Source organism: Micromesistius poutassou (genome assembly GCF_964030765.1).
Source record: "Micromesistius poutassou genome assembly, chromosome: 15".
Lineage (NCBI taxonomy): Eukaryota > Metazoa > Chordata > Actinopteri > Gadiformes > Gadidae > Micromesistius > Micromesistius poutassou.
This window is the reverse complement of record NC_140285.1, coordinates 17,603,482-17,673,481: the sequence shown is the minus strand read 5'-3', so window position 1 is coordinate 17,673,481 and position 70,000 is coordinate 17,603,482. Positions and strand designations below refer to the sequence as shown.

The 70,000-nt window shown below is 49.8% G+C and overlaps 5 protein-coding genes across 6 annotated transcripts in view; 3 read left to right on the top strand and 2 right to left on the bottom strand.

Moving 5' to 3' along the window:
- LOC311360173 (vasopressin V2 receptor-like) overlaps positions 1-11,296 on the bottom strand; it is a gene marked incomplete at both ends in the record, with an annotated part of 14,898 nt that extends 3,602 nt beyond the window's left edge. Inside the window, 3 exons of the mRNA XM_084480264.1 lie at positions 9,453-9,599; positions 9,974-10,219; positions 10,838-11,296. Of these exons, the coding sequence (XP_084336390.1) occupies positions 9,453-9,599; positions 9,974-10,219; positions 10,838-11,296 (852 nt within the window). The remainder of the gene's footprint in view (positions 1-9,452; positions 9,600-9,973; positions 10,220-10,837) is intronic.
- A 12,824-nt stretch (positions 11,297-24,120) lies between these two features.
- On the bottom strand, positions 24,121-40,369 carry LOC311360171 (isocitrate dehydrogenase [NAD] subunit gamma, mitochondrial-like; the record flags this gene model as incomplete). The annotated part of the gene is made up of 14 exons (XM_084480263.1): positions 24,121-24,237; positions 25,867-26,022; positions 28,202-28,348; positions 28,424-28,526; positions 28,734-28,867; positions 35,437-35,569; positions 36,013-36,073; positions 36,560-36,675; positions 37,221-37,318; positions 37,370-37,501; positions 38,912-39,062; positions 39,296-39,335; positions 40,108-40,248; positions 40,339-40,369. The coding sequence occupies 14 exons, from the start codon at positions 40,367-40,369 to the stop codon at positions 24,121-24,123; spliced, it is 1,560 nt and encodes a 519-aa protein (XP_084336389.1).
- Positions 39,930-62,777, top strand: fam120c (family with sequence similarity 120 member C). 2 transcript variants are annotated; one of them, XM_084479667.1, is made up of 17 exons: positions 39,930-41,572; positions 43,284-43,530; positions 43,873-43,955; positions 44,519-44,647; positions 44,751-44,850; positions 45,023-45,096; positions 45,319-45,593; positions 45,687-45,849; positions 45,990-46,073; positions 46,551-46,722; positions 46,862-47,111; positions 48,947-49,061; positions 54,339-54,548; positions 55,138-55,378; positions 55,696-55,831; positions 55,975-56,038; positions 56,886-62,777. In XM_084479667.1, the coding sequence occupies exons 1-17, from the start codon at positions 41,063-41,065 to the stop codon at positions 57,141-57,143; spliced, it is 3,111 nt and encodes a 1,036-aa protein (XP_084335793.1). In that variant the 5' UTR covers positions 39,930-41,062; the 3' UTR covers positions 57,144-62,777. The 2 variants fall into 2 exon arrangements, with proteins under 2 accessions (XP_084335793.1, XP_084335792.1); XM_084479666.1 differs by having other exon boundaries at positions 45,256-45,593.
- A 2,637-nt stretch (positions 62,778-65,414) lies between these two features.
- Positions 65,415-68,283, top strand: hsd17b10 (hydroxysteroid (17-beta) dehydrogenase 10). Its single transcript, XM_084480220.1, has 6 exons — positions 65,415-65,480; positions 65,824-65,988; positions 66,129-66,293; positions 66,398-66,526; positions 67,731-67,839; positions 67,929-68,283. Exons 1-6 carry the CDS (start codon positions 65,457-65,459, stop codon positions 68,117-68,119), a joined length of 783 nt encoding a protein of 260 aa, XP_084336346.1. The 5' UTR covers positions 65,415-65,456; the 3' UTR covers positions 68,120-68,283.
- Positions 68,284-68,502: 219 nt separating this feature from the next.
- Positions 68,503-70,000, top strand: part of LOC311360170 (neural cell adhesion molecule L1.1-like) — a gene marked incomplete at its 5' end in the record, with an annotated part of 23,675 nt that continues 22,177 nt past the window's right edge. Inside the window, one exon of the mRNA XM_084480262.1 lies at positions 68,503-68,525. Within this exon, the coding sequence (XP_084336388.1) occupies positions 68,503-68,525 (23 nt within the window). The remainder of the gene's footprint in view (positions 68,526-70,000) is intronic.

Sequence of the window (70,000 nt, the reverse complement as noted above, 5' to 3'; positions counted from 1 at the left end):
TTGATGGTACCCGGGTACAGCCAGACGCTCACTTAGCCACACTTTGTGGTGGTTAGGGATAGGCTTTATCGGGTGTGTCGTGACACTCAGAGTGAGGAGGACGTCAGTGGTGCCCAGGAGCCGCATTATAACCCCATGGCGGGCCATTTGGGGTACGATAAAATGGAAAACAGTCTTTTTTTAATAAACTCCCGCTACTCTAACTAAGTTGTTGATGCTTTGTTTTATGTGTAGGGACCCTAGTCATGCTACTGCAGAGGTTTGGTGCTATTTTGATCTATATTAGTGGTTAAAAAATGCGGTCCCCCTAGCCAATAACATGGAAGCCAAACATTGCACCGGTCAAACTCTATTCTACTCTCTACTTGATAATCAACAAAAAAAGTGTCTTAAGGGCTTATTTGATGTTTGTACATGCCAAAACTAAGACCCTGGGTTCAATTTTCGCCAGAATTAAGCTTTAAGAGGTGGAACGATGTGGTCCGTGTCGTGCTGGTGACGACGCTACCTGAGAGAAGAAGAATTTAATTTATGTAGCACTTTTCAAGTCCCTAAAGATACTTTACAGTGAATGGGGGACCTCATAAACCACCACCAATGTGTAGCACCCACTTTGGTGATGCGCGGCAGCCAGTCGGCGCCAGAACGCTCACCACACACCAGCTTGAAGTGGAGTGAGGGAATTAATTAATCAGCCAATCATACAGGGGGATGATTAGGGGGCCAGATTGAATGAGCCTGGTTGGGCAGTTTTAGCCAGGACACCGGGGGATCCCCTACTCTTTGTGATAAGTGCCCTGGGATCTTTTATGTCCTCAGTGAGTCAGGACCTCGGTTTTACGTCTCCTCCGAAGGACGGTACCTGCCACAGCACAGTGTCCCCGTCACTGCACTGGGGCATCGGGATTGATGTTTTGGCCAGAGGGAAGAGTGCCTCCTACTGGCTACCATCCAACACCACTTCCAGCAGCAACTCAAGTGTTCCCTGTTGGTCTCCAATCCAAGTACTAACCCAGCCCACACCTGCTTAGCTTCACATGTTCAGCTGAGGCAGGGTCTCCATTGGCTGCTAGCTGAGAGAGATGAGTTTGGGCCGGAGGTCCCTGTTCCAGGTCCCACCCCTCCGGTCGGTTTAAGTGACCATCTCTCTGCGAGCCAGGCGGTGCAACTCCAGTTCGCCGATGTGTTTTCGTCCCTGCGTGGTTGCACCCCATTAATTACTCATAACATCAAGACGCAACCCGGGTTAACGGTGCGTAGACCCCCCTATTGGCTATCCGTCCATAAACAGGACGTTGTTTGCGCAAATTGGCATCAATGCTAGAGTTGGCCGTGGTCGAGGAGTCCCACAGTGACTGGTGCAGCCCCATCGTGCTTGTGGGAAAGCCGGATAGGTCTGTCCGGTTCTGTGTGGATTACCGTAGGGTGAACTCCGTTTCTAAGTTCAATGCCTACCCAATGCCCCGGATCGACGAGCTTGTGGACCGGCTGGGCATGGCCACGTATTATACGACCCTGGACTGCACGAAGGGTTACTGGCAGATTCTGTTGTCTCCAGAAGCCCGGGAAAAAACAGTGTTTTCCACTCCGCTCAGTCTGTACCAATTCAAGGTGCTTCCTTTCGGGTTGTTCGGCGCCCCGGCCACGTTTCAATGGCTGATGGACCGCGTGCTGCAGCCCCACGCTGCATATGCCGCATCCTACATCGATGACATTGTCATTTACAGTGACAGTTGGGCGCAGCATATGCAGCGGGTGGCGGCCGTCCTTCGGTCGCTGAGGCGGGCGGGGATCACGGCCAACCCGAAGAAGTGCGTGATCAGACGGAGGGAGATCCAGTATCTGGGGTACCACCTGGGGGGGGGGGGGGGAAGGTCCGGCCGCAGATCAGCAGTGGGGTACTACCGGCAGTTTGTGCCGCGCTTCTGGGAACTAGCCAGCCCCTTGACCGACCTCACCCGTAAGAGTGGCCCAGATACAGCCCAGCGGTCGGGCCATGTCAAGTGTCGTTTGAGGGTATCAGAGCAGCCCTCTGCAGGGAAGCGGTCCTGTGTGCTCCTAACTTTGATCTCCCTTTCTCCCTGTCTGTCCGCAAATGTTAGATATGGTGTTAGGCAGACACGCTATACACTAAACTAACACAAGTTTGAGCAAACATTGCAACAGGAAAGATTTGCGAAAGTTGATGGCCTTGACCGATGGTGTCTGTTTGCCCTTGAATATGATTCGGTGAAAGCAGTTCAAATCTATTGGCAGAGAAAATTCAGGGGAGGAGTTCATTAGCATATTATTCAAACGCCGTTTTGAACCTTTCTGAGCGCCGCTGTTACGGACGTAGTGTGTTGTGTTTGTGTTTCACTGTGTTCTCTCCCCAGACTAATGCCCTTTCCCCCCCCTTTCTGATTGCAACCCTGGCAATCAGGAAATTGAGTGCACCTGTGCTCACCTGATGGCTATATAAGCTGGGAGCAGACAGCTGCACAGGGCCTTTTGTGCCATCAAGCAGTCGACGATTGTTTGTGTGTGGGAACTACAGAGTGCCGTTGTTGGTGTGATATTGTGGATCGGGTAGGGAGCTATTGGTTCTGAGTAGTAGATTATTTGGTTGGTTTGGAGTTAGTTATTTTGTTTTGTGCTTTCCTCTTTTGGGAAAGTGGTTCTTAGTTCTTTGGCCTGTCAATAAACATTTTTGCTTACCGTTACCTCTGTCTGTGTCTCCTCCTTGTCCCCCGGAAACTAAAATATTCTTTGTTACTCCCCCGATCCCCCTGGATACTATTTGGGGTCGTAACAGCCACTCTGAAGGGCTTTCAGAACGGCATACAGTTTGTCGAACGGCGTTCAATACGGCGTAAAGTTGGTCAGAACGCTGTTCAGTACGGCGTAATGCTGGTCAGAATGCCGTTAATTGTAGGCGAATTGAGGCACACTCGGCTTGCCATAGTGCTGAGCGGATAGAACCATAGATATATATAGAACACTAGATGTCTGGTCCGCGCTGCTGGCCAATGGAGTCGAACGTCCGCACTGGTGGCCATCTTGCCACAGTTAGCTCGCTCACCCATAACATTGTGTCGGTAGTGGTACTTTTTAAATAACCATAACTTGCTCAATTTTCAACCGATTTTCAAACGGTTTGGTTTGTTATAAATGTCAGAGATTGAAAGAGTTATTACACTGCATACTTGTGAATAATTATGTTATGTTCTAAAAAAATAGAATAATCTAAAATAGGTACAAGATTTCCCTTTACAAATAGTAGTAGTTTGTAAGAAACCAAACCGTTTGTAAATCCGTCAAGATTTCAGCGAGATAAGTATTAGAGAGTATTAGCGTTTGTGCTTTCCAAAGCCTGCAGGTGGGAACAATATGCGCCCGCTTTGCCCCATCCACTGGACAATGCGAGTGAGCAGTGTGAAGTCAGTTCTTGCGAACTACGAGAGCCTGGCGAGTTACTTCCATGATTTCTACATTTCCAAATTAGTGACTGAAATGTAATTAAGCTAGGCCTACTCCCATTTATTCTGGCATGTTTATGGAAAATCAATCAAGTCAATTGATGGAACGGTTAAATCATACATCATCTCCATCACAACCACAATTTGGAATAAATCAAATAAATTACAGATAAATAATACGTAAATAATTCATGAAATACTGTTCTGAACCTCAAAAAAAGAAAGCAGGACTTTGGAGAAGTGATATAGCCTACTTTTTGGTGGAACACATTTGAACGAAAATTGAATGACCCCCCAATGTTGACCTGAAGTTGGCGCCACTGCCTCAGGGTCTTGTTCGCGAGTGAGGGGACGATGGAGTTATTGGAGTTAAGGTGTTATTTCCAACAATCATCCATTTGTTTATGTCCCTACAATGACGAACCATATGGCCGGTCCAAGGCCTTCTGGGACATAGCCAGGGTCATATACCTTATCAAGGAAGGGACTGCTTCTGTTCTTGAACTGATTCATGCTTGCTTTATTTTAAAACTCACCCCAAACCTTTGTTTCGGAAAAGAAAAGGGATCGACAGCCAAGGAGCACGTCTGGAGAATGCTCCTCACCCACCTACAGTATCGATTATTCAACCTAAGTCTGCACCTTGCTGTATTACATCCTGTAATAAACCATAAATTCTATCTTCTGATACAACCTGTCATGCTGCCTTGATTTCCACTTCAAGAATTACTGCTACGACAAAATAATACACAACACAAAGAATACGAACAGCTTAAAAATAAGCTGAAAACTAACAGTATAGTAGAGTGTAGTATAGTACAGTATAGTACAGCATAGTATAGTGTGGTACAGTTCAGGCAGTGGCAGGCAGTGCAGGACGTAAAACTTGTGTGTTTGTGTAATAATAGCCAAGTTTTCAAGGAAAAGGGCCTTTCGTCAATGGTAAGAGTTGATTTTCATATCAATAAGCTGCTTTCGTGTTAACGTTAATTTTACTTCACTGGGGTCACTCGTGTTCATTTGTTTCATTTAGAGACCTACGTAGGCTACCAACAGAGCCTCTTGTGTTAATTTGGGGGATTGTTAGCTTGGGCCTTTTGTGTGGGCCTTTGAATTCATTTCAATTGGCTATATGATTGGGCTCCTGTGTTTAAAGCAGCCAGCGGCGGGACATAGGACTCGATCGACTACTCACGTTCAAAGACAAATTTCTTTGAAAATGTTTAGGACCTCAAGAATAGATTTGATGATTTAAGCTGCTCTATTGGGTTTATATATTTGTGAATCTGACTGAAAATGTCAGCGCCTCACCAGCCACAAACCTCACTGCACTGCTATTATCCACATCTCCTCATTTACATCTCCATCCATTTTTTATGTTTTATAAATGATAAAAAAGTGCTAGTTATACAAATCACCCAACATTTAACAGTGTAGGCTACACGATTAGCATTCAGGCAAACTCATTAAAAGTATAGGCTACTCCTGTGTGACCTTCACTTTGACCTTCACAAAATTACGTGGCTTACCCATAAGATTGATTGCAAACTTTATTAAATAGTATCCTAGCAACACATGCATGAACCCTACGGGTTATCAGAAGGGACAAAAAACATTTGAATAAACAAATTATGAAAACACGTCGGTAGCGTGTGCTAAATAGGACCAATCTTATGCTGTGCAAGAGAGGTTTACAATAGCAAAAATAGGTTTGCGATGACGGCCGCAATGCTTGTAAAAGACGTTCCGTGCAAAGGGGTTGTAAAGTTGCCAGACACACGGGCTGGCAAGTGCATAGAGTTACTAGCCCGATAGAAAAGTTACTAGACCCGGGCGTGCGGGCTTGTCGCCATTTCGAACCCTGGTATTATACAGTGTGGTACAATATAGTATAGTACAGTATAGTGTAGTATGGTAAAGTGCAGTATAGGATGGTACAGTATAGTATAGTGTGGTACAGTGTAGTATAGTGTATTATAGTACAGTATAGTAACGTGTAGCATAGGGTGGTACAGTATAGTGTAGCGTATTCAAGTATAGTACAGCATAGTGTAGTATAGTGTGGCATAGTATAGTGTAGCATATTGTAGTGTGGTACAGAATAGTATAGTACAGTATAATGCAGTATATTATAGTATAGTGTAGTATAATTTAGTATAGTTGAGTGTAGTGTAGTGTGGTATAGTATGCTATAGTATAGCATAGTGTGGTATAGTATAGTATAGTAGTATGCTTAGTATATATATATATAGTATGCTTTGAGGCCCTGGTCCAACTCCCTTAACTGCCCATCATTGAGGGAATGGGAGAACCACCCAGTTTGGAGGAGGTGCAGGATGCTATCAGGACAATGAAAAACAACAAGGCTGCTGGGCCTGATGGCATCCAAGCTGAGGTCCTGAAAGAAGGTGGACCTGTCCTCCTTGACATATGGGAAAAGGAGGAGATCCCCGCACAGCTTTAGGATGCTTTAGTCATCTCCCTCTTTAAGAAGGGTGACAAGGCGGACTGTGGGAATAACTGCGGTATTTCCCTCCTTTCCACCATAGGGAAGGTGCTAGCTCGGGTTTTGGCCAATAGCCTCACCCCCCGGTCAGAAAGCATCGTTCCTGAGTCTCAGAGTGGATTCCGCCCAAACAGAGGCACTACGGACATGATCTTTGTTGCTCGGCAGTTGCAAGAAAAGTGCCGGGAACAGAATCAACCTTTATACATATGGCCTATATACATGGCCTTCATAGACCTCACCAAAGCCTTTGACTCAGTCAACCGTCAGGCCCTCTGGCTGGTCCTGGCAAAAATTGGCTGCCCAGGAAAATACATCCGAGTGCTGCGGCTGCTGCACGACAACATGTCTGCCACTGTACTGACTGGCTCTGGAGACGAAAAGGAACCCTTCTGGGTCGACACAGGAGTTAAGCAGGGATGCGTCATTTCTCCAATGCTGTTCTCCATCTTCATTGCAGCCATCCTCCATCTGACAGGGAACCAGCTGCCACAGGGAGTCGAAATTATGTACAGGACTGACGGACTTCTGAACATCAACAGATTCAGGGCTAAAGGTCGTACCACCACCGTATTCATCACAGAGCTGCAGTATGCAGACGATAATGCTATTGTAGCCCTTTCAGAAGAGGACCCACAGTGCACCTTGACTGCTTTCGCGAAAACGTACAAACAGCTCTGTCTGGTCATCAACCTAAAAAAGACACAAATCCTCCATCAGCCACCACCAAATAGCAACACTCCCCCAAACATCTCCATTGATTACACCAAGTTAAAAAATGTGGACCACTTCCCATACCTTGGCAGCCTCCTGTCATCTAAAGCCACCATTGATGAAGAGGTACACCACCGTCTTAGCTGTGCCAGCGGGGCATACTCCAAGCTGAAGAAAAGGGTCTTTGAGGACCGCAACCTCCAGTCAAAGACCAAAATTCTGGTCTACAAAGCGGTACTGCTCCATACTCTCCTGTATGGGTCAGAAGCCTGGACCACATCCAGCAGGTACTTGAGAGCACTCGAGGCCTTCGAGCAGAGGTACCTCTGGAGAATCCTCAGGATAACCTGGGAGGATCGACAGACTAACACCAGCGTCCTGGAGGAGGCTGGCATCTCCACCATCACTGCCATTATCGCCCAACACCAGCTCAGATGGACTGGTCACGTGATTCGGATGCCTGACTCTCGCCTTCCCAAACAAGTCCTCTACTCACAGCTTGTTCAAGGAAAGCATGCCCCAGGAGGCCAAAAGAAAAGGTTCAAAGATAACACCAAGGTAGTCCTCAAGAAGTGCCACATAGGCCTTCAGGAGGCCACAGCAACAAACAGGACAGACTGGAGACAACTTGTCCGAGATGGAGCTGCGCAGTATAATGTCAATCTCCATAGTGCTGCAGAAGACAAACGCAGACGCAGAAAGGAGATTGCTTCCACCAAAAAGGTTCCACCCAAACCCACAATCACCACTGCCCACCCAGGCCCACACTGCCCTAAAACATGTCCAGGATCGGCCTCTTGGCCCACCTGAAGACCATGAGGACCAAGAGGAGGACACACTCCACCTGAAGACCATGAGGACCAAGAGGAGGACACCCTCCACCTGAATACCATGAGGACCAAGAGGAGGACACACATCCTCCACCTCGAGTGTCCGCCCATGATGATGAGTGTAGTGTAGTATAGTGTGGTATAGTATAGTACAGTATGCTATAGTATAGTACAGTATGCTATAGTATAGTGTAGTATAGTATAGTGTGGTATAGTATAGTACAGTATGCTATAGTATAGTGTGGTATAGTACAGAACAGTGTGTTATAGTATAGTACAGTGTGCTATAGTGTAGTGTGGTATAGTATAGTGTAGTATAGTACAGTGTGCTATAGTGTAGTATAGTATAGTGTAGTGTGGTGTAGTATAGTACAGTATGCTATAGTATAGTGTGGTATAGTGTAGTATAGTACAGTATGCTATAGTGTGGTATAGTATAGTGTGGTATAGTATAGTGTAGTATAGTACAGTATGCTATAGTATAGTGTGGTATAGTATAGTACAGTATGCTATAGTGTGGTATAGTATAGTGTGGTATAGTATAGTGTAGTATAGTACAGTATGCTATAGTATAGTGTGGTGTAGTGTGGTATGGTATAGTGTGGTATAGTATAGTGTGGTATAGTGTAGTATAGTACAGTATGCTATAGTATAGTGTGGTATAGTATAGTGTGGTATGGTATAGTGTGGTATAGTGTAGTGTGGTATAGTGTAGTATAGTACAGTATGCTATAGTATAGTGTGGTATAGTGTAGTATAGTACAGTATGCTATAGTGTGGTATAGTATAGTGTAGTATAGTACAGTATGCTATAGTATAGTGTGGTATAGTGTAGTATAGTACAGTATGCTATAGTGTGGTATAGTATAGTATAGTACAGTATGCTATAGTGTGGTATAGTATAGTGTGGTATAGTGTAGTATAGTACAGTATGCTATAGTATAGTGTGGTATGGTATAGTGTGGTATAGTATAGTGTGGTATGGTATAGTATAGTATGGTATAGTGTGGTATGGTATAGTGTGGTATAGTATAGTGTAGTATAGTACAGTATGCTATAGTATAGTGTGGTATAGTACAGAACAGTGTGTTATAGTATAGTACAGTGTGCTATAGTGTAGTGTGGTATAGTATAGTGTAGTATAGTACAGTGTGCTATAGTGTAGTGTGGTATAGTGTAGTATAGTACAGTATGCTATAGTATAGTGTGGTATAGTATAGTGTGGTATGGTATAGTGTGGTATAGTATAGTGTGGTATAGTGTAGTATAGTACAGTATGCTATAGTATAGTGTGGTATGGTATAGTGTGGTATAGTGTAGTATAGTACAGTATGCTATAGTATAGTGTGGTATAGTGTAGTATAGTACAGTATGCTATAGTGTGGTATAGTATAGTGTGGTATAGTATAGTGTGGTATAGTATAGTGTAGTATAGTACAGTATGCTATAGTATAGTGTGGTATAGTGTAGTATAGTACAGTATGCTATAGTGTGGTATAGTATAGTGTAGTATAGTACAGTATGCTATAGTATAGTGTGGTATAGTATAGTACAGTATGCTATAGTGTGGTATAGTATAGTGTGGTATAGTATAGTGTGGTATAGTATAGTGTGGTATAGTATAGTGTGGTATAGTATAGTGTAGTATAGTATAGTGTGGTATAGTATAGTGTGGTATAGTATAGTGTGGTATGGTATAGTGTGGTATGGTATAGTGTGGTATGGTATAGTGTGGTATGGTATAGTGTGGTATGGTATAGTGTGGTATAGTATAGTGTAGTATAGTATAGTGTGGTATAGTATAGTGTGGTATAGTATAGTACAGTATGCTATAGTGTGGTATGGTATAGTGTGGTATAGTATAGTGTGGTATAGTATAGTGTGGTATGGTATAGTGTGGTATGGTATAGTGTGGTATAGTATTGTTTTGTAAAGCGGTCTTACCTGGCAGATGGTGATGATGAGGACAGGCACGATGAAGATGGCCAAGGTCATCCAGGTCACATAGGCCTTGAGCCCCCAGGATTCAGCAAAGGTCCCCCAGCACTCATAGACCCCCGGAGCCACCTCCGAGCGGGAGAAGATGAACACCTAGGGGACGGCTCTTTATAACTATATCATATAACTCCACTAAAAGAGCTCGACCAAGTGAGGTCTAGACTCTAGACAGAAGTCAGCCAGTGAGGTGTTCCAGGACGCTGTTGGCCCTGTGTGTCCGTCTGTCTCTCTCCATATCCATTCAATGTCTGTTCCCCTTCCCCTCCCCATCTGTTCATATCTCCCTCCCCCTCTCCCCTCCCCTTCCCCCCTCCCTCCACCTCTCCCCCCTCCCTCCACCTCTCCCTCCACCTCTCCCTCCCCCCCTCCCTCCCCTCCCCCCTCCCTCCCCTCCCCCCCCTCCCTCCCCCCTCCCTCCCCTCTCCCCCCTCCTCTCCCTCCCCCTCTCCCCCCTCCCTCCCCTGTACCTGAGGCAGGCTGAGCAGCAGAGACAGGCCCCAGGCCAGGAGGATGAGGTTGTTCCATCGCTGGAGGGCAGCTCCGCGGTAGGCCTGCAGGGGGCAGCAGATGGCGTAGTGCCGGTCCATGGTCATGGCCACGATCATGTAGGAGGAGGCGAACATGCCCAGGACCTGCAGGTACTTCACCACGCGGCACAGGAGGTCTGGGCCCGGGAAGCTCCCCCTGGCGTCCCACACCAGCTGAGGCAGCACCTTGGGGGCCACAGAGACGACGGGGGGGGGACCCAGAGGGGAACCACACCCTCAATCTGATGGCCATCGGTGTCACCATGTCTGTGTGTGCTTGAGTATATGCAAGTGTGTCATCTCATTTGTGTATATGTGTGTGTTTGTGCGTGTGCTTGTGTGTGTCTGTGTGTGTCTGTGTGTGTGTGCGCGTGAGTGTGCGTGCGTGCGTACGTGTGCGTGCCTGAGTGTGTGTGCTTGCGTGTGCATGAGTCTGTGTGTGTGTGTCTGTGTGTGTCTGTGTGCGTGTGTGTGTGTGTGTGTATGTGTGTGTGTGTGTGTGTGTCTGTGTGTGTGCGCGTGAGTGTGCGTGCGTGTGTGCTGAGTGTGCGTGCGTGCGTGCGTGCGTGCGTACGTGTGCGTGCCTGAGTGTGTGTGTGTGTGTGTGTGTGTGTGTCTGTGTGTGTGTGTGTGTGTGTGTGTGTGCTGAGTGTGCGTGCGTGCGTGCGTGCGTGCGTGCGTACGTGTGCGTGCCTGAGTGTGTGTGTGTGTGTGTGTGTGTGTGTGTGTGTGTGTGTGTGTGTGTGTGTCTGTGTGTCTGTGTGTGTGTGTGTGTGTGTGTGTGTGTGTGTGTGTGTGGGTCACCTGGAACAAGGCCACCACCAGGTCAGCCAGACAGAGGTTCAGCATGAACTGGTGCAGTGGAGAGTGACTCCGTCTCCGCCTTAGCAACACCACCAGGACCAGCCCGTTGCCGAGGAGCGCCGTCACCAGGATGACGGCGAGGACCACCACCTCCGCCGCCGCCAGCAGGGCGTCGCGCTCCCACCCGCCCGTAGCCTTGGTAACCGTCTCCCACCCGCCCGTAGCCTTGGTAACCGTCTCCCACCCGCCCGTAGCCTTGGTAACCGTCTCCCACCCGCCCGTAGCCTTGGTAACCGTCTCCCACCCGCCCGTAGCCTTGGTAACCATCTCCCACCCGCCCGTAGCCTTGGTAACCGTCTCCCACCCGCCCGTAGCCTTGGTAACCGTCTCCCGATGGCCGGCCGAGACCAGGGACAGATTGTTGGGCAGATATGAGTCTGTTGCCAAGGAGACCGCCATTGTGCCTGGAAGGGGATATTCAAGAACAACATGGTGAGAGGAGAGGAGAGGAGAGGAGGAGAGGAGGAGAGGAGAGGAGAGGAGGAGAGGAGAGGAGAGGGGAGAGGGGAGGAGAGGGGAGGAGAGGAGAGGAGAGGAGAGGGGATGAGAGAGGAGAGGAGAGGAGAGGGGAGGGGAGGGGAGGGGAGGAGAGGAGAGGAGAGGAGAGGGGAGGGGAGGGGAGGAGAGGGGATGAGAGAGGAGAGGAGAGGGGATGAGAGAGGAGCGGAGGAGAGAAGAGTTTGAACTGCTTAAGGAGAATAAAGTTGAGTTCACACCAAAAGAGAAGCCAATATTCTGCTTGCGTTACTTGGGCGAGGTTGTCGTCCAAACGTTTCTACGTTCTAGTGTAATGAACAGGTATACCGCTCTATCCAAACGTTTCTATGTTCTAGTGTAATGAATAGGTGTACTGCTCTATATCCAAACGTTTCGATGTTCTAGTGTAATGAACAGGTATACCGCTCTATCCAAACGTTTCTATGTTCTAGTGTAATGAATAGGTGTACCGCTCTATCCAAACGTTTCTATGTTCTAGTGTAATGAACAGGTATACCGCTCTATCCAAACGTTTCTATGTTCTAGTGTAATGAACAGGTATACTGCTCTATCCAAACGTTTCTATGTCCTAGCAGTGGGAGATGTAGCCTGTACCAGGGCTGTAGTTGGTATGGTTGGGGTGGGGGGGACATGCAGGCCCACAGGAGCAGCGTCTACTTCTGCAGTCCACCCGTGCTCAGTGGCCAAGCCTGGTATTGCAGTTTTTTAGCGGGCTGTGGACGGGTCCCTCAGATCATGAGCCCAGAAGTAGATATCCCCGTTCACTCCAATACAAGCGGGGAACAGGAATGTGTCTCTGCAATTTTTCTCTGGATATCAATCAAAGGCTCATAATTATCTTTAGACCATGTACTACTAAAATGTAAGTTTTCTCTTTTCATAACGCCACCTCAAGCTTTTTATTAGCCGTTTTATTTATATATTTTTTTGCAGGAGAAGGAGGGGTGGGCAGCTTAAAGGAGTCGTAGTGAAACAAACGTAGTGAAACCGAGAGGGCTCAGTGCACGTATAGTATATATATATATAGTATAGTATAGTGTATATATATATATACTATACTATATATATAGTATAGTATATATATAGTATATATATATATATATACTGTGCTCCGTTAACTTGTCGTGTCCGAGGTTCTTCCTTAACTTGAATGACGGTGGTGGTTTTGAGGCACTGTGGTGACTGTTTATCACTTAAAGTCACCGAGGGATTTGTAGACTGGTTCAGCTGTTGGACGCGTGCACTCAATAACTCACGTCCCTCTGCTTGTGATCATTGTGATTCACCGTTTATTGATCCATTTATTCACAAGATCCAAAGACAAAGAAGGGGTGCATTACGGTGTATGAGTTAACAATGTGTGTATTATAATTCATTATGTGGGTAGGCTACTCGTTGCTGGTCGATGTAACCATTTTTAAAAATATAAATTATTGATTGCATTTTTTGTAAATAGTTAGTTGGAAGGAATCTGTTTCCCAGATCGATAAAGTTTGATCTCTTTTTATTTGCACTGCCTGTATGTCCCTTGATTACAGCATTGCGGCGTGTACCTACAGATCACATACAGTGAATCATCGGGGGTTAGAAACTTATACTTCCACGGTCGTGAACAATGCGACTGTGCTCGCTCAGACCTCTGGCTCACGATGCTAGAGAACCAGAGTATTTCTACAAAGGTCCTGAAGCGTACACTGCGCGCCGTGCACCAGGGCGTGGCTCCCGTGAAGGACTCCTCTCCTCGTTGCCCTGCGCCAATCAGCGCTTCTCAGAGGAATGAATGGGCGCCATGTTTTAATGGGCCGTCCTCCTCTCTGGTCCCCGGGGGCTCGGGGGTACGTCCAGATAACCGCCGGCCCGCTGGCTGCTGACTTCCTGTCAGCATGTGATGCTGATTAGCAGACATTAGCCCAACAGCCGTAAACCTGACTTAATCCTGACTCCCAGGGACAGGTCCCTGGGAGGTGTGTGTGTGTGTGTGTGCGTGTGTGTGTGTGTGTGTGTGTGTTTGTATGTGTGTGTGCATGTTTGTGTGTGTGTGTGGGTGTGGGTGTGCGTGTGTGCGTGTGCGTGTGCGTGTGTGCGTGTGCGTGTGTGTGTGTGTGTGTGTGTGTGTGCCATCATTACAAAGGACTGTATGTAACCAGGCATGACCGATTGGTTGACCTGGTTGCAAAAGATCTAGGAAAAATAAATCAAGGACAACATGACTGTAAGACCTTTAAGCATAGTGCTGTTAAAATAACTTCCATCACAATGTACCTGATAATGATTATTTTAAAACCATGACAAACACTCCAGACATTGTCATTGTAAATGAGACTCTGAAAACTGTAGTCATTATTGAGGTGGGCTGTTGCTTTGATCTGTATATGGACACCTGTTACTACACTAAGCTACTGAAACACCAGCCACTGGTGAGTCTATAGGCCAACTAGGTTACCAATGTCAACTCATATCATTAGTCTTTGGAAGCTTAGGCCTATTCACAAAAATGTGAGGACTGTGGTTGGCGGGATTACTAAAGAGGGAAGCCAAAAGATTGGCAAAGTTCTGCTCTGTATCAGCCACCATAGGTAGCATGAGAACCTGGAGGCAAAGATGTTTTGTTTATCCTTAAGTGTTCGGTGTTTAATAACTTAAATTTATCGCGTGTGTGTGTGTGTGTGTGCGTGTGTTTCTCTGTTTCTGTGTGTGCGTTCATGTGTTCACAGGGACCCTCTGAAGCGTGGTAATGGTTGCAAACAGGCCTTACGTTGTGTGGCTCCAGAATCAATGAGTTCACAAGAGCTTGAGCGAGCACACAAACAGTGTGTGTGTGTGTGTGTGTGTGTGTGTGTGTGTGTGTGTGTGTGTGTGTGTGTGTGTGTGTGTGTGTGTGTGTGTGTGTGTGTGTGTGTGTGTGTGTGTGTAGGAGGAGAGAGAAGCAGGAGAGGCAGCGAGGGCCGAGGTCAGAGTCTGAACTGACCGCGGCGATGGCGGTCATGTAACTGTAAACATTAAACTGGTCGTCACAAAGACACAAAGACACACGCACACACACAAAGACACAAAGACACACACACACACACACACACACACACACACACACACACACACACACACACACACGCACACAAAGACGTCCAGAATGGAGACATGTGTCCTCAGAGCTCATTAACCCCACAGAGAGACACGGGGCCATGGAGACGTGGAGGCCCTTCAGGGCTCCAGGGTGGGACCAATGCTTCTCAATTGACCCCTAGTTGAGCTTTGTCTCGATGGACGGTCTCTCGTTGGTTCAAGCTACAATCTGTGTGTGTGCATCACTTTGTGAAGAAAGTCCCCTCTACACACATATTTAATGTGTGAAATTCATTAAATGAAATCAATTGAGATGATTCCAAAATGCCATGCTAGTGATGTTAAAGTAAACAGCATGATGGTTGGTTTGAAAGCAGCAATCAAGGAGGTTCTGTGGTGAATAGAAAAGTTATTAGACTACTTCTCATATTTAATACAAACAAGATATAAACTCCTAAACTTGCACTAAAAATGTAGTTAATTCCTGAAGTCAACACTTTACAGGTGCATGTGTGTTTCTGGAAGGGTCTCTTAAAGTCAGCAGACACTTGCATAGGCCTGAAATCAGCTCTTTGTTTAAAGAGCCAAACTATCTGATAAACATCCTCTAAAGGTTCAGGATAATCACAGGTCACACTGTCACTGTTCTGTACAGGAAACCCAAAGCTCAACATTTCATGATAAAACCACCATTTCCTTATCCATCCATCCAACACACACACACACACACACACACACACACACACACACACACACACACACACACACACACACACACATGCCCTTTACTTAAAGTCTAGGTCAGCAGTTACGTTAATACACGGCAAACTCTACACCTCCAGAGACAACTGCTTCCCAGATCTACTCCCCCAGCCGGGCTGCGTCCACGCTCTACGCTCTACGTCCACGCTCTACGTCCACGCTCTACGTCCACGCTCTACGTCCACGCTCTACGTCCACGCTCTACGTCCACGCTCTAGGTCCACGCTCTACGTCCACGCTCTACGTCCACGCTCTACGTCCACGCTCTACGTCCACGCTCTACGTTCCACGCTCTACGTCCACGCTCTAGGTCCACGCTCTACGTCCACGCTCTACGCTCTACGTCCACGCTCTACGTCCACGCTCTACGTCCACGCTCTACGCTCTACGTCCACGCTCTGCGTTCCACGCTCTGCGTTCCACGCTCTACGTCCACGCTCTACGTCCACGCTCTACGTTCCACGCTCTACGTCCACGCTCTACGTTCCACGCTCTACGTCCACGCTCTACGTCCACGCTCTACGTCCACGCTCTACGTTCCACGCTCTACGTCCACGCTCTACGTCCACGCTCTACGTCCACGCTCTATGTTCCACGCTCTACGTCCACTCTCTACGCTCTACGTCCACGCTCTACGTTCCACGCTCTACGTCCACGCTCTACGTCCACGCTCTACGTTCCACGCTCTACGTCCACGCTCTACGTCCACGCTCTACGTCCACGCTGTACGTCCACGCTCTACGTCCACGCTCTACGTCCACGCTCTACGTCCACGCTGTACGTCCACGCTCTACGTCCACGCTCTATGTTCCACGCTCTACGTCCACGCTCTGCGTTCCACGCTCTACGTCCACGCTCTACGTCCACGCTCTACGTTCCACGCTCTACGTCCACGCTCTACGTTCCACGCTCTACGTCCACGCTCTACGTCCACGCTCTACGTCCACGCTCTAGGTCCACGCTCTATGTTCCACGCTCTACGTCCACTCTCTACGCTCTACGTCCACGCTCTACGTTCCACGCTCTACGTCCACGCTCTACGTCCACGCTCTACGTTCCACGCTCTACGTCCACGCTCTACGTCCACGCTCTACGTCCACGCTCTACGTCCACGCTCTGCGTTCCACGCTGTACGTTCCACGCTCTACGTCCACGCTCTACGTCCACGCTCTACGTCCACGCTCTACGTTCCACGCTCTACGTCCACGCTCTACGCTCTACGTCCACGCTCTACGTCCACGCTCTACGTCCACGCTGTACGTCCACGCTCTACGTCCACGCTCTACGTCCACGCTCTACGTCCACGCTCTACGTTCCACGCTCTGCGTTCCACGCTCTACGTCCACGCTCTACGTCCACGCTCTATGTTCCACGCTCTACGTCCACGCTGTACGTCCACGCTGTACGTCCACGCTCTGCGTTCCACGCTCCACGCTCTACGTCCATGCTCTACGTCCACGCTCTACGTCCACGCTCTGCGTTCCACGCTGTACGTCCACGCTCTAGGTCCACGCTCTACGTCCACGCTCTACGTCCACGCTCTACGTCCACGCTCTACGTCCACGCTCTACGTCCACGCTCTACGTCCACGCTCTAGGTCCACGCTCTACGTCCACGCTCTACGTCCACGCTCTACGTCCACGCTCTACGTCCACGCTCTAGGTCCACGCTCTACGTCCACGCTCTACGTCCACGCTCTAGGTCCACGCTCTACGTCCACGCTCTACGTCCACGCTCTACGTCCACGCTCTACGTCCACGCTCTACGTCCACGCTCTACGTCCACGCTCTAGGTCCACGCTCTACGTCCACGCTCTACGTCCACGCTGTACGTCCACGCTCTACGTCCACGCTCTGCGTTCCACGCTCCACGCTCTACGTCCACGCTGTACGTCCACGCTCTACGTCCACGCTCTACGTCCACGCTCTACGTCCACGCTCTACGTCCACGCTCTAGGTCCACGCTCTACGTCCACGCTCTACGTCCACGCTCTACGTCCACGCTCTACGTCCACGCTGTACGTCCACGCTCTACGTCCACGCTCTACGTCCACGCTCTACGTCCACGCTGTACGTCCACGCTCTACGTCCACGCTCTACGTCCACGCTCTACGTCCACGCTGTACGTGTGCTGAGGACTGGACTCAGTGTGTGTGGATGAGGAGCTACTCACTGAACTGGTCCTAGAGTCTCCCGGCAGGCATCTGTGGAAAGCAGCACAACATGATCCACTGTCCGGGCTGTCTAGCTGTGTGTGTGTGTGTGTGTGTGTGTGTGTGTGTGTGTGTGTGTGTGTGTGTGTGTGTGTGTGTGTGTGTGTGTGTGTGTGTGTGTGTGTGTGTGTGTGGCGGTGTATAATTTCTTCTCAGTTATTACACTCAGAGTGACCTCTGCCAGCTCCTGCTGCTGACTGTCTTACTGTCCTCTTCCTGCTTCTCTGCCCCCCCCTCACTCTCTCTCTCTCTCTCTCTCTCTCTATCTCTCTCTCTCATTTTGGACCTCCTCTTTTACACTCATTGAATCCGACCCTCGTTGCTCTGGTGGTCATTTTTCATCAATATGAAAAAGGTTGGAGGGAGAGAGAGACAGAGAGAGAGAGAGAGAGAGAGAGACAGAGAGAGAGAGAGAGAGAGAGACAGAGAGAGAGAGAGAGAGAGGAGAGACAGAGAGAGACAGAGAGAGACAGAGAGAGAGAGAGAGAGAGAGAGAGAGAGAGAGAGAGAGAGAGAGGCACGCATGCACGTACGCACACACACACTGACACACTCACACACACTGACACACACACACACACACTGACACGAACACACACACACACACACACACTGACACACACACACACACACACTGACAGAATGATAGACACTTGGGCACCTATTCTGACCTGGGCACCTGCATGCACATCCACACTACACAGGTCACTGGAGACAGTACTTGGATAAATGGATAAAGCCACACGCTCTAATTGATGGGTAAGTGGTGAGTGACATTCAGCGTGTGATTGGTGGAGAGGGAGAGGAGGAGGAGGAGGAGGACGGCAGAGAGGATGCAGCTGAGGGGGGAGGTCCTTGGTACTGTAGGGGGGGTCGCGACCCCTTGCTGAAGGTTTCCTAACAAACCCAAATAACAATTACAACAATAACCACGGTCATGTCCTCACAGCCTCTGTGACAGGCCAGGCCCCACACACACACACACACACACACACACACACACACACACACACACACACACACACACACACACACACACACACACACACACACACACACACACACAGCTGACGGCGCACTAATTGGTTTGCTTCAGCTCAATCACTTCCTCGTTATGAAAGCTTTTACCGACCGAGGGGCCCACTGGGCCCCCACTGGGCCCCCACCAGCACCACTCACACAGAGCGCACACACCCACACACACACACACACAGAGCGCACGCACTCACACACACACACACACACACAGCGCACACACCCACACACACACACCGCACACACCCACACACACACACACACACAGAGCGCACACACCCACACACACACAGAGCGCACGCACTCACACACACACACACACAGAGCGCACGCACTCACACACACACACACACACACACAGCGCACACACCCACACACACACACCGCACACACCCACACACACACACACACACACAGAGCGCACACACCCACACACACACAGAGCGCACGCACTCACACACACACACACACACACACACACAGAGCGCACGCACTCACACACACACACACACACACACACACACACACAGAGCACACGCACACACACACACACACACACACACACAGAGGGCACACACACACACACAGAGGGCACACACACACCACACGCACCCACACACACACATACACATAGAGCGCACCCACACACACACACAGAGCGCACGCACCCACACACTCACACACACACACGTACACGTTTACTTTACCAACAGGGGACTATCGCTTTTTTTATATTTTGGGCATGTTTTTAGCTTGATTTAAGGCATGACCAAGAGGGGACCTGAAAAATGTCCCCTCTTGGCTCGGAGGTCCCCTGTTGGTGAAGGTGTTACGACACCGAAGTCCCCTGTTGGATAGTTAGGCAAGTGCAGAGCGCACGCACCCACACACTCACAGAGTGCACGCACCCACACACACACACTCACACACCCACACACACAAACCACACGCACCCACACACACACACACAGAGCGCACGCACCCACACACACACACAGAGCGCACGCACCCACACACTCACACACACAGAGTGCACGCACCCACACACACACACACTCACACACGCACACACACACACACACACACACTCACTCACACACTCACACACACACACATGTTATTATGGCAGTCCATCGATTGCGATGATGACGTTGCTCCAAATTAAATTAAATGTATTGGGGCGATGCGGGGCCGCATGTTTTGCCACCAGAGGGCCAGAGGAGCGTGGCGCTGGAGGCGGTGGGCCCCGCAGCACGCTGACGCCTCACGGCGCCGCCCTCCTCTCTGGGGCTCCTGAAGGTCAGGAGGCCCCTGGTGGCAGGAGGACCTCCAGGCCATCAGCAGCCAGTGACTCACGTGCCGTAGGTGGAGTGTTGCACTGCCTCAGGAGGGTTTGAGGTGGTCCTTAAAGCGCTTTTTTGGACCCCCAGCAGCAGATCTCTGGCCGCCCAGAAGTTGGCCAGAGAGGATGTGCCTGGGGAGGCGGTGGGCAGGCGTACGGATCACATGCCCAGCCCAGCGTAGGTGTTTCTGCGCGAGGAGCACGGCGATGCTAGGCGTGTGGGTCCGGTCACAGATCTCTGTGTAGGGCGCCCTGTCTTCCCAGGACACAACCCAGGATCCTGAGCAGGGGTGTGGAAGGCCTCCAGGGCGGGGCTGTGCCTCTGGTCGGGTGTCCGGGTGGCCGAGCCACACAGCAGGGTGCAGACAGAGACAGCCTGCCTGGTACACAGCTGCCGGGCTGGAGATGGTGGGACCCCTGTTCCGGAAGACCCTGGAACCAAGCCTGCCAAAGGCAGCGGAGGCCTGGCCGATGCGGACCTGGGTGTCGTCATCGATGCTGCAGGAGGGGGACAGAACGCTGCCTAGGAAGGTGAAGTGTGGGTCCATGGCAAGAGGACGACCGTCAAGGGTGAAGGTGGGAACGAGTTTGGGGGGTGGACTCCTGCACAACCATCTGTGAGGTTCATTAGGAGACCAACGGCGCTGTAAATGGAGGCGACCACATTTACGCACGCCGCAAGGACTCTGGTGAGTGGGCGAGGAGAGCAGGCATCTGCAGAACATGGCTGGGGCTAGGACACCCCCTGGACCCCCACACCCACACTGAGGAATGGGGATTGTTGGCCTCCAACACTCACACAGGCTTGCATCCCATCATGGAGCCGCCGCAAGATATCCCTGAACTGAGGTGGAACCCCCAGCTTCCCCAGCACTTCCCCCAGCAGTTCCGGGTCCACCGCGTCGAGGGCGTTGGACAGAGCGATGGAGCGAGGTACAGGTCTCTGTGTCCTCTCCTTCCCTGCACCTGCCCGGCAACAAAGATCATGTCTGCAGTGAATCGCCTAAAACTGCACTGGGATTCCGGGAGGATGTTTTCAGCACTCACACACACTCACACTCACACACACACACACACACTCACACTCACACTCACACTCACTCACACTCACACTCACACACACTCACACTCACACTCACACTCACACTCACACACACACACACACACACACACAGTGTGGCAACCCGTCTCCGGTACAGCGGCCCTGGAGGTCCGGGGGGCAGGTTGTGGAGGCGGTGTACCACAGATTTCCCACAGATGGCGCCAGTGAGAGCGTTGGTGACAGCCGGTCGTTGACATGGGGAACACCTGAGGAGCAGGGAGGAAGCATGCTTCAAACGGCAGGCGTCCACGCTCATTCAGGGCTCTTCTCTGGGTCACACATCAGGAGAACCCAGACGACGTGGGGGAGGAGAAGCCACCCCACGGAGCTAGCCTATGGATGCCGCCATGGTAGTTTTTTGTTATAGTGAGTGAGTGATACTTTCTGTTTGATTTAAAGTGCCGTGTTGGCTTTTGCACTTCATCCAGACTCTTGGGCTGCTTTGGGACGGGGCAGTGCACTCTAGCAGAGACGGGTTGCCACAACACACACACACACACACACTCACACACACACACACACACACACACACACACACACACACACACACAGAACACACACACACTCACACACACACTCACACACACACTCACACACACACTCACACAGAACACACACACACACTCACACAGAACACACACTCACACAGAACACACGCCCCCACACACACTCTCACACCAACTCTCTCTCTCTCTCTCTCTCTCTCTCTCTCTCACTCACTCTCACACGCACCCACACACACACATAGAGAGCACACGCACCCACACACACACACACCCACACACATACTCACACAGAACGCAGGCACTCACACACACAAACACTCACACACACACACACACACTCACACACACCCATACCCACACACACTCTCACACACTCACACAGAACGCAGGCACCCACACTCACACACTCATACACACACACACACACACACCATTCCTCAAACGTCAAAGCTATTCAGAATTATGAATTATTATATAATTATTAGTATATTAATTAGAAATATTATATAATTGTAATGTATGTTTTTTTTCACAAATGCTTCAAATGTTTCTAGCTTCAGTACGTTATAAACATTCATATGTTCATCACACATGACACAACCTAAATGTAGTGTAGGTTTTAGGATGAATTGGCCAATCAGAGATTACTAATCTGATACTTACATGTGTTCTACATCATATTTGAATATACACGCTTTCTCTTCCACTTGGAAGGATAACTTGATGAAATAGAAATACTTCAATGTTCTCAACTTCCAACCTCTTTCTGCGATGTCTAGAATGACAGAACAGGTTGGACCCTGAATGGACGGCTGGCTGCTCTCTGTACACGTGTGTACGTTGTCATGGCAATTTCTTAAAGAGATATTGCATCTAGGACAGATGAGTCTCCTAATGGACAGATAAAAAGCACACAGTAGTTGTAGACAATTAACCTATTCTAATGCATACAGTAGAGTCCAGAATACTGTTCACTGAGCTATTTAAACAGGTTCACATCCTCCCCACGTTGCAAACGTCAATGATCAAGAAGGGGAAACGTTGACCTAAAGGACAGAGTCGCCTGTATTCTGTATTCTCATGCTGTATTCTACTGCATACTGTATTCCTGTATTCTCATCAAGCAGAAGAAAGCATACGGGGATCTCTGCTCCCTGGTGAGGGTTCACCAGCACTAAGGTTAATGTGCAAACTGCACAGTATCCTGGACCACAGCTCCCACCGTCCACCAGGCACTGACCTCCAGCAGAAGCACCTTCAGCAACAGACTCACCCCCCCCCCCCCCCCCCCCCCCCCGGTGTAACACAGAACGCCCGCCAGCCTGTGGCCATCAGACTGTTCAACTCATCTACCTCCGGCCACCAGAGGGACAGTGAGACTCTGTCCTGAGCCTAATGTCACTTAATGTCTATTATCTATTACTTTATGTCATATTATCTACTATGCTGATACCATTTTGTCACCTTATCACTTTATACAATCGCTCACTATATTTAGTTGTACTTATTTATTTCATTTCTTATGCAGCAAACTTGCGTATTGTTGTATATTATATATACCTACGTTAACTGTCATTTTTGTGGCATTGTTGCATTTAGTTACTGTTGTACTTTATTTTATGTTAGTCTTATCCTATTGCACTTCTTTATCCTATTGTGCTTTGCACTTTGTTGCATTTAGTTACTTGTTTTATTTACTTGTATTACTTCTCTTTATATCGCAACTGTCTAGAACAGCGAGGGTAGAACAGTGAGGGTAGACCATACAAGGAATAGGAGACAAAGCTTAGATCATTAAAAGGAAACATGGATTTCTCCATCACAACGTGTGTGTGTGTGTGAATGAAGAGGCTGAGGTAGAAGGAGGATCCAGACAGAGGTAGTGGTCTTTATTCCTGTGCTGTGTGCAGAGCACTGGCTCCAACACATTCAGCAGCATGAGCGTTGGACTGGAACATGTAGAACAGACATTCACATTTGAATCTAGTGCAGTGTTAGGGACTAACTGAGATAAATGAGCAGTAGAAGTTATATTATGGTAAAGAGGTCAAACAGAACCACATTAAATGCGACTGGTAACTCGAAAACATGTGTAACCCTAACCCTAACCTTAACCCTCTAACCCCTAACCCTCTAACCCTAACCGTAACCCTCTAACCCCTAACCCTAACCTTACCCTAACCCTAACCCTAACTCTCCCAATACAACAGAGAGCTGACACCATCAGTTACCAAACAAGGAGGAATCCCAACATGGAGCTATTAAATAACTGGCATTGCTGGGATTTGAGAGTGTTATACAAATAATACAGCCAGAAAAATACACAGTGTAATAATTGCATAGGTGTACAGAGGTTTGTCAGTGCAGTCAATATTGCTATGCTGTTCCTTTACTGTCAAACTGCTCTTATTGGTCACTCGGTGCATAGGATGGCTCACAGGGAGAGATACAATACTGATACATAGTTACTTATTCTTCTTTGCTATATACATGCATGCATATATTTGTGTGTGTGTGTGTGTGTGTTCTTGTGTCTGTCTGTGTCTGTGTGTGTGTGTGTGTGTGTGTGTGTGTGTGTGTGTGTGTGTGTGTGTGTGTGTGTGTGTGTGTGTGTGTGTGTGTGTGTGTGTGTGTGTGTCTAGATGCTCTGTGTCAGGGGCCTGGTGGTGTCAGGGGCCCGGTGGCGTCAGGGGCCCGGTGGCGTCAGGGGCCCGGTGCTCTGTGTGTCTGTGTCAGGGGCCCGGTGCTCTGGATGGCGCTCCTGATGGACTTGATGACATCTGAAGTGGAGGCCTGCCCCCCGAGGTCAGCGGTGTGCATCTGGAGAGAAGAGGAGACAAGAGCAGAGGAGACAAGAGCAGAGGAGACAAGAGCACCAGGTTAAGAGTAGAGAGTGTAACACAGAGAGAGAGACAGCTGTCTCTCTTGTCTTTAAGCAGAGGGGGAGTGTAACAGAGAGAGACAGCTGTCTCTCTTGTCTTTAAGCAGAGGGGGAGTGTAACAGAGAGAGACAGCTGTGTCTCTCTTGTCTTTAAGCAGAGGGGGAGTGTAACAGAGAGAGACAGCTGTCTCTCTTGTCTTTAAGCAGAGGGGGAGTGTAACAGAGAGAGACAGCTGTGTCTCTCTTGTCTTTAAGCAGAGGGGGAGTGTAACAGAGAGAGACAGCTGTGTCTCTCTCTTGTCTTTAAGCAGAGGGGGAGTGTAACAGAGAGAGACAGCTGTCTCTCTTGTCTTTAAGCAGAGGGGGAGTGTAACAGAGAGAGACAGCTGTGTCTCTCTCTTGTTTTTTTACAAGCTGAGTGCAGGACATTTAAATTGCAACATATTTAATGTAAGCAGAAATGTAAAGGATGATCTTTTTATTTGTTTTATTTTCTTATCTGCCTGTTGGTTTTATCATCATTTGACCTAACCGATCTAACTGGAAGCTTTTGGTATTTATCCATCTTATTTTCTTCCTACCAGCCTGGTATCAGCTGTTATATATGACACCACACAAAGCAGATGACTGACGGACAGACACAGTAGGACAATAAGTCAGACATACTTTAAAACAAACAGACAGAGGAGCAGAAAGACAGACAGCCGGAGAGAGGAGCAGACAGACAGACAGACCCGTGTCTCTGTGACGGTGGACAGGGTGGCAGACAGACAGACAGACAGACAGACAGACCCGTGTCTCTGTGACGGTGGACAGGGTGGCAGACAGACAGACAGACAGACAGACAGACAGACCCGTGTCTCTGTGACGGTGGACAGGGTGGCAGACAGACAGACAGACAGACAGACAGACAGACAGACAGACAGACAGACAGACAGACCCGTGTCTCTGTGACGGTGGACAGGGTGGCAGACAGACAGACAGACAGACAGACAGACAGACAGACAGACAGACAGACAGACAGACCCGTGTCTCTGTGACGGTGGACAGGGTGGCAGACAGACAGACAGACAGACAGACCCGTGTCTCTGTGACGGTGGACAGGGTGGCAGACAGACAGACAGACAGACAGACAGACCCGTGTCTCTGTGACGGTGGACAGGGTGGCAGACAGACAGACAGACAGACAGACAGACAGACAGACCCGTGTCTCTGTGACGGTGGACAGGGTGGCAGACAGACAGACAGACAGACAGACCCGTGTCTCTGTGACGGTGGACAGGGTGGCAGACAGACAGACAGACAGACAGACAGACAGACAGACAGACAGACCCGTGTCTCTGTGACGGTGGACAGGGTGGCAGACAGACAGACAGACAGACAGACAGACAGACAGACCCGTGTCTCTGTGACGGTGGACAGGGTGGCAGACAGACAGACAGACAGACAGACCCGTGTCTCTGTGACGGTGGACAGGGTGGCAGACAGACAGACAGACAGACAGACAGACCCGTGTCTCTGTGACGGTGGACAGACAGACAGACAGACAGACAGACAGACAGACAGACCCGTGTCTCTGTGACGGTGGACAGGGTGGCCCTGCGGATCATGCTGGCGTAGGCGGGCAGCTGGAGGTGGTCCAGCAGCAGGCAGGCGGCCAGCAGCGCGGCCGTGGGGTTGGCCACGTCTCTGTGAGCGATGCTGCGGCCCGTGTTCCTGGTGCCCTGAAACACACACACCGGTCACCACACCGGTCACCACACTGGTCACCACACCGGTCACCACACCGGTCACCACACCGGTCACCACACCGGTCACCACACCGGTCACCACAACATCCCCTCATGTGGTCATACGTGTTCCTGGTGCCCTGAAGACACACACCGTTCACCACAACATCCCCTCATGTGGTCATACGTGGCGTGCATATGAGGAATGGGATAAAGCACCAAGGGTCACTATGGGAAGCCTCTCACCCAGAGAGGATGAGGACAGAGTCTCTGTTCAGTCCCTCTATCTGGATGAGGCCGGATAACGTAGAACAAGGAGAACATGCCATCCATGTAGTTTATTATCATCATTTGGTTATGGTCGGTAGATATTGGTTAACGTCTTCTGAGATCTGGTCTGTTTTGGTCACCTCGTTATGGGAATACCTGAGCTACCCTGCCTGAAAATTCATCCGCGATTTCGATTTAATCTCATTTCATGGGTCTCGAGGAGGCAAATACTTGGTGGCAAATAGGTAGTATGGTGACGCAGGTGGGCCCCATTCTGCAGCAAGCACAGCAGACATCCTGAGGGCGGACCTAGGTTTGGCTCAAGTTAAGAAGTAGCATGCATGATTTTGATGTCTGTCCAACGTAGTCCGTCCTGAAGTGTCACTGTTGCCGATCTAGCTTACACTTACATTTGCAATCTGACTCATGTACGCAGCCAGCCATTGGTCTATCAAGCTGACTGTTCCCCCTTCGCCCCAGTCCAGCCAATCACAGCTCAAGCAGCACCTCATGGGCCTGCTCAAACTGTACACTGTAAACCTTTTCACTGTAAAATTACAGTAAAGTACTGGCAGCAGGTTCGCCAGTAAGGTACTGTTTATTTACAGTAATACACAGTTCTTGGTATGCAGTAGCTTGCTGTAATCTCAACATTACAGTAGATAGCACCTGTAGGCTCTTCTTAAGCTGTCAGGGTCTCCAGGCACTCCTCACACTTTCATTGCACAAGAGAACAATGAAAGTGTCCCCTGGAGATGAACGCTACTCCCAACATGACTTCTTTGTGTAGTTGCATGCTGCTACCTGGTGAGTAGGGCTGTGAATCGGAGCCTTCATGACGATTCGATATGATATCGATTTCTTAAGCCAACGATTCCATTATTTTCGATACTTCAGAATTCCCCACGATGCGATTAGATTCTCTATTTTTTTACATTATATCTATTAATATAATATCTATCAAATAAATCAACAAAAAAATGTATCATTTACCTTTTATTGAGAATACAGAAACAGTATTCTATGCACACTTTAGTGCTTACTGTGCAGGTCTAGTACGGCAATTAGCCGTAATAATACATAAAATAATAATAATAAAAATAAAATAAAAATTGTCGGCTGTATAATTGATTAATCGATACAAATGGATTAATATTTACACCCTACTGGTTAGAATGTCTTGTGTTGATATATATTGTTGTGGGTCTTTTAGTTTTCTGCATATTTTCCTATTGCAGTCTCTAAATCTATTGGATGGATTCATGACATCACCATAAGCACCTTTTAGAACCGGATCTGATTCTTTTGTTTATCCACGGTAGATACATGGTACTCTTGGTATCCTGATTTAGATACATGGTACTGGTTTAGATACATGGTACTCTTGGTATCCTGATTTAGATACATGGTACTGGTTTAGATACATGGTACTCTTGGTATCCTGATTTAGATACATGGTACTGGTTTAGATACATGGTACTGGTCTAGATACATGGTACTCTTGGTATCCTGATTTGATCCTTGGTGAGGGTCTGTTTGGGGTTCACTGTGTGAATGTTTCAGATCGTAACTCTATCACCATTCTTTACAACTTTGTAAGTCCTCTTTTTGTTTCCTTTCCTTCTATCCTCCGTGGAAGGTAACTTTGGAGTGTAGTTATTACCGTAATAATATTTGGTTATTATAAGTAGCTTGAGGATTCAGGATTGTGTGTTATCGCCCCCCCGCCTTATATAAAGAGGAGCACAACGACAAATCTTTTCGGTCAGGAAAAAAACTAATTTGCCTGTAGAACTGGGATGTTTCATTGTTTAGATGATGATCCTTTTTGAATGTGTTGACATGTGTTTCCAAGGTGCATACGAGCGCAGAGTGAGGTGAGTGTGGAGCGGTGGGAGCTGACCGTTTCAAACAGGGCGTAGTGCTCTCCATGGTTGGCCCCCGGGACCAGGCCGGGGCCCCCCACCAGGCCCGCGCACACGTTGCTCACCACGTTACCGTACAGGTTGGGCATCAGCATCATGTCGAACTGCTGGGGCCGGGACACCAGCTAACACAGAGGGGTGCATGTCGTCAGTACAACCAACCCCACAGGATTCTGTTCCTCCTACTTTGCCGTGGCTACCTGCATGGTGGCGTTATCCACGATGATGCTGTCGAAGGCGATGTCGGGGTAACCACTGGCAACCTCCTTACAGCACTCTAGGAAGAGGCCATCACCCAGCTTCCTGCTTGATGGACGGACACACACACACACACACACACACACACACACACACACACACACACACACACACACACACACACACACACACACACACACACACACACACACACACACACACACACACACACCAAAAAGTGTTTAAGCGAGGTATACAGATGTCAACGGCCAATGAGGATACGGGAGGAGTCAGGGGATCAGGACAACGGACATGATGTTGGCCTTGTGGACCGCGGTGATACGACGCCGTCCGTTCTGCCTCGCCGTTTGGAAAGCAAAGTCTGCGATGCGAAGTGAATTGACCCTGGTGATGATCTTCAGACACTCCACCACGCCCGGAACGCTCTGGAGACACAAGGAGGAGGAGGACCAACAACGTCTATAAGGTACTGTCACACTCTGGAGACACAAGGAGGAGGACCAACAACGTCTATAAGGTACTGTCACACTCTGGAGACACAAGGAGGAGGAGGAGGACCAACAACGTCTATAAGGTACTGTCACACTCTGGAGACACAAGGAGGAGGAGGGGACCAACAACGTCTATAAGGTACTGTCACACTCTGGAGACACAAGGAGGAGGAGGACCAACAACGTCTATAAGGTACTGTCACACTCTGGAGACACAAGGAGGAGGAGGACCAACAACGTCTATAAGGTACTGTCACACTCTGGAGACACAAGGAGGAGGAGGAGGACCAACAACGTCTATAAGGTACTGTCACACTCTGGAGACACAAGGAGGAGGAGGACCAACAACGTCTATAAGGTACTGTCACACTCTGGAGACACAAGGAGGAGGAGGGGACCAACAACGTCTATAAGGTACTGTCACACTCTGGAGACACAAGGAGGAGGAGGGGACCAACAACGTCTATAAGGTACTGTCACACTCTGGAGACACAAGGAGGAGGAGGACCAACAACGTCTATAAGGTACTGTCACACTCTGGAGACACAAGGAGGAGGAGGACCAACAACGTCTATAAGGTACTGTCACACTCTGGAGACACAAGGAGGAGGAGGACCAACAACGTCTATAAGGTACTGTCACACTCTGGAGACACAAGGAGGAGGAGGACCAACAACGTCTATAAGGTACTGTCACACTCTGGAGACACAAGGAGGAGGAGGAGGACCAACAACGTCTATAAGGTACTGTCACACTCTGGAGACACAAGGAGGAGGAGGGACCAACAACGTCTATAAGGTACTGTCACACTCTGGAGACACAAGGAGGAGGAGGACCAACAACGTCTATAAGGTACTGTCACACTCTGGAGACACAAGGAGGAGGAGGACCAACAACGTCTATAAGGTACTGTCACACTCTGGAGACACAAGGAGGAGGAGGACCAACAACGTCTATAAGGTACTGTCACACTCTGGAGACACAAGGAGGAGGAGGGGACCAACAACGTCTATAAGGTACTGTCACACTCTGGAGACACAAGGAGGAGGAGGACCAACAACGTCTATAAGGTACTGTCACACTCTGGAGACACAAGGAGGAGGAGGACCAACAACGTCTATAAGGTACTGTCACACTCTGGAGACACAAGGAGGAGGAGGAGGACCAACAACGTCTATAAGGTACTGTCACACTCTGGAGACACAAGGAGGAGGAGGACCAACAACGTCTATAAGGTACTGTCACACTCTGGAGACACAAGGAGGAGGAGGAGGACCAACAACGTCTATAAGGTACTGTCACACTCTGGAGACACAAGGAGGAGGAGGACCAACAACGTCTATAAGGTACTGTCACACTCTGGAGACACAAGGAGGAGGAGGAGGACCAACAACGTCTATAAGGTACTGTCACACTCTGGAGACACAAGGAGGAGGAGGACCAACAACGTCTATAAGGTACTGTCACACTCTGGAGACACAAGGAGGAGGAGGACCAACAACGTCTATAAGGTACTGTCACACTCTGGAGACACAAGGAGGAGGAGGACCAACAACGTCTATAAGGTACTGTCACACTCTGGAGACACAAGGAGGAGGAGGACCAACAACGTCTATAAGGTACTGTCACACTCTGGAGACACAAGGAGGAGGAGGGGACCAACAACGTCTATAAGGTACTGTCACACTCTGGAGACACAAGGAGGAGGAGGACCAACAACGTCTATAAGGTACTGTCACACTCTGGAGACACAAGGAGGAGGAGGAGGACCAACAACGTCTATAAGGTACTGTCACACTCTGGAGACACAAGGAGGAGGAGGACCAACAACGTCTATAAGGTACTGTCACACTCTGGAGACACAAGGAGGAGGAGGGGACCAACAACGTCTATAAGGTACTGTCACACTCTGGAGACACAAGGAGGAGGAGGACCAACAACGTCTATAAGGTACTGTCACACTCTGGAGACACAAGGAGGAGGAGGGGACCAACAACGTCTATAAGGTACTGTCACACTCTGGAGACACAAGGAGGAGGAGGACCAACAACGTCTATAAGGTACTGTCACACTCTGGAGACACAAGGAGGAGGAGGAGGACCAACAACGTCTATAAGGTACTGTCACACTCTGGGGACACAAGGAGGAGGAGGAGGACCAACAACGTCTATAAGGTACTGTCACACTCTGGAGACACAAGGAGGAGGAGGAGGACCAACAACGTCTATAAGGTACTGTCACACTCTGGGGACACAAGGAGGAGGAGGAGGACCAACAACGTCTATAAGGTACTGTCACACTCTGGAGACACAAGGAGGAGGAGGACCAACAACGTCTATAAGGTACTGTCACACTCTGGAGACACAAGGAGGAGGAGGACCAACAACGTCTATAAGGTACTGTCACACTCTGGAGACACAAGGAGGAGGAGGACCAACAACGTCTATAAGGTACTGTCACACTCTGGAGACACAAGGAGGAGGAGGACCAACAACGTCTATAAGGTACTGTCACACTCTGGAGACACAAGGAGGAGGAGGACCAACAACGTCTATAAGGTACTGTCACACTCTGGAGACACAAGGAGGAGGAGGGGACCAACAACGTCTATAAGGTACTGTCACACTCTGGAGACACAAGGAGGAGGAGGAGGACCAACAACGTCTATAAGGTACTGTCACACTCTGGAGACACAAGGAGGAGGAGGGGACCAACAACGTCTATAAGGTACTGTCACACTCTGGAGACACAAGGAGGAGGACCAACAACGTCTATAAGGTACTGTCACACTCTGGAGACACAAGGAGGAGGAGGGGACCAACAACGTCTATAAGGTACTGTCACACTCTGGAGACACAAGGAGGAGGAGGGGACCAACAACGTCTATAAGGTACTGTCACACTCTGGAGACACAAGGAGGAGGAGGACCAACAACGTCTATAAGGTACTGTCACACTCTGGAGACACAAGGAGGAGGAGGGGACCAACAACGTCTATAAGGTACTGTCACACTCTGGAGACACAAGGAGGAGGAGGACCAACAACGTCTATAAGGTACTGTCACACTCTGGGGACACAAGGAGGAGGAGGAGGACCAACAACGTCTATAAGGTACTGTCACACTCTGGAGACACAAGGAGGAGGAGGACCAACAACGTCTATAAGGTACTGTCACACTCTGGAGACACAAGGAGGAGGAGGGGACCAACAACGTCTATAAGGTACTGTCACACTCTGGAGACACAAGGAGGAGGAGGAGGACCAACAACGTCTATAAGGTACTGTCACACTCTGGAGACACAAGGAGGAGGAGGACCAACAACGTCTATAAGGTACTGTCACACTCTGGAGACACAAGGAGGAGGAGGAGGACCAACAACGTCTATAAGGTACTGTCACACTCTGGAGACACAAGGAGGAGGAGGAGGACCAACAACGTCTATAAGGTACTGTCACACTCTGGAGACACAAGGAGGAGGAGGGGACCAACAACGTCTATAAGGTACTGTCACACTCTGGAGACACAAGGAGGAGGAGGACCAACAACGTCTATAAGGTACTGTCACACTCTGGAGACACAAGGAGGAGGAGGAGGGGACCAACAACGTCTATAAGGTACTGTCACACTCTGGAGACACAAGGAGGAGGAGGAGGACCAACAACGTCTATAAGGTACTGTCACACTCTGGAGACACAAGGAGGAGGAGGGGACCAACAACGTCTATAAGGTACTGTCACACTCTGGAGACACAAGGAGGAGGAGGAGGACCAACAACGTCTATAAGGTACTGTCACACTCTGGAGACACAAGGAGGAGGAGGACCAACAACGTCTATAAGGTACTGTCACACTCTGGAGACACAAGGAGGAGGAGGGGACCAACAACGTCTATAAGGTACTGTCACACTCTGGAGACACAAGGAGGAGGAGGACCAACAACGTCTATAAGGTACTGTCACACTCTGGAGACACAAGGAGGAGGAGGGGACCAACAACGTCTATAAGGTACTGTCACACTCTGGAGACACAAGGAGGAGGAGGAGGACCAACAACGTCTATAAGGTACTGTCACACTCTGGAGACACAAGGAGGAGGAGGACCAACAACGTCTATAAGGTACTGTCACACTCTGGAGACACAAGGAGGAGGAGGGGACCAACAACGTCTATAAGGTACTGTCACACTCTGGAGACACAAGGAGGAGGAGGACCAACAACGTCTATAAGGTACTGTCACACTCTGGAGACACAAGGAGGAGGAGGGGACCAACAACGTCTATAAGGTACTGTCACACTCTGGAGACACAAGGAGGAGGAGGACCAACAACGTCTATAAGGTACTGTCACACTCTGGAGACACAAGGAGGAGGGGACCAACAACGTCTATAAGGTACTGTCACACTCTGGAGACACAAGGAGGAGGAGGACCAACAACGTCTATAAGGTACTGTCACACTCTGGAGACACAAGGAGGAGGAGGACCAACAACGTCTATAAGGTACTGTCACACTCTGGAGACACAAGGAGGAGGAGGACCAACAACGTCTATAAGGTACTGTCACACTCTGGAGACACGAGGAGGAGGAGGGGACCAACAACGTCTATAAGGTACTGTCACACTCTGGAGACACAAGGAGGAGGAGGAGGACCAACAACGTCTATAAGGTACTGTCACACTCTGGAGACACAAGGAGGAGGAGGAGGACCAACAACGTCTATAAGGTACTGTCACACTCTGGAGACACAAGGAGGAGGAGGACCAACAACGTCTATAAGGTACTGTCACACTCTGGAGACACAAGGAGGAGGAGGACCAACAACGTCTATAAGGTACTGTCACACTCTGGAGACACAAGGAGGAGGAGGAGGACCAACAACGTCTATAAGGTACTGTCACACTCTGGAGACACAAGGAGGAGGAGGAGGACCAACAACGTCTATAAGGTACTGTCACACTCTGGAGACACAAGGAGGAGGAGGACCAACAACGTCTATAAGGTACTGTCACACTCTGGAGACACAAGGAGGAGGAGGACCAACAACGTCTATAAGGTACTGTCACACTCTGGAGACACAAGGAGGAGGAGGACCAACAACGTCTATAAGGTACTGTCACACTCTGGAGACACAAGGAGGAGGAGGGGACCAACAACGTCTATAAGGTACTGTCACACTCTGGAGACACAAGGAGGAGGGGACCAACAACGTCTATAAGGTACTGTCACACTCTGGAGACACAAGGAGGAGGAGGACCAACAACGTCTATAAGGTACTGTCACACTCTGGAGACACAAGGAGGAGGAGGAGGACCAACAACGTCTATAAGGTACTGTCACACTCTGGAGACACAAGGAGGAGGAGGGGACCAACAACGTCTATAAGGTACTGTCACACTCTGGAGACACAAGGAGGAGGAGGAGGACCAACAACGTCTATAAGGTACTGTCACACTCTGGAGACACAAGGAGGAGGAGGAGGACCAACAACGTCTATAAGGTACTGTCACACTCTGGAGACACAAGGAGGAGGAGGAGGACCAACAACGTCTATAAGGTACTGTCACACTCTGGAGACACAAGGAGGAGGAGGGGACCAACAACGTCTATAAGGTACTGTCACACTCTGGAGACACAAGGAGGAGGAGGACCAACAACGTCTATAAGGTACTGTCACACTCTGGAGACACAAGGAGGAGGAGGACCAACAACGTCTATAAGGTACTGTCACACTCTGGAGACACAAGGAGGAGGAGGACCAACAACGTCTATAAGGTACTGTCACACTGTTATTTTCTAACATAAGAGAGTACTGCTTCGTCTGCATATTGTGTAACAATAAGTGGTCTGCAACATCAACTCTGTCTCCGCCAAGAAATCGCTGAAAAGTTTGACCAGTGACCTAAATCCCAGATCCATGACATCGGATGTTGTTTTGAAGCAGTACTCTATAGCAGTACTCTATAGCAGGACTCTACCTGTATAGCAGGACTCTACCTGTATAGCAGGACTCTACAGTAGGACTCTACCTGTATAGCAGGACTCTACAGCAGGACTCTACCTGTATAGCAGGACTCTACAGTAGGACTCTACCTGTATAGCAGGACTCTACAGCAGGACTCTACCTGTATAGCAGGACTCTACAGTAGGACTCTACCTGTATAGCAGGACTCTACAGTAGGACTCTACCTGTATAGCAGGACTCTACAGTAGGACTCTACCTGTATAGCAGGACTCTACAGTAGGACTCTACCTGTATAGCAGGACTTTACCTGTATAGCAGGACTCTACAGCAGGACTCTACCTGTATAGCAGGACTCTACAGTAGGACTCTACCTGTATAGCAGGACTCTACAGCAGGACTCTACCTGTATAGCAGGACTCTACAGTAGGACTCTACCTGTATAGCAGGACTCTACAGTAGGACTCTACCTGTATAGCAGGACTCTACAGCAGGACTACCCTTTAGGCGAGCCAGACCTTTGGAGTCAAACCCAGATGCACCCACCTCGTGCTCCAGACTGCTGTACTCCCCCTCGGTGTTCTCCCTGACGATCATGATGTCGACGTTCCTGTGGCGTGTCTTCACCCCGGGGAGCGACTGGCAGTGCATCACGTTGGCATACAGGTCTAGAGACGTGCTGAGGGACACAATAACAACATACAGGTCTAGAGACACAATAACAACATACAGGTCTAGAGACACAATAACAACATACAGGTCTAGAGACACAATAACAACATACAGGTCTAGAGACACAATAACAACATACAGGTCTAGAGACACAATAACAACATACAGGTCTAGAGACACAATAACAACATACAGGTCTAGAGACACAATAACAACATACAGGTCTAGAGACACAATAACAACATACAGGTCTAGAGACACAATAACAACATACAGGTCTAGAGACACAATAACAACATACAGGTCTAGAGACACAATAACAACATACAGGTCTAGAGACACAATAACAACATACAGGTCTAGAGACACAATAACAACATGTTTTGAATACATCCAGAAGGTTGATGAGAAATGTGATTAGTCCACGTGGTTTAACTGCGTGTCACTGACCGCAGAAGGTTGTTCCGTGACTTGTACGAGGGTGGAAGGTTGTGATTGGTCTCCATGTTACCTGGAGGGAGTAAACACAACACGCCAAAAGGCATGTTGACCATCATGAGACATGTGACCATGTCTAAAACCAAACTCAACACTGTGAGGCCGAGGGCATGTTGACCATCATATGAGACATGTGACCATGTCTTAAACCAAACTAAACGCATAGCCTCCACCCTTAGCCCCCCCCCCTCACACACTCATTGTATGTTGTACGTCCTGGCACTTAATGTACGCACTTATTGGAAGTTGTACGTCCTGGCACTTAAAAAATAGTAGGGAATGGGTTAACCTTACAACTGTTAGTGCTTGGTTCTTGGTTCTATGAACATCCTTACTGTACCGACGGCGATATAATGGTTTTCACCTTCTTCTGACAAATGTACTTATTGAAGGTTGCTTTGGATAAAAGCGTCTGCCTAATGCCCTGAATGTAAATGTACCATAATAATGCATGTCAGTTGCATCCATCTTGTTCACAGACCCCTGCCCTGACACACACCTTTCAGCGCCACCCCGTTGCGTCTAATGGACATAATGGCGTTGTTGATGTCGTCTTCAGAGGTCAGGCTGGAGTCCACATTGGCCACCTCAAAGTCCACTGGCACACAACAGAACCTAAGAACCGGAGGGAAAAGAGAATCAAGTAGGTATGTTTTTGATATTATAATGACAGTTAGAGCAACTTCATTATTTCAGGTGGCAGCCATCTTACTGAAGTGTTCTTAAATCAGGTTGAATTATTAAAAAAGAAAACATTCTTTCCGGTTTGAAATCAATGTATTTAGTTTTTAGTCCTCTGCTGCCCCCTGCTGGGTACCCCTGGATAGCGGGGCGAGGCACAGGCACCATTCAATAAAATAACTCAGTGATAGAAACACGACTGCTGTCCAATGAACTTGATAGTCGATTGACAGATTCTTGCAGTTATGCCTTAATGTGTTTATTTAAATATGACCAATGACATTGGTCCTAGCGCGGCAGTCTTATGGGAAATCCTACCCTGACCAAGGAGCACCTGCACGCTGCTTCCTGAGCTTTAGCCAAATCTAGGTACGTACTTGGGGACAGACGGAACCAACAGGTCAGACCTACGCCACCAATACTCCCCGAGTGTCTCTCTGTGTAAAGGGGGGCTGCAGGGGGCCACACGTTGCTCTCACCAGAACAGCTCGCGCACGTGGTCAGCCAGCTCCGGGCCGATGCCGTCCCCGGGGATCAGGGTCACCGTGTGCCTCCCTCCGTAGCGGGCCGGGGGGGGCTGCACAGCACAGGGGCCACGGGGGACCCCCGGAGACACTCCTCGTTACACAGCATAGGGGCCACGGGGGCCCCCGAGACACTCCTCGTTACACAGCACAGGGGCCACGGGGGACCCCCCGAGACACTCCTCGTTACACAGCACAGGGGCCACGGGGGCCCCCGAGACACTCCTCGTTACACTCTCAACATAGGGCCAGGACGCACCACCGCCTCAGAGGACACACTACCCGGGTAAAGTTCAACATCTCCCCAATATTCACACAGTGCAGATCTTCAAAGAGTTAGCACACGAATACACAATCACACAAATGAGACGGTTCATTATCTTTAAAACATGTATTGGAATGGATCAAGAACTTGCATCACATGGCATAATCAAAGAATAATAAAGTATATCATAAATATCACTGATTGTATCTTAAAAGGTCCCATGACATGCCACCAGGTGTGGTGTGATTGGCCGTTACAAGCCGTTTTGGAAATATGCCCCTTATGACATCACAGGTGGGCATGTCCACCTAGATGTGTGACGGATAGATGAGCAACGTTTGCTACGGTCCACTGGGTAGGCTGGTGGACTGATCTATCCAGCACACATCTAGGTGGACACGCCCACTTGTGATGTCACAAGGGGAAGATTTCCAAAACGGCTTGTAGCGGCTAATCACACCACACCTGGTGGCACGTCACGGGACCTTTAACAGGAACAACTTGTGTTTTTCACTCACTAGCCGGCTGTAATGTATGACAGGAACATGTATTACATTTCCTTGCACATCTAGTCTTGCCTCAAGTGTGCCTCGCCGCGCTGGGTCAGGACCAACGCGTCAGGCTACTCGGAACAGACATGAGAGTGAACAATGTAAATGTAGTCATGCACATGATGGCTGCACAGTATGGAAGTGGAAATACATGTCCGTGGAAATGTGATCTGTGAGCCGCTGTACTCACTATGGTCTGGATGGGACACAGAGAGGAGGAGAAAACAGGAGGTTAGTGAGGCACAGGGACACACTGGGCTCAAATGGTGACGCACCACACAGTTGAAGACATTTAAGGACAGGACAATGAGGGGAACGCCACGACGTTATGGGTTGACCTGGTGAGGCCTGCTGCTCACTTCACACTCCACTAATTCCATTTTCATGGGAATATATTCTTGCATTCTTACGGTATAGGTTGACGCTTGTCTTCGGTGAGATGCATAGTTGGTCGCCCCACACACCTGTGGGATGAAAAGGCGTAGTTACCAAAGTAATCACTTAAGCTGCAGCATGCATGTTAATGACTCGATTTGATTTCACGAAACTAAACACTAGTTGAAGGCCATGAATAATTAAAGTTGAGTTCCAGGTAACAAAACTCGATTTGAAAGTCATGACATGTTCAGGTAGGCCTACCAGAACTGTGTAGGACTATCGTTAGAACATTAGCCCTCCATCAGGTGCTGAACGGACAGCGACCCGGACCCAGGGCTAGCCCCGTTAGCCCACTAATCAGCTTAGGGGGAGCTTTCATTTGACGCAATAAAGAAGCGAACACGACCAAACAAAGCTGATCCCGTCACTATCACAATGAACCCTGGTTGTACCTGTACGGTCCGGGACAGGGGGACCCCCCCGCAGCGCCCGGGTCTCGCCCCCCTGGATAGAGCGCACAGCGCCGCGCGGAGCGTCATCTTCTTCAGCTCACTGTAGTGTGGACCGCACGGGAGCGCGCTGCGCGTCATTTTCTTCAGCTCACTGTGGACCGCACGGGAGCGCGCTGCGCGTCATCTTCTTCAGCTCACTGTGGACCGCACGGGAGCGCGCTGCGCGTTCATCCCTTAAAACAAATATCAAATGTCTATATTATATATATTATATATCCATCCTCAAAATCAAAAATTTTGTTGTGATTTATTTTGAGTTCTGTCATAGAAAACCAAAATATTTGTCACTTGGTATAAATATTCCCCTTTGCACAGTTGCCCTACTTCTCTCCTTCCTCCCAGCGGGCAATGCGGAAAGCCTCCACTAGGGGCGACATGGAGCGGCGGACGCACCGAGGACTGTCTACCTGTTACACTCGTTCTGTTCACACATGGCTCATATGCATATGTGGCTCCTCATGTCAATGCTTTATTGAACCGGACCTAATTGTAAGTGGTTGCAACGACTTTAAAACTGAACATGCCGCATCCACTTTCCGAAGTCACATGTGTTGTGATGGACGATGGTTTGCGTCTCGTCTCGTCTACGTGCAGAACACAGACTGATCACACACTTGTAAAATGAACCCCTTTTGGACCAAAGCGTGTTTCTCTCTCCTCCCTCAGAGAGGAGGCCTGTCAGGTTTAACTTTATCAACAGGATAGATTTGATTCGAAAACGTAGAGTTTTATAAATACATTTCTCAGCGTAACCCGAGCTACATGTCGTCCCTCCCTCCCTCCCCTCTCTCTCTCTCTCTCTCTCTCTCTCTCTCTCTCTCTCTCTCTCTCTCTCTCTCTCTCTCTCTCTCTCTCTCTCTCTCTCTCTCTCTCTCTCTCTCTCTCTCTCTCTCCCCCCCCCCCCCCCTCGCCTCCTCCCCCCCTCGCCTCCTCCCACTCTGCTGTCCGCGAGGAAGGCGCAAGATGGCTGATGTCGCTTGGAAGTATGTTCCCCTCCGCAACATGAAGTCGTGAGTGTGGAAGAAAGCGAGGGAGGCACCATCGGGCTTTTATTTTTATTTTATTTTGGTTGTTTTTCTTTTCTTTCTTCATCCGCCCCGTCCAGCGTCGTGTCCCCGGCCCTGTCCCCCCCGGACCTGTCTCCCCGTCTCCCCGAGAGGACGCGTCCATCACGCCGGGACAGCAGCTAGCCGCTAGCGGGAGAGTTAGCCTCGTACCGCCGCCACCGTGCCGGGCTCCCGCGGCCTGGTCCGGGTTCATCCGATCCTCCACTACATCTGCACGGGGAAAAACAAGCGACAGATACGCATAAAGACGCGGAATCGGCTCCATTTCGCCACATTGATATCAACTAGTTTAGCTGTCACCAGTCCGTGCGGTTAGCAGCACAGCTAACATGTCGGCTAACTAATGCGTAGTTTTGCGCCGGGTGTTCGGTCTCACGGGTCGGTTATGAGCCGTTCTTAAAACACATGCCATCTAGTCGTCACGCCAACGATCTTGTTGGTGTTGGCAACTGTAGTAGTTGATCCATTTGGCCTCCCGTTATCTCGATGACAAGCTACGGGGCTGGGCGAGCTGTAAACTTTTCTAGCTGTAGCTAGCTGGACCGGCCTTGCTGCTGGCGATCTACCAGATCAGCTCTGGGATGGACTAGAGTCCCCCAGGACCAGGACCAGCTCTACTATCAGGCCTTTTTAATCAGTGTCAAGTGTAATACATTCACAAGTGTGCGTGGTGAAACCTTTGGCCCTCTGATCCGCAGGTTACCTAGTTAACCTAGTTGTTGAGCAGGTTACCTCCTGATCCACTACACTAGAGACTGGTTAGCAGGTCACCTCCTGAGCCACTACACTAGAGACTGGTTAGCAGGTCACCTCCTGATCCACTACCCTAGAGACTGGTTAGCAGGTTACCTCCTGATCCACTACCCTAGAGACTGGTTAGCAGGTTACCTCCTGATCCACTACCCTAGAGACTGGTTAGCTGGCCCCCAGTGCACAGCTAGCCGACCATCACACCACCACCACGGCGTACAGAACCCACCCGGAGCCGCCTCCCGGCCACACACACCGGCTCAACAACACCGTCATGGGAGTGCAGGGTTTCCAGGAGTATCTAGAGAAGCGGTGCCCCGGGGCCGCGGTCCCGGTGGACCTCCTAAAGCTGGCCCGTACCGTGGGCCGCCAGCCCCCTCACCACCACCACCACCACCCACACCACCCGGGGCCCATGCCTCCCCCGCCTCCGCCCGCACGGATCCTCATCGACGCGGACTCCGGCCTGCAGCGCCTGTACGGCGGCTACCAGACGGACTGGGTGTGCGGGGGGGAGTGGAACGCCATGCTGGGCTACCTGGCCGCCCTCTCACAGGCCTGTCTGTACCAGGGGGGGCTGGAGCTCGTCGTGGTGTTCAACGGCACCCTCGGAAAGGAGCGCTGGCCCGAGTGGGCGCGGCGAGCTCAGGGCCAGCGGCAGACGGCCCAGCTCATAGTCAACCACGTCGGCAGCAAGGCCACCCCGCCTCCCCGGGCCTGGTTCCTGCCCCCGGCCTGCCTCAGCCACTGTGTCCGCCTCGCCATGTTCCGCTTCCGAGTGCGGGTGAGTACCTAGGCCCTGGTTCTTTGGATATATCGCTACGTCGCACGACCCACCAGTTAGCAATTGTATGTTTTCTAATGTAATGCCAATTTTACGATGAAATAAATAAATGGCTTAATATGTAACGTTGATTATTTAAATGGCAACATATAATCAATGCTATAGGTCCATTTAATCACATGTCCCCAAGTGGGGAAGCATCAGTCCTCATTCTCTACTACGTGCATTAGTTGACTGTTTTTATAGAGGCTGTTTAATTGCCATAGTCTCGTCTATAAGGACCAGCTAGTGGCTGGTCCGCCTCGCAGCGTGGTGGTTCTCAGCGAGTAGGTATGTGTATTGTGCAGCACAGCATATACATTACATAACATGAACCCACTGAACCTTACACATTGTTTCGCTGCTGAGTAGGGGACTATTAATAGACTGCTTGTCGATTACACGTATTTGTAATGGCTGGTTCATAATGTTGGGTCCATTTAATGGAAATTGTTTGAGGTTTTGTAAAAAAAAAAAGTTACTTTATTTAACATTTTAGATCTAGTTAGATTACGATAGTAAATGAATGGATTGGCAGACATAATTGACCCATAAATTGCTATAATTAGTGATGTCTTTGTGAAATGGCTCCTTTTGCAGCCGCATAGCCTCGAATCTGGTCCACTGCTTTGGAAACGAGTGATTTTCTTAGCCTAGTAGTATTTCCAAAGGGGAGATCAGTCGGTTATTCACATGAGAAATTCGGTTTAAAATTGCTTGAAATGCACTCGTTGCTTCCTGTGGTGGTTAAGCCATATTATTCATTATGTTACCATGGTTCAGCGCACCCTTGGCCAGGGTTCCCAGAAATGCCTTTATCACATTCCTACCATGTCGTATATCTGTCCTCTCTAGCTGAACCTTTCCTAAAGGCCCCCTTTACTTCCACTTTGGGTGGACTTCAGGGACCTGCATGTAAAAGCTCCTGGGTGAAATCGTGTTTGTCTAGGCTGATATGCATTGATTGTACAGAATACAAGTTATTCTACAATTTGTCAGGTATGCCACCAACTCCTATACAAGACCTATATGACAGAATGAACTTATTTAGTTTGACGTGAAGTTGATGGATTAAAATATAAATATTACAATTCACCAGCCATGATTTAATGTGATCACCGTCTGGTATTGTAGGAGGCCCTGTTAACATGCAGACATGATTCTGTTTCATCAACACAAATCCTCTCTCAAATGAACGCCTGATGGAGAGAATGTTGTTGTTTAGCAGCTATTGTCATCGCAATATCATGTTCTAATATTTACTTTCATATCTAAATATCCCCTTTACATGCAAAGATATATAGATATAGATCGATGTATATGTCATTGGATGCCACTATCTTGGCCCCTTACACTGACATTTTCCATTGTACATATAGTGCATAGTTGTGTACCATATTATGTACTACTATAAATAGTTGTACTATTTCTAATTTCATACAGTATTCCGTTTTGGACTTGTACAATTGTCCTTATTAAATAGTGTTGTTTATTAAATTTTTTTGAAGTACAAAATGGCGGTGTGCACACATGCACACATGAAATGAGTATATTTCTGATATCAACCTGCTGTGGAGCCCTGATGATGGGTCGTGTCTGGTTCCCTCTTCCTCAATAAGATATGAGCTCCTCTCGGCGCAGAACAGTAGCTCTTTTCTCTCTCCATCGACAGGTTGTTCAGACGCTGGAGGACCACCACCAGGAGGTGCTGTCCCTCTACAGGGACTTTGGCTTTGCTGGCCTCATAGCTCAGGACTCTGAGTTTGCCCTCTGCAATGTGCCCGCTTACTTTTCATCGCACGCGCTCAAACTGAGCTGGAACGGCAAGAACCTCACCACACATCAGTACCTACTGTCTGAGGCAGCCAGGCAGCTGGGTCTGAAGACACAGCACCTGCCCTGCTTTGCTGCACTACTGGGTAGGGGCAGCTGTGCACACACACCTATACAAACACCGGTGATACACATTCCAGGTTCAGAAAGTAAGCTCTGCATTTTGAGTCCACCGTCTTGCTAGCTGTACCCTCACGAATAGCACAAGTCAATGTTCTGGCTCAGTGCAGACCTGAGATAAATCATGAAATAACTTTCCTATCAGGACATATACTCTACTGACCAGTACTTGCATTTCCATGTACAGTCAAACATGGTTGTTAAAGATAATCTCCTTAGTTAGCCCCCGTTGGGCTGTTCCTCTTAGACGTCTGCCCTCCTTTGTTGACACAGCAAACATTTATGAGAGCGCTTTGTGCTTCCTGTAGGGAATCACATTCTGCCTGACGAGGACCTCGCTGCCTTCCACTGGAGCTTGCTGGGACCAGAACACCCACTGGCTTCTCTCAAGGTACATTCCACGTAGTGAGGACTAATGCCACCAGAAAGGCCACTGCAGAGGGATGATGGCATATCACCGGGTTGTATCCACTACACACTAATGCATATCTTGTCAGGAAATCATCTCAGAGTCAGCTTATTAACGTCCTCCTTGGAAAGACTCTGGATGGTAGTGTTCCCCCAGAGACTAAGTTACCACCCCATTACTTGCTCAAAGTCTGAAACGCTCCGTAAGGTCTGTACAGTAATGGCTCACAGGCCGGGCCGTGTGAGCGCATGGTATTGGGTAGGGAAGGGAACAGACTCCCACAATTAAACGGCTTGAAGGAGTAGAAGCACATCTATAGACTGAAGTGACGTGAGTTTGCAATGGAACCCAATTAGCTGATGCTTAATGTATACCTTGATTACCCTGAACAGGATTAGAATTTCTGTTCTAAAAACAAACGAGCACTTCTTTGGGGGGTTATTTGGTTAAATGGTATTATTCATTAACTTCTTCATAAAGAACCTAATCTACTCTACGACATTCTGATTCAGCTGAGAGTGGTTGACGTTGTGGCCGTGCTGCAGGTACGGGCTCATCAGCTGGTGCTGCCACCCTGCGAGGTGGTGATCAAGGCTGTGTCGGAGTACGTCTCCTCCATCAAAGACCTCGGCAACCTGGACACCATCGCCAGGGACGTCTTCAAGCAGTCCCAGGTAACACAGCAACACACAGGGCCGGGCGGTCCAACCTCGGCCGTTACTACTACATGAAGCCACACTGGGGCTCTGGGTCAGTCCATGTCTTTCCCTCCTGCAGTCTCGCATGGAGGACAAGGTGGAGCGCTTTAAGAAAGCTGTGGAGTATTTCTCTGCCGCCTCCAAACCACGCACGCTCAACATGGGGCCCTCCTTCATTTGTAAGTAGCACTCCCATTTGGTTTGTTAAAGGCGGGAGGAGAGGGGGAGGAACATGTTGTAGTCTGTGAGTGCAGTGTGAGGCCTAGCCTCCCTGCCATCCTTGATGACTATCCAACATCTAAGTCTGAGGATGTGTGCTGAACTTGGTTTATTGTGTTGTTGCGTGTTCAGTACCTGGCTTTGGACCCAATCCATTTGGTGGACCACCTGGTCACATGGGACCCATGCAACCTGGAAAGAACCAGGTTTGAATCCACTCCCAATCCTTCCATCTTTCTGTGTTGTGACTGTAAATCAACTTACTTGACCGTAACGCGTGCTTTTTGAAACATTTATTAGCGGCTAGAGATGGGCTCAGTGTAAATTGTAACAGGACCTTCCCGTTTGCTTTCATCTGCACTCAGGACACTGAATCACTTTGGCCCCCGTGTTCGCCTCTTGTTAAGACACCCCCCCGTCTGCTACAGTTTCCTCCTCCCCAGGTTCCAGGGCTGAAGCCACCCTATCAAAACGCTCCGTACGGACCCGGCTCCAATCTTGTATTCCAGGGCCAACCGCCTCTCATGCAGGACTGTAACGATTCACTAACGGGAAAGATGCCTTTCACTGATTGGTCGGCTCCATACGATTCCACCCAAGGGGGCAGCAGATTACCCAATCACCACGCCGGAGTCCAGTCTGTCCCCTCCCCCTCTCCCTCTTCCTCCTCCGATGGAGACGAACCCAACGACACCAACGCTAAGTACGAAAAGCAGATAGAAAATTGAAGTTTTCTGTCATTTTGAAGACTTGATTCCGTACTCACTGCTGCTCTTTCACCGCGTTCTCTCCTCAGCCATTTGACGGACAAATCTTCAAGATGGGAGGATCCGTCTTCCAGAGGAGGTTCTGCCCCTGGAGACAATTCCCATGGCAATGGGAGTGGTTCAAACATTCCCTCACTGCTGTCTATGGCAACAAGGAGTCACATGGACATAACCACACCCCCTTTGCCTCAGGTGTGTGTGTGTGTGTGTGTGTGTGTGTGTGTGTGTGTGTGTGTGTGTGTGTGTGTGTGTGTGTGTGTGTGTGTGTGTGTGTGTGTGTGTGTGTGTGTGTGTGTGTGTGTGAAGATGTTGACTGACACATTGTTTTACAGGTCAGTGCGGAGGTGCTGCGTGTTGCAGAGCACAGACATCGCAGAGGGCTAATGTACCCCCAGATTTTCCACATACTGACCAAGGTACAGAAACATGTCTTATTGGTGACTGCTTTGCTTAATGAATAGATGGATGATGGATCGTCCCTTTTCAGAATGTTCCCAATCTTAACTTTAGAAGCAGTAAACAAGGAGGAGTTGAGCCTCAGCGTTTCTGTAAAGGAGAGGTAGCGTCATTACCAGCTTTTTTCTGGATCTACGTACAGTCCTGATTCCTCCATCTTGCAGATGGCTCGTAGCTTACACTCCCCGAGTCCCGCCATGCAGAACCCTCCCCGCCTTTGGTGATCTTGGTCCAGTTTATAAATAGACTATAAAAATCTAGAGATATATGCTATATCAGAGGGCGCCGATACATTTATGAGGTGCGGCTGCGTCTCACAGCTGTGTTTCACTGCTGAGGGCGTTGATGCTCCGCTCCCCAACATGCAACAGGTCGAGGCTGTCCCATGCAAGCTCAAATAAATCAGACGACTCCTCTCCTCCCTCCTCCCTCCTCAGGGGGAGATGAAGATGCCAGTGTGCATAGAGGACGAGTGCAACGCCGAGCTGCCGCCCGCCTCCCTGCTCTTCCGGGCAGCCAGACAGTACTCGTACGGCGTCCTGTTCAGCTTGGCGGAGACACACCGCCGCCTGGAGAGGCTGGCCATGCGCAAGAGAGGGCCTGTGGAGGGTGAGGGTCGCTGGGGAGGGGCGGGGCGGGGGGGGTGGTGGAAGACAGGCGGCGGTATGGTTCTGTGCATATGGGTTTAACCCTCCTGTTGTGGTTCAGTAAAAGGACCGTACTCATTGGTCACGTGTGCGGCTCCCAGTTCCTCCGGTGATCGTGAAGGAGTGGAGCAGCGGCAAGGCCAAGTCGGCCCTGACCCCGGAGCTGGTCCCGGCCATGTGTTTCCGGGAGTGGACCTGCCCCAACCTGCGGCGGCTGTGGCTGGGCCGCGCCAGCGAGGACCGCTCCCGCAGGACCCGGGCCTTCCTGGCCTGCCTGCGCTCCGACTGCCCCGCCCTGCTCAACCCCGCTCAGGTGCCGCAACACCTGCTGCTCATGTGCTGCGTGCTCAGGTAGGCCCCCCCCCCCCCCGCTGCTGCTCAGGTAGCCCCCCCCCCTCCTGCTGCTCAGGTAGGCCCCCCCCCTCCTGTTGCTCAGGTAGGCCCCCCCCCCTCCTCCTGCTCAGGTAGGCCCCCCCCCTCCTGTTGCTCAGGTAGGCCCCCCCCCCTCCTCCTGCTCAGGTAGGCCCCCCCCCTCCTGCTGCTCAGGTAGCCCCCCCCCCTCCTGCTGCTCAGGTAGGCCCCCCCCCCCCCCCCCTGCTGCTCAGGTAGGCCCCCCCCCCCCTGCTGCTCAGGTAGGCCCCCCCCCCCTGCTGCTCAGGTAGGCCCCCCCCCCCCCTGCTGCTCAGGTAGGCCCCCCCCCCCCCCTGCTGCTCAGGTAGGCCCCCCCCCTCCTGCTGCTCAGGTAGCCCCCCCCCCTCCTGCTGCTCAGGTAGGCCCCCCCCCCCCCCCCCCTGCTGCTCAGGTAGGCCCCCCCCCCCCTGCTGCTCAGGTAGGCCCCCCCCCCTGCTGCTCAGGTAGGCCCCCCCCCCCCCCTGCTGCTCAGGTAGGCCCCCCCCCCCCCCTGCTGCTCAGGTAGCGCCCCCCACACTCCTGCTCAGGTAGGCCCCCCCCCCCTGCTGCTCAGGTAGCGCCCCCCCCCCCTGCTGCTCAGGTAGCGCCCCCCACACTGCTGCTCAGGTAGGCCCCCCCCCTCCTGCTGCTCAGGTAGCCCCCCCCCCCCCTGCTGCTCAGGTAGGCCCCCCCCCCCCCCTCCTGCTCAGGTAGGCCCCCCCCCCCTCCTCCTGCTCAGGTAGGCCCCCCCCCCCTCCTCCTGCTCAGGTAGCCCCCCCCCCCCCCCTCCTGCTCAGGTAGGGCCCCCCCCTCCTCCTGCTCAGGTAGGCCCCTAGTTAAACGCTAGGCACCAGTTCTCCTGCAGGGGGCACAATGTCGTATATGCTAAATGTCAAACCATTACTCAGGTTCAACCACAGTCACACCAGTTCATTCACACCAGTCACTCTGAGGCATATGAGGCTGAGGCTGGCTGAGGCTGGCTGAGGCTGGCTGAGGCTGGCTGAGGCTGGCTGAGGCTGAGAGGAGGCTGAGAGGGCTGGGGGCTGAGGTTGAGGCTGAGAGGGCCGGGGGCTGAGGTTGAGGCTGAGAGGGCTGGGGGCTGAGGTTGAGGCTGAGAGGGCCGGGGGCTGAGGTTGAGGCTGAGGCTGTGAAGACCTTTCCTTACTGCAGGACTGCAGTAAGGAAAGGTCTTCACAGCCTCAGCCCGGCCTCTCAGCCTCAGGACTTGTAGGACAACTAGGACCTCCTAGTTGTGAGTGAGCGTAGTTGTACCTGTAACCAGGACGTCTGGCCACTACTACTGCTGGAACCTTCTGGACCAACTTGTGATTGATCCAATGTTTGATGAATGTTTTGCATATGTCGATTTTGGTTTTACCTTTTTACGCAATCAAATCCCCAAATGTCATTTGCACCTGTGTTTTGAAGCTGTCCCAAACCCTCCCCTGTACAGTAACGTTTGTCTGTACGGACATTATGGCTCCAAGAAGCATGGGCCCAGTGGTACCAGCTGGTGGAGACGTGCTCTTCAGGGATACATACAGTATATGGTGGACACATTTGAAAACTTTGCCCAGTCTCAGGCTGAGCGATGGGCACTAAATAGAGTAAATAATAATAGATTGACCGTACAATAACCATAGCTACCATTAGGTTTACTCCCTGTGTAAACCTAATGAATTAGCCCAAACCATCTACAGAACATGTACTTGCCACACCCTAGCCATTGCTCAACCTCTGGGAACCTCCACATGCCTTGAAGTCCAGGGGTTGATGTGCTGATTCCTTTGCAGGTATATGATGCAGTGGCCTGGGGGGCGCATCCTGCAGAGACATGAGCTGGACGCCTTCCTGGCCCAGGCCGTCTCCAACCAGCTGTACGAACCGGACCAGCTGCAGGAGCTCAAGGTAGGAGCCTCCTCCCTCTGTGAGGGCTGTAGGGACTAGGAGCCTCCTCCCTCTGTGAGGGCTGGGCTGTAGGGACTAGGAGCCTCCTCCCTCTGTGAGGGCTGGGCTGTAGGGACTAGGAGCCTCCTCCCTCTGTGAGGGCTGTAGGGACTAGGAGCCTCCTCCCTCTGAGGGCTGGGCTGTAGGGACTAGGAGCCTCCTCCCTCTGTGAGGGCTGGGCTGTAGGGACTAGGAGCCTCCTCCCTCTGTGGGCTGGGCTGTAGGGACAACGTCTGGATTGAAAGGATAAATGAGCGATCATCGTTGAACGTACTCAGTCGTATGCATTTTGCTGAGCCGATAAAGAGACTGGGGCTCAGGGCTTTCCCCCTGACCACTGAGGCCTGGCAGCTGGGTACCAGGCCCAGCGGCTCCCCCTCCGTGGCTGGACCTCTTGGGGCGCCCAGACCAATAAATACAATGCAATCACATGTTGTGGTGATCAGCCCTGCTGTGATGCGATTGCGTGGGAATTTAGCGTTTCTTTTTTTTAGTTTCTAGTTGCCTATATTTGAACTAACTCCAGTTGACTGTTTTTCTTGCTCTTTGACTAACTGATGACATGCTTAGTGTCCATCAACCGTCGAGTCTCAGGAAACGTATCCATAGCAACAGGCAGTCTGTCTCTGCCTCTCATCTAGGTTAAGATCCTATATTCTAATGGAACAAATTCTTTGCGCCCATTATTTGGTGAAGGAGGAGAGACTAGATCACAAATCATTGTGACATTGTTTAAGACAAATTAACTACTAGTCTGCACTTTTTCTTTTATCTCTTTTTGTGGTTGTGATCTATATTGGTTCCTTGGTATATAAATAACGTTGATAAAACACCCAAATTGCAGATTTCTGTGTACATTGCCTATATGTGCACCCAGATCAGTGTTGTATGGGCTCTATTAAAGCAGATACTGAGGTAAAAGGAACGCACGCGTTAGAGGGAGATGTGGTGTAGGGCCAGCATGACATCCATTGAGGGTGGAGAAACATACAAACCTTTACAGTAGAGGAGGCCTGTATGGTCATTCTGTCATGGTCACCCATTGGTTTTAGATTTTCCTGAACCTTGAACTACAGCAGACCTCGAAATCGAATGTTAAACTAAATTGAACTCATTCTCACTATCGCTAGATTTCAGGGGTCAGTCAAACCTAGCAATTTTAAACAGCATTTTCTGTAAAATGCATCTCTGCAAGGCCTCTTTGGGCCATGCTTGGAGTCATGTAACATGGGAGCCGACCATCAGCGTTTACCAACACATCTCAATAAATAAGAATATTGGGGAAACTTCATTTCAATAATTAGGTGCCAAGCACAAAGTGCGAGGCAACCTATTGTAATTGTCAATGTTTTTATTTTTATTCCGACGCGTTTCACTTACACAGCCTACACCGATCGCACGCTTTTAATGAAACTTACTAGACTTGTAGAGGTTGACCCAGAATTATTACACTGATTTGCCCAAAGGTGGCGCTATACCAACTGTCCAAAAATGCAAACTTTGCACAAGCATATCTCGTAACCGGTTGGACCTACACTCATGAAACTTTGCTCACACATGCATATCCACATGCTGAACAAATATGCCTCAAGAACCTATGACTTCCGGTTCCCAGATTTTTCGCTATTTTGAATTTCGTTAAAAACAGTAGGATCCCAGGTTTTTTGACTTTGACAAAAATCCTAATTTGAAACTTTATATTATATAGCTTCATTACACCAAAAGTGAAATATTGCAAAGCTTTATTAGTTTTATTTGGATGATTTTGGTTTACAGATAATGAAAACCAAGAATTCAGTATCTCAGAAAATCTGAATATTGTGAAAAAGTTCCATGTTGTAAACTCAAGATCTCACACTCTAATCAGCTATTTAACTCAAAACACTTCTGGTTTCCTGAGCCTTTAAATGGTCTAGTCTGGTTCAGTAGACTTCACAATCAAGGGGGAGACTCCACAAGGAGGCTAAGCCTCAAAAGGTCATCGCTAAAGGGGCTGGCTGTTCACAGAGAGCTGTATCCAAGCATATTCACAGAGTTGAGCGGTAGGAGAAAGTATGGTAGAAGATAGTGCACAGAGGATAGCCGCTGCCCTGAGAGGATGATCTGAATTAATTAATATCTGAATTTGACAGCACTGAAAACCATTGGCATTTGTGAAGACCCCTGTAGCAAGTCTAGCTTCATGTATAAACTTTGGACAAAAGCAGAACATTGCTCCTCAGAGGACAGTTGTTGACCTTCTCTGACTGGGGTCCTAGCGTTACTCTCCCAGAAACCTGAGCTCAAACTGACTATGGGTAGGGCCGTTACCAGGTTATGGTAGGGCCGTTACCAGGTTATGGTAGGGCCGTTACCAGGTTATGGTAGGGCCGTTACCAGGTTATGGGTAGGGCCGTTACCAGGTTATGGTAGGGCCGTTACCAGGTTATGGTAGGGCCGTTACCAGGTTATGGTAAGGCCGTTACCAGGTTATGGTAGGGCCGTTACCAGGTTATGGGTAGGGCCGTTACCAGGTTATGGTAGGGCCGTTACCAGGTTATGGTAGGGCCGTTACCAGGTTATGGTAGGGCCGTTACAGGTTATAGGTAGGGTTGTTACAGGTTATAGGTAGGGCTGTTACAGGTTATAGGTAGGGCTGTTACAGGTTATAGGTAGGGCTGTTACAGGTTATAGGTAGGGCCGTTACCAGGTTATGGTAGGGCCGTTACAGGTTATAGGTAGGGCTGTTAACAGGTTATAGGTAGGGCTGTTACAGGTTATAGGTAGGGCTGTTACAGGTTATAGGTAGGGCTGTTACAGGTTATAGGTAGGGCTGTTACAGGTTATAGGTAGGGCCGTTACAGGTGGTGGGTAGGGCTGTTACAGGTTATAGGTAGGGCCGTTACCAAGTTATGGTAGGGCCGTTACAGGTTATAGGTAGGGCTGTTAACAGGTTATAGGTAGGGCTGTTACAGGTTATAGGTAGGGCTGTTACAGGTTATAGGTAGGGCTGTTACAGGTTATAGGTAGGGCCGTTACAGGTGGTGGGTAGGGCTGTTACAGGTTATAGGTAGGGCTGTTACAGGTGGTGGGTAGGGCTGTTACAGGTGGTGGGTAGGGCCATTACCAGGTTATGGTAGGGCCGTTACAGGTTATAGGTAGGGCTGTTACAGGTTATAGGTAGGGCTGTTACAGGTTATAGGTAGGGTTGTTACAGGTTATAGGTAGGGTTGTTACAGGTTATAGGTAGGGCCGTTACAGGTGGTGGGTAGGGCTGTTACAGGTTATAGGTAGGGCTGTTACAGGTTATAGGTAGGGCTGTTACAGGTGGTGGGTAGGGCTGTTACAGGTGGTGGGTAGGGCCGTTACAGGTGGTGGGTAGGGCTGTTACAGGTTATAGGTAGGGCTGTTACAGGTTATAGGTAGGGTTGTTACAGGTTATAGGTAGGGCTGTTACAGGTTATAGGTAGGGCTGTTACAGGTTATAGGTAGGGCTGTTACAGGTTATAGGTAGGGCCGTTACCAGGTTATGGTAGGGCCGTTACAGGTTATAGGTAGGGCTGTTAACAGGTTATAGGTAGGGCTGTTACAGGTTATAGGTAGGGCTGTTACAGGTTATAGGTAGGGCTGTTACAGGTTATAGGTAGGGCTGTTACAGGTTATAGGTAGGGCCGTTACAGGTGGTGGGTAGGGCTGTTACAGGTTATAGGTAGGGCCGTTACCAAGTTATGGTAGGGCCGTTACAGGTTATAGGTAGGGCTGTTAACAGGTTATAGGTAGGGCTGTTACAGGTTATAGGTAGGGCTGTTACAGGTTATAGGTAGGGCTGTTACAGGTTATAGGTAGGGCCGTTACAGGTGGTGGGTAGGGCTGTTACAGGTTATAGGTAGGGCTGTTACAGGTGGTGGGTAGGGCTGTTACAGGTGGTGGGTAGGGCCATTACCAGGTTATGGTAGGGCCGTTACAGGTTATAGGTAGGGCTGTTACAGGTTATAGGTAGGGCTGTTACAGGTTATAGGTAGGGTTGTTACAGGTTATAGGTAGGGTTGTTACAGGTTATAGGTAGGGCCGTTACAGGTGGTGGGTAGGGCTGTTACAGGTTATAGGTAGGGCTGTTACAGGTTATAGGTAGGGCTGTTACAGGTGGTGGGTAGGGCTGTTACAGGTGGTGGGTAGGGCCGTTACAGGTGGTGGGTAGGGCTGTTACAGGTTATAGGTAGGGCTGTTACAGGTTATAGGTAGGGTTGTTACAGGTTATAGGTAGGGCTGTTACAGGTTATAGGTAGGGCTGTTACAGGTGGTGGGTAGGGCTGTTACAGGTGGTGGGTAGGGCTGTTACAGGTGGTGGGTAGGGCCGTTACAGGTGGTGGGTAGGGCTGTTACAGGTTATAGGTAGGGCTGTTACAGGTTATAGGTAGGGTTGTTACAGGTTATAGGTAGGGTTGTTACAGGTTATAGGTAGGGCCGTTACAGGTGGTGGGTAGGGCTGTTACAGGTTATAGGTAGGGCTGTTACAGGTTATAGGTAGGGCTGTTACAGGTTATAGGTAGGGCTGTTACAGGTTATAGGTAGGGCTGTTACAGGTGGTGGGTAGGGCTGTTACAGGTGGTGGGTAGGGCCGTTACAGGTGGTGGGTAGGGCTGTTACAGGTTATAGGTAGGGCTGTTACAGGTTATAGGTAGGGCTGTTACAGGTTATAGGTAGGGCTGTTACAGGTGGTGGGTAGGGCTGTTACAGGTTATAGGTAGGGCTGTTACAGGTTATAGGTAGGGCTGTTACAGGTGGTGGGTAGGGCTGTTACAGGTTATGGGTAGGGCTGTTACAGGTTATAGGTAGGGCCGTTACAGGTGGTGGGTAGGGCTGTTACAGGTTATGGGTAGGGCTGTTACAGGTTATAGGTAGGGCCGTTAGAGGTGGTGGGTAGGGCTGTTACAGGTGGTGGGTAGGGCCGTTACAGGTGGTGGGTAGGGCCGTTACAGGTGGTGGGTAGGGCCGTTACAGGTGGTGGGTAGGGCCGTTACAGGTGGTGGGTAGGGCCGTTACAGGTGGTGGGTAGGGCCGTTACAGGTGGTGGGTAGGGCCGTTACAGGTGGTGGGTAGGGCCGTTACAGGTGGTGGGTAGGGCCGTTACAGGTGGTGGGTAGGGCCGTTACAGGTGGTGGGTAGGGCCGTTACAGGTGGTGGGTAGGGCTGTTACAGGTGGTGGCTGTGCTGCAGTGGTGCTCCGGTCAGTGTAACGTGTTCCTGTTGCGGCTGCAGGTGGAGAAGGTGGACGCCCGCGGGGTACAGCTGGCCTCTCTGTTCATGGCGGGCGTTGACACAGCGCTCTTTGTCAACGATGTGTGTGGCCAGCCGTTGCCGTGGGAACACTGCTGCCCATGGGGCTTCTTCGACGGCAAACTTTTCCAGAGCAAACTGGCGCGGGCGGCGCGGGACAGGGCTGCGCTGCTGGACATGTGTGAGGGCCAGGTAGGACCGTGTGTTGTTCCTCTACGTCACACCGCTGGCCCTGATTGGTCACGCGCTAGCTGCAAAGAATGGCTCACAAGGAGATCAAATACTTAGTTAGATATATATTAGTGGTGTAACGTGGCGACACGCAAATTCGTACCAAATTTTTCAGTACGGGTCTAACGGTTCGATGCACGTTTAATTTCGGTACGTACCAATTAAAAAAAACAACAACAAAAAAAAGGTTTTATTGATTATCACACTCTATGACTGTCTTGTCCTGTCCTGATGTTTTGTGTTGAGGACCACAATGGAAATAAGTCCTGGACTTTATTGTGTTTTTATCCTCAATTGTATTTGATGTCTTTCCATTTGTGTAAGGCATTTGTTTGATACAATTGAATAAATCAAATCAAAATCAAATCCAAAAAAGATTGTTAAATAAAAAAAATTGCTGAACCGGGACTTAAAAACTGAGGTACGTACTGAATCGTGACTTTAGTGTATCGTTAGACCCCTACTATATATCTAGAGTTATTTCTTGGTCTTTGCTGTGTGTGTTCTGACTGGGTGGTCAGGCTGCTGATGCTCAGTGCTCCTCCTGCAGGAGGAGTTGGTGTCCAGGGTGGACAAGATGCGTCAGGCCATCCTGGAGGGCATCAACCTGTCACGGCCGCCTCCACCTCCTCCTCCCCTCCCGCCCCCCGCCTTCCTGCCACCCACCATGGTCCCCCCCTTCTACCCCATTCCACCCCTCTACCCGCCCCGCCCGATGGGCAACATGCCCCCGCACCACCACCCGCACCACCCCCACCACCCTGCACAGCACCGGCCCCGAGCCTTCCCAGGTACACACTCATGTGTGGTAGAAGCCATGCTCAAGCATCAACGCCCTGACAGGTGACGTGGTCCCCGGGGTGGGGGTGAACACTGAACATGGCAGCAAGAATGGAAAGATGAAATGTTTATTGAACACAAACGGGAAACAGGTTGATTAGAATCTGCATGAACCTCGGCTAATGCATTGAGCAACCATTCTAGGAATTGTCTTTAGTCCTTTCAAGAGCTATCTAGGCTTTCAAGTATATTTCCTGCGTTCATCCAGGTTTCTTAACCTGAGTTTAATTCCCAGAGTGCTGCTGTGCTGCTGTGTTGTTCACCACAGGTCTGCAGTCCATCCCCCCTCAAGGAGGGAAGTTGGAGATAGCCGGCATGGTGGTGGGTCAGTGGGCGGGGAACAAACCCATCCGTGGGAGAGGGGGGTTCAACATGCAGGTGGTGTCTGTGGGAGCAGGCAAAGGGTAGGTGCCAACGTCCCCACGGTTATTTTCTGAGCTTTAAGGATTGAATGTCAGATGTGAGTGCTGGTCTTCTAACCCCCTACACATTGGGTGGTGCTTTTTCACATGTACTTACTGACATGTTTTGGTCCTCTTCACCACAGACGGGGAAAGGAGGTTCCAGCAAAACTACGGGGAGGAAAAAAAGCTACTGCCAATAGACCACAGGTAAACACGGCGCAGCTGTCTGGCCCCCCTGCTCCTACCCTCTTGACTGTTGCCTTGATTGACTCTGCCATCGCCGTGGAAGGAGGTTCTCTGTGGGCCTGAAGGGCCAGTAGTTGGTTTGTGGTTCAAGTTATCCGCTCTGAGGAGCGAGGAGCCCCCAGATCTCAGTTCTGTTGTTTAAAAGGTGTTTCCTTCCTCCATCATACTGCTCTGACCTCTGACCCTCCTCTCTGACCTCTGACCCTCCTCTCTGACCTCTGACCCTCCTCTCTGACCTCTGACCCTCCTCTCTGACCTCTGACCTCCTCCCTGACCTCCTCTCTGACCTCCTCTCTCCTCCCTGACCTCCTCTCTCCTCCCTGACCTCCTCTCTCCTCTCTGACCTCCTCTCTCCTCTCTGACCTCCTCTCTCCTCCCTGACCTCCTCTCTCCTCTCTGACCTCCTCCCTGACCTCCTCTCTCCTCTCCTCTCTCCTCCCTGACCTCCTCTCTCCTCTCTCCTCCCTGACCTCCTCTCTCCTCTCTCCTCTCTCCTCCCTGACCTCCTCTCTCCTCTCCTCTCTCCTCTCTCCTCCCTGACCTCCTCTCTCCTCTCTCCTCTCCTCTCTCCTCTCTCCTCCCTGACCTCCTCTCTCCTCTCTCCTCCCTGACCTCCTCTCTCCTCTCTCCTCCCTGACCTCCTCTCTCCTCTCTCCTCCCTGACCTCCTCTCTCCTCTCTCCTCTCTCCTCCCTGACCTCCTCTCCTCTCTCCTCTCTCCTCCCTGACCTCCTCTCTCCTCTCTCCTCCCTGACCTCCTCTCTCCTCTCTCCTCCCTGACCTCCTCTCTCCTCTCTCCTCCCCTCCAGACGTCCTCGTCTCCTCCAGCAGGCGGTCCCCTGAAGCCCTCGGAGGAGGCGGACTTGACCCCAGAGGCGCCGACTCAGCAGCTGAATGGCAGCCCATCAGCATCTGCCATTGGCCAGTCCCTGGACCTGGCCCCCCTGGCCCAGCCAACCCCATGTGCCTTAGCCAGCAGAGACAACCAATCAGAGGGGGTGGAGGTGGAGGCCCCCTGTTGCCTTGACAACTGCCCGTCAGACGGCGCACTACAGAAGGAGGAGTGACGTGTCCTCCCAGGATGCACTGGTTCTGTGGGGAGTGATCTGTGTTCGACTGCCTTTCCCTGTTTTGTAGACCTCTGTCCCTGCTCAGCACACGCGCCCAGAGGAGGGGGGACGCCCCCCTCCGCCCCCCGCCGCCCGGCGGGGCGGGGCCGGCCTCTGGGCCGTCCCCACTTCAGTTTCTCATGTGCTTCTACATTATTTTCTAAACCGGTTTTAGCCGTGAATCTATACGCCCACTCAAGAGATATTCCCCGACGCCCCCCCGCCCCGCGCAACACTTTGAAATAGAATGAGCTTTAAGCCCCGCGGCCGAGCCGTCACACACGGGCCCCTCTGACGACCAGCCCCTGCACCAGGGCTCCCAGGACTCATTTGGACTTTATTTGAGTGATCCCACTTTGCACACACGAGTGTTTTAAGCTTTCGTGGCGACGGTGAACTGTGATTGGCTTTGGTTTCTATGACGACAGCATCTCGGCTTGTTGGGTTTTTAGACGTGCTGGTAGTTCATCAACTACCTCAAAGGTCTGTCCTGTGTGTGTGTTCAGAGTCTCACTCTGAACATGAGCTGGAGGTTTAAAAAAAGGTCTTTACCTCAACAAGCCCACGTGCTGTTGACACACCGCGCCCTCGCTGCCCGGGGCCCGGCCCCTCAGGGCCCCTCGCTGCAGGGCCCGGCCCCTCAGGGCCCCTCGCTGCCCGGTGGGCCGGGCCCCTCAGGGCCCCTCGCTGCAGGGCCCGGCCCCTCAGGGCCCCTCAGGGCGCCGGGCCCACCGGGCAGGGCCCCTCGCTGCAGGGCGCCCTGTGAGGGGTTCGCCACACCGCTGAACACATAGCTTGCTAGCATGCAGCTAACTACTTTGCCCTTTTTAATTGGCTTTGTTACTTGAGCACTTCTGCGCCAACATTGTATTGGTTTCCTACTTTACATTGACCAATGTAGCATAGCCTAGCGCTTAGTTTTGCAGAAGGACCTGACAAATTTATGCACCTTAAGCCCTCAAGTACGAAAGGTCTTCACCTTATCCCCTAAAATAGCGCATTTCAATGTTGAACCTGCCCTTTGCCCTACTTAGAAAAAAAAGCTTTGATTGTATCTCCCAACAGAGAGCACTTATTATTGTATTTTCTTGTGAGGAATTTGAATCAGCCCTGAACTCGTGTTGGAGGGCCGTCCCCTACGCTTAGATAAATCATTACTGGTAGACCTACGTGTTACGGTAGAGATCTATTGGAGAGATGTCGAATGTGAACAGAGTGGTTTCTAATGAAGGAGCACTTTGTTGTAAAAAATAAAATACACATACATATATATATATAGATATATATGTGCATATATATATATATATATATATATATATATATATATATATATATATCTCACAGCCACACTGGACAGTCCTCTACCAGTCGAGAGAAATATTCCTAAAACTCCAAGGCACCTTCTGGAATGAAGGCCACGTTATAATCCTGCTGTCCAGAGAGTAGATGAAATGTGATGCTAGGCAAAGCTAGCTTGCATGTCCACAAAATAACCGATTTATACTTTGCAATCAACCCTGAGACTCGGCATGAAGAGTAAACACGGATTGCTTAAAGTTTCAGACAAAGAAGAGCCAAAATGTTCTTTCCTACCAGGCCAGTGGCTGGCATGCGATACTAAAGCGCTGATGGTGGGCGTCGCCCTGGCGATACCGAGAGCCATTGCACAGCAGCGCTCGGCGGGTCCCTTGAGGTCGGCAGCAGACCCTTGTGCCGGTCTGGGCCTCTCGAGTCAGGACCCCAGCGGTCGGGATGTGTGTCACGTGACCGGAGGGAGGCCAGCGCGCTCACCTCTGTTCCTCCACTCAGTCTGAGACTCTTCAGATTCTATATTCTTTTATCAGAGCACTTATGTTTGTAGAGGATAAAATATGTCCCCCAAAGTAGGTTTGACCAGACGGGCAACATGTTGACCTAAGCCGCTGTTTGTAGTACTGTGTTTCAAACATTAATGGCAGTAGATCGACATACTGGCTCAGACATGCAGACAATTAGAAAAGGATTCATATGAACTCGATAGGCAAGTCAACAAGAAGCACCTTATTTTCTTACCGTCTTGATGACTTACGCACTCAAGTTCCACAAAATCGACTAAAGAACCCTGACATTGTTGAAGGAAGGAAGACGCCGTGTTTAAACTCAAAATCAATAGTCTATCGATTACTCACCCTGCATAGCCTGGGGTCTTGAGGAAAAAGGTTTCACTTGCATTGTTTAGTGGAGAATAGTCCTCCTTAAATGTCTTCATACCTTTCTAATACAACTGGCTGGGGGTGATTCTCGACCAGCAGCCCATTGGCAGAACCTCTAAGGATGACCCATCACTCCTGCTGCAAAATGATTTCCTATCCATCCGTAGATCACTCCATGCTTATGAAGCAGGAGTGTGATGGGGGGGGGGGGGGGGGGGTAATTCAGCTGTTTGTTTGAGATTGATCCCTAATCCACTTCCATTGTTATCAACCTCCATGAGCAAGTGGAAGTGCAACCTTTTTCTTGAACCATTCCAGTAGACAGACATTTTTGGGTGTTGTATTTATTTCAGTAGTCACGTCCGACATCCTATGTTATACAACAGAAACGCTATAGCGCCAGGCTGGTGACCCAGCGATGGCAAAGGCTGGCTGTCCGTGCAGGGCTAGGCCTCCGTTAGGCCGGCCTCCGTTTCTTTCACCAACACCAAATGAAATCCAAGGTTTCAAATATCGTAGCCGTTCATGGTAGGGATTTATCATAGATGATGAGATGTTCTCAGATGATGCACAGGCCACTGTGTCTGAATCTTTACAGAACTCTGAACCAAGGAATACAAGGCTAGAGAATATATCAACTAGCCAAAGAACTGTCTAGAAATACTATGAGTCTTGTACTTGACTGCTTTCAACATTTTGAGATTAGTACAAGTATGTGTTTTCAACGATGCACGCTAGGAGATGACTTGTTTTCCTGTGCGAGCCAGGTCTTCTGGTTGACGATTCCCGCTTGTGACTCGCTCGCCAGAGGACAGAATTACACACATACGCACCCGCACAAACTCACACACACACATAGTACATCACACAGACACACACACAGCTTAGCGTTCACAGATCCTGTTGAAATGGGGTACGTTCGCCTTTGATGCTGAAGTGAGAGCAGCTTCAGGTCCCAGTGGTGAAACTGTCTGTTCATCAGATCACTTGGTAACGCAGTTAGTGAAAGTGGTACCATCACACAAACACACACACACACACACACCAAGACATAATCATACATACAATAGACAAAATACACAATGCATAGATGTTATACCCTAAGTTACACACTAGCTAGTATGGATTTAAAAATCGATTCAATACATGACGTAGTGTCCCTTTTTAGTCCTCATCTTAGTGATCTAGCTATTTGATCAGTGACATTTTTTTTTATGCTTGTAATCCTAAAACCTTCTCACCACGCCCCCGTTCTTATCTCCCCTCCTCATTCTCTACCCAGTTGTTTTAATATCAAACTTTCCCCTTCTCTCTTCAGTCTTTCCCCCTAGATTACACCATTCAAATAGTCTCACATAGGCACACACGGTTACTGATTTAAATTGCAGTCACACTCAATTCACAACCCCTCTTCTCAAACCTATACCATGTTTCCACGTCTTCTCCCTCTCTGCCTGTCCTCTAGCCCTAGGACCGTTTCTATTGGCTGTTTTCTTTCTCTTTGGGCTGCCCCGCCCCTTAATCAACCCAACTAACGGTAAAGGTTATATTAACATTGATAATCAGTTTCTATATGTATCTAGCCAGTCTGAAAAAAAGGAAAAAAAATCTAAACTGTTTTATTCAATTGTGTAAACGTGTTTTCTTACTATTTTTAATGTTATTACATCTTCTAATCCTACCATTGCTTCAGTTAGTACTGAAATACGCTTAGCCAACCTAGAGATTTGAACTGTAACGATTGCGATTTTCCTTAAACTGTATTTTGTATGGCATCTTTAGACCACCTCACCGCTATTATGTGCGTAAGTATTGCCCGTTTGAATTGAAAATCGATGTCTGCACACTATGTTTAATTCTCATATTATCCCTTATAGCAATTTCATGGTCAACCCATTCTCAAAGCTGAACTCTGTGCCCTTGTACATACCAGTTGTACATACCAGTTACACACCCCATCTGAACACCTGAGTACCAAAGTATAGCCCCTCCCCCTGCCCACCACCCCTGACAGACGGTATGCCCTCCAGACATTGTTTTTAAGATTTTATAATGGAAACAGACAAGACAGAGGACAGGAGAATGTGTGTTTGTAGATTGTGTAGGATAGGAGAGTTTTAATTTGCCACATTTGATAACATGACAAAGACCAGTTGCACCACATGTGAGTGCTGTCCACAATAGCGATTGGTGATGAGTGAAGATTTTGGGTCAAACAAATCTTTCTCTTGCCTGCCCACACACACATTGGTACGATCTTCAGTGGGCGGTCTAGAGAGCTGTGTGAATCTCTGTAAAAGTTGACATTAGATCTTAAACAAAATTCCTTGCATTTGTAAAGGATAAGGTCCCCCGCTGTAGTTCTGTTTATGTTGGTAGAGTTCAGCACTCAGCAGTACGCCAGCGTCCTGCTGGCGGACATTATACCAAAATACAGATTTCCGTCTTTTAGCAGTCCTATTGATCTCAAAGCTGGAAAACGTAAACCTATAAAGTATATGTTGATATTCATCTGAGGAGATGATCCCCTTTTTGGTCTTTTTTTTTTATTTACCATTGACCTGGTATTCCATTTAGCAAAACACACTTTCCTCGGGCCGCACCTTACATTGACATCAATCTGAATGTGTGAGACCTTCCTACCTCCAGGCTGAGGGAAAGAGCCAATGGTGGCGGGGCAGCTTGGTGCTGCCTCCCAGGACCAGGGGCACTGCCCCGATGGCACAAAGCACTCCGCCCTGCCTGATCTGAGGGACTCTTTTACCAGGGAAGAGAGACAAATGTCCCAGAAAAGTACAAGTATTGCATTCAATTTGAGAAGAGGCAACCCTGTTGTCCGAGAGCCCCTTCAGCTCCACTCGAGGACGTTGTAACTGTCATTCTCTGTGCCGTCTCACAAATTGCCCCTTTTAGCAAATCTCCTGATACTGTCTGTCTCCCTGTACTTCTGCGCCCTCTCAAATCGACCAACCCCAACCTAATTTTGTCCCCCTTTGGGTCTCAAGTTGATCATTGTGAGCCATCCGTTGTAATGTGTATCACGCCTTCAACAGTGTACCAATTCATATACTTCAATAACTAGGGCCACCTAAATTGACCTGTGCTGTGCAGCAAAAACGGTTTAAGAAATTATTCATATTATAGGATTATTATCATTATCGCTGTTATGATTATGGTTGGTATAATTTGTCATCATTGTTAGCATTATGGAAGCACCAGACTGTTTGTAGAGAGGCAAGAAAGAAGGAAGCTTTTTTTTTATTTTATTATTCGTCTGGCTGTTGGTGGTCTGATCTCACAGAGAGGGGAGGATGGCTCAGAAAGAGACAAGGATGGCAGTCGGGTTTGTACTGGTTGGGAAATGACTTACAGTGCTGAAATAAAATTTATTCTTTTAGTAAAAAATAACTATTGTCTTTTAATGGGCGTTGTTTTGTGTGACATTGGCCAGAAGATGGTGTCTTTATCAATAACAATATTTTTTTAATGAACATAGTTTGATGGGTTGCTTTTCATCAGTGGCGCGATAACGGCCGAGTCGAGTTCTCGTTGTCGGCGCGCTTGAGAACTGGCGAAATCTCGAGATGTTTCGTCCCTGGCGCTTCTACATGAAAGATGGCGAGCATGATACGGGGAGCCACCTGGGGAGGGGGTCCGCTGGAGAAGCACCCGCCACGGGGTCCCGTCGGGGGATAATTGAGTGTGGTTCCTAACGACACTGGTCAGAGCATTTCCAAATCCTTTATTCGGAGGTACGTTTTCAGAATAATACTTGAAGCTGGAGGTCGCGCCAATTCCACCTACCCTAGCTGTCAGCTAGCCCCGCTACCGGGACTTAGCTGTCAGCTAGCCCCGCTACCGGGACTTAGCTGTCAGCTAGCCCCGCTACCGGGACTTAGCTGTCAGCTAGCCCCGCTACCGGGACTTAGCTGTCAGCTAGCTCCGCTAGCTGACGGTGCTGCGGGGTTAGCGTCGCCGGGCTACAAGACGGGCAGCTCCGTGTTCCGAGTGACGGGTCACCGTGTGTCGTATGACGGGCCAGAAGGAACGCTGCCGCTGGGAGAAGGCGTTAGCCGACGTTAGCTTAGAGCTGTGTGCTACTCCAGTGAGTGGGTTAGCTGAGCCCGGCTCTCATGTCAGCGCCCATCGGTAGAAACTCTGGCATGCCCGGATGAGTTGGGTCTTATGTATGTATACAAACAATACGGGGCACTGGGACTAACACCCTGACAGCTATTCGTGACGTTGAACTGCACCCTATGTCGGTGATGTGACAAACGGTAAGGGAGCACTGCCACTACATGTAACCATGGTTGATCGTTGGTCAGGTGGAGGGTTTGTTCAGCATCAGGCGGCGCTGAGGGGGCCCGGCGGACGGTCGAGCCCCGCAGCAGCGGGTGGACTGTGAATGGACTGCATTTGTGCAGCGCTTTTCTAACCAGTGGCCACTCAAAGCGATTTACAATATTGCCCAACATTCATCCATTCATTCACACATTCACCCATTCATTCACACATTCACACCGGAGGCGGAGTCGACCACGCAGGGTGACAGCCAGCTCATCAGCAGCAGTTAGGGTGAGGCGTCTCGGTCAGGGACACCTCCACACTCAGGAGCCGGGGATCGAACCAGCAACCTTCAGGTTACCGGCCAGCCCGCTCTGCCTCCGGAGCCCAATGCTGCCCGTTGATGATGCTTCAATAAGCAGACACAGGAGTCGAAAGGATGCAACGCACTAACGCGTGTTGGGGTGTTCATCAAAACGCTCCTCTCACGGTGAGTGAAGATACTGGAGGAGCAGAGTGGGAGCTGTGGGCTGAGGTAGTAGTTTGTATAGTTTTAGGATCACACCAGATCTGGGAGATAACTATACAGCCTACTGTCTTTCTCACGGCTACCAAGCGTCACCAGCAGGACCACCGTTACTCCTCTGATGTCCAGTGATTCATGAAGGTTCAGTCCTGGTCAACTGCTCTGTGTGTCCACTTGTTTCAACCAGCTGAGAGGGATGCACCGAAGAGACTCCTCATTTAGGACCACATCCGTGGGATTCTGATTCTCATCTTCAAACCTCTTATCCGGGGCAGTGGCTCCAGCAAGACTTCCCTTTCCCGGGGCCACATTGACCAGCTCTGACGGGGGGATCCCAAGGCGTTCCGGAGGCGTTCCCAGGCCAGTGTTGAGATATCTCTCCACCTAGTCCTCCTCTTCCCCTTCTGATTGCAGTGGTTGCATTCAGCCTCTCCTGTGTGTCTCTGCACTGTGGTGAGGTAGTAAGTTGTGTTGTTGTGGGGTGTGGGATATGACCGCCCCATTTAGGAGATGCAACTATACAACTTACTGCCTTCCACATGGTAGCAGATTACATCCTCCTGATTTGTGTTCTTTGTACATTTGTACCTCATCTGTCTGGAGACCATGCAGTTGATGAGATGGCTTGTACTCCACATTGTTCTAGTGTGGTCCATCAGGCTATTCTCATGAAGTTGAATTAAACACTTGGACTACAAGTATGGATCTTGGGCTTTCCTATGTATTGTTTATTTGATTAAAGCAAGTAATTTGAATAGTTTACTTTTTGTTCAACTGACGTTTACATTAGTTTGTGTTACAGAAATAATGTTTTTTTTTTTACTTGCAATATTTGAATAAAACATTCTAATGCTCTTCAATGTTTATTGATTTATTTCGATTTCAATCGAAAGACACGTGTTGTAATTGCGTGCTTGTTGAAACAATAAGTCACCAACCCAGTGCGTAGCCCGAGTTGACCTTCCTAAACAATATCCGCTCCACAAAGTGGGCGGTGTTGTTGCCAGATTGGGCTAGATTTCCCGCCCAATCTGGCAACACTAGCGGACAGTATTGTTAATGTTTATTCTACACCTCGACCAATGAGAGAAGGGGGCGTTCCCTGTAGCGCTACAGGGGCGGGGCTAAACTGCATTTTGTGTATCCTGCACCTCGACCAATCAGGGAAGGGGGCGTTCCCTGTAGCGCTATGGGGGCGGGGCTAAACTGCTCTTCCGTCCAAATCCCACGTGACTGGCTGCGTGAATCCTGATCTTCTGCGTGAACATGGCGAACGTTCGGAGTATCAAGGTGAGGAAACTTACAGAACCAATTGGGTTTAACTGCATGGATACGCATACGCGTTCCGAGGTGTGCGTCAGAATTAGGTGCCAACTTTCACATTCGCTAGCTCAATGTTAACCGGTGTCATAATTGCCACTGGGTTCACCTCATTCGTCTTTAGCCTCCCTCTTCGTTCTCTCATCGAGTCTTTCTATTAGTTTCTTACGTCTTCTCAAATGACAGCTGCAGTCTCCTTCGCCAACCAGACGCCATAGTTCACAGCCCTTCTCCCGACCCGTCGTGTGCACCTTCCCCATCGTCCCGGTGTGTCCTACGGTTGTATTGTTTGTTATATGGCTGTACTCGTCAGGGCATGGTCGGGCTGGTCACCGGAGGAGCGTCCGGGCTCGGCCGCGCCACCGTGGAGCGGCTGGTGCAGAACGGAGCGTGCGCGGTGATCCTGGACCTGCCCTCCTCCGACGGTCATGCCCTCGCGGCCAGCCTCGGTGACCGCTGTGCCTTCGCACCTGCTGATGTGAGTGGTTGGTTTGTGTTTTGGTTGCAACTTTAGTGTATTTATTATAACCTAGACCATTATAAAGCACACGGGTATATTGTTCAGCATGGCACCGGCTGCCCTAGTACACACGCAGATGAGAAAATAACTTCCTCCAGGTGACGTCTGAGGCGGACGTGCAGTCTGCGGTGGCTCTGGCCAGGGAGCGCTTTGGGAAGCTGGACCTGGCGGTGAACTGCGCTGGCATCGCTGTGGCGGTCAAGACGTACAACATGAAGAAGGACCTCCCTCACAACCTGGAGGACTTCCAACGCGTCATCACGGTAAGGGAGCACGCCTCCGCGGAGTCATTCCTCTAGTCGCCGTGTCTGGGGAGTGCCCCCCTCCCGTGGACCGGCAGCAGGACCTCACTGTCGTTGGTCCGCAGGTGAACATCGGAGGCACGTTCAACGTGATCCGTCTGGCGGTCGGGGCCATGGCCAAGAACGAGCCTGACGCCGACGGCCACCGAGGCTGCATCATCAACACGGCCAGCGTGGCGGCCTACGACGGACAGGTACTGAGGCACGCTGAACACGGCCGTTCTCACGCTGTGCAGCATTAGAACACGTCTGTATGACTTTCATGCCATGGAAGTTTCTGGGCCAGACCGTCTGCAGCCAGCGGCCTCCAGGGGCCCCTCCTCCAGGGGCCTACTCTGGCCTCCCTCACGTCCACGGTCCGCTGCATGGACAGTTGATAAACAACAATGTCCAGTCAAATATAGATTTTCGGTGAATATATTGGTAATGACATTGAGCTTCAAAAGCATTTTGTGTATGTGTGTATGTACAGTATTTATTAAGTTTGGTGAATCTCTGAGAGATGTGTGGGCTGTGGGCTGTTTCAGTGCCAGGTCGCTGGTCAGATCTTCTCTGGAACAATAAGGTGATGGCAGCATATGAATCTCATTTCAACTGATGAGTCAGACGCATTAACTTCTCCAGCCAAACAGAATGCCCAAAGATATGCCTCAGATTGGATTTATACCGACACGCTGAGCCAAGTTATCCATTATGAACAGAAAAATAACGTAAGCTACATTGGAAAGCGGGCCTTGAACTGTACACCTACTGCTAACTGCTGGAGGTAGGATTCAAGAATTGGAAAGAGACTGAGCCGAAAAATAGCAAGAGTTAGAAATTAAACTCGCTAAACCAATGCCCCCCCCCCTCCCCTCTGCCCCTAACCCAGCTGCCCCTAACCCATCTGCCCCTAACCCATCTGCCCCCTCCCTCCCAACGCAAGTGCACTTGTGATTGACAGGCAAGATGGATTCCCCCAACTAATCATGCCCTGATTGGGCAGAAATGACCAGAATAGAGAGGTTTAAATGGAAACAGTCTAACACGGAGACTGTTGCAGTCCATTTGTAACAGGTCATCTCACCGAGCACTTGACCACCGCTGTGTGGCGGGTCTGTTCTAACGAAGGACCCCAGACAACAGCATCGTTAAACTCCTAAACATATACACTTTATACACATAGCTGTTCAAATAAGCCCAGAAATGAGCTTTGGATCCAGTGTACAGCGATGCAGAGAGGCATTGTGATCCATTTGGTTTGAATGAATTAAACCAAATGAATCAGAGCTACCGGGTAAACTATTCCAACTTCCGTTCATGAGTCATACTGTTGTTCTCAACTCCGTAAAGAAGTCAGACAGACCCCATGAATGTGAACGGAGAGAATAGTGAATGGTCTTCTCCATGTGGTTGTAGGTGGGCCAGGCGGCGTATGCTGCCTCCAAAGGAGGCATTGTGGGGATGACCCTCCCCGTCGCCAGAGACCTGGCTCCCATGGGCGTCCGCGTGGTCACCATCGCCCCCGGTAACGCCTCACCTTGAGTCATGAGTCACAGGATAGGTGTGGCGTTGCTCCAGGCCGCGTCTCAACCTTTACTCCCGTGTCCCCCGCAGGCCTCTTCTCCACCCCTCTGCTCGCCGGCCTCCCAGAGAAGGTGCGCTCCTTCCTGGCCCGCCAGGTGCCTTTCCCCTCGCGCCTGGGAGACCCTGCAGAGTTTGCCCACCTTGTAACATCGATTGCAGAGAATCCCATGCTCAATGGAGAGGTCATCAGACTAGATGGAGCCATTCGCATGCAACCTTGAGAGGGGGGGGGGGGGGGGGGTGTGTGTGTGTGTGTGTGTGTGTGTGTGTGTGTGTGTGTGTGTGTGTGTGTGTGTGTGTGTGTGTGTGTGTGTGTGTGTGTGTGTGTGTGTGTGTGTGTGTGTGTGTGTGTGTGTGTGTGTGAATAAAGGACAGTACTTCTGTACTCTATGGAGTGTTCCTTCCTTTGTAAAGTACAAAATGTACAACAAATGTATTTTTGTCTTCCTACCCAAATTAAACATTTTGCGACATAAGCAAGTAAGCTTAGAAATTGTGCGCTGATCTCCACAAGCATTGTTTCTGATGCCGTAAATCAATATAGTTTCTGTAGTTAGTAAAGCAAAGTCAACCGTCATTCTTGAGTTATAAAGTTAATCCCAAAATGAAAGAGATGGATTTAGCCATGTACGAACATTTGATATTGCAGTTAATATTAATATTATCTATTAATGTATAATAGACCTGATTGGTCCGAAATAAGCCACGGTCGGTCTCAAATCTAAATTGGCTCTTACAGGTGCAGTCTACCCTCAGTTCACTAACGGAGAGCTCACTGAGTGCTACGGCATTCCAGGCAAAAGACAAATGATAGCTGTTAAATATTGCCAACAGAACATTAAACATGTTCATACTGCAGTTGTTTTTGTTTATTTGACAGGGACAATGCACAATATATATTATTGAGCTAATTTACATCTGTTATCCAATTGAACATGTCGTGTTGGTATCAAACCCATGGGTTGCACACCAAAGGCTTTTAAAAGGCAGCTTACATTGACCAGCAGAGGGCAGCAACGCTCCAGAGGCAACGGAAGGAATCTTTACCGCGGTGCGCCCTCTGCCCTTTGTTTGCAACATTATCGGGCGCTATCGTCAGTGTCAACCATTCATATCACAATAATACCCTTGTGTTGAAGTAAGTCCATGTGTTAAGATAATGATAGACAGTGGTTCAGTGCAGTACTACGCGCCTGCAGGCTACCAGTGGTCCTTGTTGTGGATGTGTGTGCTCGTTGTGACCACTAGAGGGCGTGCTATAACCGTTGCATAGAGGCTATGCAAATGCAAGGCCTGTGTATAAAGACATGTGATGACATAAAGTGTATTCCTAGCTAATTGAATTGTTTCAATGTTATTGAGGTACCTTTTGTTTTTCATTAGTATGTATCACCCAATCGGGGGGGCGGTTTCTGTAAGCACAAACAGAAACACAAAGTTCTGCTGTAGCAGAGCAGTGCTGAAGTTAGTGAAGGAAGAAGGCTGTGGACATGAGGCTCTTGTGGACGTCCTTATCACTCTGGTTGAAAGGGTTCCATCCATTATAAATGATGGGACCAATCAGCGCTGGTTCATGACCGCAGTGCAACATGCACTGACTGAGGAAACACCAATGGATTGAATAATGATGTTAAAGGATCAACAAATGTATGAAAAGAGGTTTGCTTTACTTCCTTCCTGGGTTCTGCAAGTTTCAGCAAGAGGAACAGAATCACCTGGTTTGTCCTCTGATTGGCTGGAGTTTTCTATCGCGTGTGGAACTCAGACTGTCTCTGTCTCCTTCTCTCTGTCTCTGTCTGTTTCTGTCTGTCTCACTCTTTTGTCTGTCTCTTTCTCTCACTCTCTCTGTCTCTCACTCTCTCTCTCTGTCTCTCACTCTCTCTCTGTCTCTCACTCTCTCTCTGTCTCTCACTCTCTCTCTCTGTCTCTCACTCTCTCTGTCTCTCACTCTCTCTCTCTGTCTCTCACTCTCTCTGTCTCTCACTCTCTCTCTCTGTCTCTCACTCTCTCTCTGTCTCTCACTCTCTCTCTCTGTCTCTCACTCTTCTGTCTCTTTCTCTCTGTCTATCTCTCTCTCTCCGTCTCTGTCTCACTCTCTCTCT

What these genes read in the sequence shown, in the direction of transcription:
- hsd17b10 (XM_084480220.1), top strand. Translation starts at nt 65,457, where the DNA reads ATGGCGAACGTTCGGAGTATCAAG. An exon ending in GTGCCTTCGCACCTGCTGAT is followed by an intron (nt 65,989 to 66,128) that starts GTGAGTGGTTGG and finishes AACTTCCTCCAG; the next exon opens with GTGACGTCTGAGGCGGACGT. An exon ending in CGTGGTCACCATCGCCCCCG is followed by an intron (nt 67,840 to 67,928) that starts GTAACGCCTCAC and finishes TGTCCCCCGCAG; the next exon opens with GCCTCTTCTCCACCCCTCTG.
- fam120c (XM_084479666.1), top strand. Translation starts at nt 41,063, where the DNA reads ATGGGAGTGCAGGGTTTCCAGGAGTATCTAGAGAAGCGGTGCCCCGGG. An exon ending in TGGACATGTGTGAGGGCCAG is followed by an intron (nt 54,549 to 55,137) that starts GTAGGACCGTGT and finishes CTCCTCCTGCAG; the next exon opens with GAGGAGTTGGTGTCCAGGGT. An exon ending in CTACTGCCAATAGACCACAG is followed by an intron (nt 56,039 to 56,885) that starts GTAAACACGGCG and finishes CCTCCCCTCCAG; the next exon opens with ACGTCCTCGTCTCCTCCAGC.